Source organism: Anopheles gambiae, chromosome 2, assembly GCF_943734735.2.
Source record: "Anopheles gambiae chromosome 2, idAnoGambNW_F1_1, whole genome shotgun sequence".
In the NCBI taxonomy this organism is placed as follows: Eukaryota; Metazoa; Arthropoda; class Insecta; order Diptera; family Culicidae; genus Anopheles; species Anopheles gambiae.
In genome coordinates, this window is record NC_064601.1 from 69,307,446 (window position 1) to 69,368,393 (window position 60,948).

Here is a 60,948-nt window from a genome sequence, read left to right on the forward strand (position 1 = left end):
GTATCCCACGTAGAGTGGTAGGAATTACCCATCGCATCGAAATCCATGGTTTTAGTGATGCGTCCATGAAGGCTTATGGAGCCTGTTTATATATGAAATCAGTCTCTGAGGATGGAAATGTTTCTGTTAACCTTTTGTGCTCTAAATCCAGAGTTGCTCCACTCGCAAATAGCAAACGACAGAAGAACGTCACTTTACCTCGGCTGGAATTATCTGCAGCTTTATTATTATGCCATCTCTGGCAAAAGGTTAAAGACAGTCTTAAACACGAGTATTCGTGTTTCTACTGGGTGGATTCGACCATCGTGCTTCACTAGATAAACAGTAGCCCGTCACGCTGGAAGCCATTTGTTGCTAATCGGGTGTCTGAAATCCAGCATCTGACGGAACCTCGACATTGGAATCATGTTCCTGGGGATCAAAATCCAGCTGATATCATCTCTAGAGGAATGATGCCGAGTCAATTGCAAGAATCATGCCTATGGTGGCATGGACCAGAGTGGTTAAGCCAACCATCCAATACTTGGAAGCTACATCATCCAATACTCGATTGCCCACCCTCTGAGTTTGAAGAACGGAAGACTGTTCTGATCATTAACAAACAGTCTAATATTCATCATCCAATATTTAGCTTAAAATCGACATTCTCCGGACTCATTAGACTGATGGCATATACGCAACGGTTTAGCTACAACTGTAAACCTGTTAATAGAAACAATCGTCGTCAAGGATACCTTCAAACATTTGAACTACATGCAGCAAGAGAGAATTTGGTACGCATTGCACAGAACGAATCTTTTGCTGATGATATTCGTTCTCTCGAAACTGCTGGAGAAGTCAAAACATCGTCATCTTTAAGATCATTGACACCAATGCTTGTAAACGGTGTACTACGCATTGGGGGACGTCTTCGAAATGCTCCTGTTGCTTACGATCGGAAACACCCAATGATACTGCCCTACAAACATCCATTGACACGTCTTGTCATGGATTTCTATCATCTTAAAACCTTACATGCCGGACAACAACTGTTGATTGCTTCTGTTCGAGAGAAATACTGGCCTTTACTCGTTCGAAACCTTGCTCGGCAAGCAGGACACGAGTGTATCCAGTGCTTCCGTTGTAAACCATCGACAATAGAACAGATAATGGGAGATTTACCCGCAGAACGAGTTACTCCAACTTTTCCGTTCCTGAACACTGGTGTCGACTTCTGTGGACCGCTGTTTTATCGTTCGGCGTCCAGGAAATCTGCTCCTGTGAAGTGCTACGTTGCAGTATTTGTGTGCCTGGCCACGAAGGCTATCCATCTAGAATTGGTAGCTGATTTGTCGTCGGATGCGTTCATATCAACACTGAAACGATTTGTCGCTCGTCGGGGAAAACCATCTCTTCTTCAGTGTGATAACGCTAAAAATTTTCGTGGAGCGGAACGAAAATTGAAAGTGTTTCATCAACAACTGCAGCAACAACAATTTCAACAATCAATTTCGTCGTATTGCGGTCCAGAAGGTATAGAGTTTCGTTTTATCCCTCCTAGGTCTCCCCACTTTGGTGGAATCTGGGAGGCCGCCGTCAAGTCTTTTAAGCATCATTTTAGAGCTACTATTGGAACTTCGACCCTGCGTCGAGACGACTTAGAGACGATCATCGCCCAGGTGGAAAGTTGCTTGAATTCGCGTCCTTTGACCCCCATCAGCACGGAACCCGAGGATTTGGAGGTGCTTACTCCAGGACATTTCCTGATCCATCGTCCTCTGGTTACTGTTCCTGAACCTTCATACGAGGAAGTGCCATCTAATCGCCTGGATAGATATCAACAGAATCAGGAATTCGTGAGACGCATTTGGAACCGATGGAGTACAGACTACCTGTCTGGCTTGCAGCCTCACACGAAGTGGACGAAACAACGGGACAACATCCATATCGGAACTCTCGTGTTGATGAAGGAAGACAACTTGCCACCGTTGAAATGGAGTTATGGATGAGTAACTCAAATCTACCGAGGAGACGACGGCAACATCCGCGTGGTCACGGTGAAGACAAAAAACGGCGAATACAAACGAGCAATTACGAAGATCTGCGTTTTGCCCATCCATTCCAACACGGAATAAGTGGTGGAAATTTCAATTTCCACGGGGGCCGGCTATGTTAAGAATGCTTGGCATCATGGCCGCTGACAGCCACCGAGTGACGCAACCTGCGCTCTGACAGATTACCGCGTTTTTGAACTGTCAAACCACAAGCCGAAGCGTTGTGTGAGTGTGTGTTCGCTAGGAGATCGAGAACAGAGCACATGCAGAAAGTTGATCGCAAATAAAACATCGTATAAAACCCACAAAACAGTGCCGCATTAGAGTTGGAATCATTTCGCTTATTTCATTTAACAATCAGAATAAATCTAATAACGGTTTATGTAGCGATTTTGTAGAAGAGAAGGAATTGCTTAATATCGATTCTATTAAAGACGGTAAATTAATGGCCAAAATTTTATCGAAATATATGGGAGCAAAAGAAATTTATTATTTCATTGATACTGGAGCCTGCTTTAACTTTCTCAGTTTGGAATTAGCAAACGAGCTTGGGGCACCTTCAATCGATTATAATGATAATATAAATTTTGCTAGTTTTGATGGAACAGTATCCGACACTGTAGGTTCAATTCTAATTGACTTACATATTCTTAGGTCAACATACCCAATAAAATTTTATATAATTAAAACACTTAATGTCCCAGGAATTTTGGGGGTAGAATTTCTTAAGGAATACAATAAAAGTCGATAAATACTTTCAAAGCATATCCTTAAAAATTCCAGTTAAGTTAATATTGAAAAATTACCTATTGACAGCATTGAATGCGATTTAGCTTCCCCCCCAGAAGATTTCGAACTACTTCCGCGTATTGAGAAACAAGAAATAGATTGTGATGTAGTTGAAACAAGTAAGGAGATACAACTGATAGGTTCTGAAAGATATGTGGAATTGTTGAGAAAAATTAGTCTTGATCATTTAGAACAGACTACAGCGAAAGATATAAAAAATATCATTAATGATTTTTAAAATATATTTTATTTGCCAGGGGATAATTTAACATATACAGATGCAGCATCACATGAAATAGAAACAAACTCTTATATTCCCATTTACAAACGCCAATATAGATTTCCGGCAGCATTAAATACGATTATGGAGTTACATATAGAGGAATTGTTAAAGCAACAAATTATAAGACCTAGTAAGAGCCCTTGGACCCAAGCGAGCCAACACGCTCGAAAGTAGCAAGGAAAGTAGAAATGAAGTAGCCTTCTACTTCCCTTCTACTTTTGTTGCTTAAAATCAGAAGAATGTAGAAACATGTGGGTTCCAGGAAAGAGAAAAAAATGAGTTCTTGAGTGTACACACACGCACACGCGACGACTCACGCTTACGTTCTTGTTCTACGCCCCTCCCCCTTCTCACTCGCCCGACAGATCTATTTTTAGATCATCACACTTCCATCGACGGCAGTCGATGTGACGATGTGTGTTGTCGATTTGGTCAGAAAAACTTTTTCTTCACACCAAATCTCTGACATGGAGCGTCGGCGTACCGATTGAACCATCGCGACTTTGATCAGTGCGCGTGGTTAAAACGACCTTTTGTATTGTGTTGTACGTAGCGTGCGCGCCAACATTTTAAGAGTGCGCGGAGAGTGAATGTGTTTTTTTTGGGGTGGGGGAGTGAGATACAGAGACAAATTTCGCTGTACATTAACACATACATTCTCACTGCACGGGTTGAACTGCGAATGCTCAGTTCTGAGAGAATATACTCGAGCGCTCGCGCATGAGTGCAAGCAAGCGCGGTATAGAGGATAGAGGGAGACAAACGATTATTTTGCTCCAAGCTTTCTACTTTTGTCCCGTTGGGGAATGCTCCCGTGATGTGCATAGCAAAAAAATCTGATGTTGATGGGGAACGAAAATACCGGATTATTGTTGATTTTCGAGCTCTTAATTAAATTACAAAGCCTTTCATGTATCCGATTCCTCGGATAGATAATATAATGGATAACATTGGCCAAAGTAAATATTTTTCCACAATTGATTTGAAATCCGGGTTTTTCCAAATACCGATAGCACGTAAAGACGCTGCGAAAACAGCATTTTCAACGTCCAAAGGACATTATGAGTTTTTAAGAATGCCAATGGGTTTGAAAAATAGTCCTTCAACTTTTCAGAAACTTATGAACACTGTTCTTTACGCTATACAACCCGTTAAAGCATTCGTGTACTTGGACGATATTGTAGTGTTTGGTGAATCAGAAGAGGAACATAATCTCAATTTGGTGAAAGTTCTAAACGGATTAAAACAGCACAACCTCAAGATTGAACCATCAAAATGTAAAATTCTTCATAAACAAATAAACTATTTGGGCCACATTATAAATGAGGAAGGGATTAAACTTACATTAGCTAATGTTAAATCTATTTTAAATATGCCAATACCAAAAACTCTCAAGGAGCTACGTTCTTTTTTGGGAACCATTAATTTTTATAGGAAATTTCTTCCAAACGTTTAGAATATTCGCAAACCATTGCGTGAATTATTAAAGAAAAATACAAATTTTGTTTGGAATGAAGGCTGTCAGCAAGCATTTGAAAAATTAAAACAACTTCTTACTTCTGAGCCTTTATTAGTACGTCCTAACTATAATGATGTTTTTGTAATCACCACTGATGCTAGTGATTACGCTCTCGGAGCAGTCCTTTCAAATGAGAAAACTATTGAAAGGCCGATTGCTTATGCTAGCAAAACTCTTGTGGAAGCAGAGAAACGATACCACCCAATCGAGAAGGAGCTTTTGGCGATCGTGTGGGCCGTAGAGCACTTTAAACATTATGTCTATGGACAGAAGTTTATCATATACAGGCGGTCCCCGAGATACACGGTTAATGGGGACCGAAAACGGCCAGAAAATACCGCGTATCTTGAATTTCCGCGTAAGTCGAATCTCGTGATTTCCAGCTAAAATATCACAAATTTTCGTCTAATGTTGCAAGTAGGGGGCGGTTTTAGTCACTTTATGAATTATTTGATTTGATTCTGACTGAATATAACTGTTTTAAACCTTTTGAAATAGTTTTTAACATTCGATCAAAACGGAAATTATTTGGCAATTTGCAATTGATGGGTCAAATCAGTACAATTTGCTCAAAGAATTGTCAAATTTAGAAAACCGCGTATCTCCGAATCCGCGTATAAGAGGTACCGTGTATCTCGGGGACCGCCTGTACACTGATCATAGACCATTAGTGTCAATATGGAGACTCAAAGAAAATTCTCCAATTTTATCACGATTGCGATTAAGGCTCCAGGAGAATGGGAAGAAATATAGAAAGGGAAGGAGAATGTGGTTGCTGATTTTTTATCAAGGCTTCCTCAAATTAAACTGAGGGAAATACAAGAAGATGGACAAATTAAAACGGTAGCAGTCATCATACGCCAACAAATACGCCTTATTTCAAATAACGAAGTAGAGGAAAGTATCGGTGGGCAAACTATGATGGATACTAAACAGGCAAATCACTGGGAAGATTTAATGAAAATGGATTTAGAAAGGGAAACAAGCGAACAAGAAATACAGAGCAGGGACAAATTGAACAATTTAAAAGAAAAAGCAAAACTAAAATTTCAAAATTACACACCAGGTGCTGATAAAGTGGAAATAGAAAGATCCGAAATTAACACCGTTCTTCAGGAGTTTCACGATGCTCTATTAGGAGGCCACTGAGGAACCAGAAGAATGAAAAGAAGGATTAAGGACTTATTCTTTTGGAAGGGGATGGACAAGGATATCGAAGGGTACGTAAGAAGTTGTAAATCGTGCCAGCTCAATAAGATAGGAAGATGCAACAAAATTCCTATGCAAATCACAACCACTTCAAAATATCTGTCGCTCAGGCTTATCAGATGCGAGCACAAGCGAGCGAACGCGCTGTGTATGTGATGGTGGTAGTAGCGCGTACGATAGGCAGATAAGTAAATTAGAATAGAGCATCCTGTATGGTTCTAAGCGCCTAGTATCCGAGCGTACTAGGTAGTGCATGCGGCAGGAATGCGGTACACTATTAAAAAGGATCGCGTTCGATCCTCGAATAAATATTTTTCCCTTCGTCCTCATCAGGACATTTTTCGACTAAGGGCAGGAATTTCCTAATAAAAACCTAGTTTGCACTACACAGAATTAGAAACATAATTTAGCGTTAGAGATAGGTGTCCAGGGCACGGTAGTAGAGGATCGCGTTCGATCCTAATATATTTGTACGATTCTGCGTATTTTATTTCTTTCAGTGGAGCAAGTGATGGAATGTGTCCGAGCGTTCTGCTTTGATCAAGTGTATTTTCCAGAGTCCCCTTACAAACTAAAATTCGCTTATATTTATACTGTTCGCGCTGAGGTGTCGAACTCGATTGAGTGTTTCGTCGCGCAAATCAGGGATGTCAAACCCAAGATCACCACAGGACCCCTCACCAGTGACGGAGTCATGATTAAAAATTGAAGTGGACGCGTTTTTTGGGTTTGCATGGGATTTGTTGTTCAAATTCTTCTGTTACAAATGCTGGTTTAAGCCTGTCTATGGATACTGATTCGTTTTTATCTTTAATTCTGATGACAAAGAATTTTCTGCATTTGCGAATGATGTCATAAGGACCTTCATATGGTGGTTGTAACCCTGTCTTTACTCTGTCCACGCGGACATAAACCTGTTTGCAATCTTCCAAGCTTTTCGGGATATATGGCTTTGTATTGTCTTTCCATTTAGGAGCTACTGGTTGTACGTGTTGGAATGCCTTTTTCAAATTTTGTATAAAATCAGAAATATCTTCTGTGGGATTTGTATTGAAAGATGTGAAAAACTCGAATGGTAATCGTAGGTTTTGGCCGTACACCATTTCCGCAGGAGTTCCTTTAAGGTCGTTTTTATATGATGTGCGTATACTGAGAAGAATTAGTGGTAAATATTTAATCCAGCGTACGGGGTCCTCGCAGGCTTTTATTGCTCCTTTCAAATGACGATGGAAACGTTCCACCATCCCATTAGCTTGCGGGTGGTACGCGGTAGTTTTTATGTGATGGGTTCCCAAAAGTTGTGTAAGTTCTTTAAATAATCTAGATTCAAATTGTTTCCCTCGATCTGTTGTGATAGTAATAGGACAACCAAATCGTGAAATGTATTGTTCAACAAATACCTTTGCTATGGTTGTTGCCGCAATATCTGTTATGGGAAAACATTCAGGCCAACGGGTAAAGCGATCCACAATAGTGAGTATATATTGTTTTTCCTCTGAAGGAGGCAAAGGACCGACAATATCCATATGGATGTGATCGAATCGGCCTTTCGGTATTGGAATAGTGTCAAGGGTAGAACGAGTGTGACGAACCACTTTTGATTTTTGACAATTGTTGCAAGCTTTGGTCCAATTTGCAACATCTCCGTTCATAGAAGGCCAGAAAAATCTTTCAGAAACTAATTTTCTTGATGCTCGAATACCGGGATGTGATAGTTTGTGAATATTTTCAAATGTGGCTTTTCTTAAAAGTTCAGGGACATATAATCTGTTTTTGCCAGTGGATGTTTCGTAGAATAATTCTGTGTCAGCTGTTTTTATTTTTCGTAGCTGAAATTTTGAACTATTATCCTGATCAGAACTTTTAAGTAGTATTTTAAGTTGTTTATCACTTTTTTGGTGTTCTTGGAACGTGCTTTTGGTGATATCGGTTATTGAGTTTGCCTCACCGATCCTTGATAAAGTATCCGCGACCACATTACTGTCACCGGAAATGTATTGAATGTCGGCGGTAAATTGAGATATGAAGTCAAGATGCCTATCCTGTCGAGGAGATTTTTCTGCTTTGGATGTCAGAGCTGTTGTTAAAGGTTTGTGGTCAGTGAAAACTGTAAAAGACCTACCTTCGAGGAAATATCGAAAATGTTTTATGCCAAGAACTATTGCCAATAATTCCCTGTCAAAAGTGGAATACCTTTGCTCTGTGGGTGTCATTGTTTTTGAAAAGAAAGCTAATGGTTCCCACTGTCCATTGTTGTGTTGCTGTAGGACCGCACCCACTGCAAAATTAGATGCGTCTGTTGTGAGTGAATATACCGCGTTTGGTTTAGGGTGAGCTAGCATTGTAGCATTGCTAAGATCATGCTTCACTTGCTGAAGCGCTTGCTCACATTCTGCAGACCAGATGAATTGTGGTTTAGTTTTTTTGTTGCTTAGTTCAGCTATTAAATTGTGTAATGGTTTGAGTTTATCAGAAACTTTTGGTAGAAAACGATGGTAATAGTTGATCATTCCTACTATTCGTTGCACTTGTTTTAAATTGTTAGGCGTTGGAAATGATTGTATTACCTGTACTTTTTCTGCACAAGGCGTAATTCCTTCGGCTGAGATGGTGTGGCTCAAAAATTCTATTGACGGAACTCCCAAAACGCATTTAGAAAGTTTGACCTTGATATCGTGTTTGGCTAGACGTTTGAATACCTCATGCAAATGTGAGGTGTGCTCATCTTGTGATTTGCTAGCTATTAGAATGTCGTCAATATATACGAAAATAAAGTCGAGATCTTGAAAAATATTGTTCATGAACCGTTGGAAAGTTTGACTTGCGTTTCTCAGACCAAACGGCATTCTAAGAAATTCAAACAGTCCAAATGGGGTTGTTATGGCGGTTTTGTATACATCTTCCTGGGCAACAGGGATTACATGGTACGCACGAGTGATGTCTAATTTCGAAAAATATGTACAGCCATTTAAATTCATCGTGAAATCTTGAACGTGTGGCACTGGGTATCTATCGGGCACAGTAATTGCATTCAAACGTCGATAGTCACCGCATGGCCTCCAATCTTGGTCCGATTTTGGAACCATGTGAAGTGGCGATGAAGCGGAAGAGGAAGACACACGGCAAATTCCTAATTCCAGCATGTGCTGGAATTCTGCCTGTGCTATTTTCTGCTTCTGAGGATCTAAACGACGTGGTTTTGAAAACGGCAAAGTGCCTTTTGTTTCTATATGATGAACAACTGTATGATGAACAGGGTTATTGTAATTTGGAGGTTCTGTCAATGAAGGATATTGTTTTATAATGTTACCAAATATGTTAGATTCTATTACAAATTGCTTTGGAGTGGGAGTATCTACTAAAGCAATTTTAGCTTTTGTTGTTAGGCTGGTCATTGGATCGATCAAGCGACGAGACTTGAGATCGACAAGTAGTTCATGCTTATTTAAAAAATCTGCTCCAATGATTGGGCGATTGACCGATGCTATTGTAAAAGTGTGGTTAAATACTCTCCGAAGTCCAAGGCTTACTTGAAGTAGCTTTGTACCATATGTTGTGATGGCACTACCATTTGCTGCTTCTAGCACTTGTTGTTCGGGTTTTGCAACTCGCCCCACCAAATTGTTTGGAATGACGGACACGTCAGCTCCGGTATCTATCAAAAATGTGTATTTACTTAAATCGTCATGAATAAAAAGACGAGGAGAGGAGCCTGATAATACTCTAGGGTAGTCCGTCAATACCGTCGAGTTTATTAGTTTTTTTGATGTTGATGGATTCTGTGATGCCAATTGGTTATCTTTGAATTTACACGGTGGGATGCAATTGTTTGCCGCCGCTCCGTATCGGAAATGATACCAACAATGTTCATATTTTCTCGCGTTCGACGGTGTCCGCGATCGGCTGCCGCCTTGTCCCCGGTTGCGACTGCGCTGTCGTCCTCGTGTATTATTTTGTGAAGCAAGCGACAATTTTTTTACCATCTCCCTTAATTCCCCGATTTCTTTACGAAACAGTTCATTCTCGCTCGGGCTATTGAGTTGTTGTTGTTTATGATCATTTCTGTTGACTGAAAAAATACTACCCGATTGTGTGACCTCCCAAAGCCTGTCTGCAATTCGGAGAAGTTCGTTTACGTCACGCGTGTCAATTGCGATTAACGATACTTCTATTGTTTTAGGAAGCCGTGCAAGCCAAAGTTTTCGTACGAGTTCTAAAGAAAAGTTTTCAGAATTGCCAGCGAGTTGGACCATGTATCTGTAAAAGTCGGATGGACTTCTGTCCCCTATTTCAACGTGGTAAAGCAATTGTGATAATCTTTGTTCCTCACTGATTGTGAGGCGTTCTATTAGCTGTTTTTTTAGCGTTGTGTAGGGCAGATCTTCCGCGGGTTTTGTTATTAAATCCATGACCTTTCGAAGAATTTCCTTTGGAAGTGTGCTGACCAAATACGAATACCGAGTTCTTTCTTGTGTAATTCCGGCTATCTCAAATTCAGCCTCGGCTGCAGCAAACCAGGCAGCCGGGGAATCATCCCAAAAGCATGGAAGTTTTGCGGAAACCTTTTCTATGGAGCGAGGGGGGATTTTTGGTGTTGTAGCTGGAATCTCGATGGGCTCTGAGCTCTTCATCGGCGTACGGGATAATGTTTGTTCTGGTTGAAACATTTTTCTCTGTAATCAGGCTATTGTTACTAAACGTATGTTCGATCTGAACCTATACTCCGAATTTCCAAACGAAATTGAACGCAAAACGAAACAAAGAAGAAAAAAAAACGATAACAATGGAACGCGCTCACCGATTTTGCCTGTTGACGTCGATTCGCTGAATTCTGTTCTTCATCAAAGAACACTCGCAGAAGACAATGGATCAACGCTGGCGCGTGCCGATGAGTCGATGCTGCTGCGGAGAGGGGGTGCGAGGGGGGCGCACGGGAACACGGTTTCAGATGCGCTGCTGCGTGCGCCACGGGAAGAATACTGCGATGATTGTCTCCTTCTCTCTCACTCGTTCTGTCGTTGATGTTGTCACCCGTAAGGTTTGCTTCGGTGGTTGCAATTTTGTGATGTGACACGAAACTCACGATGGGATGAAATTTGCGTTGGCTGCAACTGATGACTGCATCGATGAAAATTTCCTCACTTTTGCAGTATGTTGTCCGTGAAAAATCTCGACACCCGGTGGATACTTGGGTGGAAAAGGGACATTGATGGGAAACACTGTTGCTTTTTTTACACTTTTGGTGTATGATGATCGCAGTGCAAAAGTGTCTTCACAGATAAAATCAGTTAAATGATTTTTTTTTTTAACGAACCGCTCTCTGATGAACTCGTGTTACTGCACTCACTATGTAACATTGAGTAGTGCTATACACGCGAACGCTTTGTGGCAACGTTTGAACAGACGTAACGTCACACGCATACACACACACAATAACAGTAAATCCTTTACGCACTCTACCACGCACAGCTTTGCACATCGATTCGGAAAAGTCACGAACGATTGCGGCGCGTTATATTCTGCACCGTTGCGTTTGTGCACTCACGGGTAGACGTTATGTGCACGATGGCTGTTTGGATAACCGTTGTTGCGAGAGCCTTTCTACTAATGGTTTGAAGGCTGTTAGTGTGGATCTTTGAATGGACACTGGCACAAGCAATAGACACTGCACAAAAGTAGCATGCCGAACTCACGTGATAGTCAAACCATTCTAGTTTGCTATCTTTCGGCGTTTCGCACTAGTGCACTTGAATGGAGTCACTGGAGTCAAACAAAAACGTAATGTATGTGCTCCGTTATACTCGACCGTTTTATCACTTCCGCACTGAAATTTCGCCGAACTCAGAACGTTTGTGTCGAGCTCCAGGCGATCACGTCGGGGTCACCAATGTACGATTCTGCGTATTTTATTTCTTTCAGTGGAGCAAGTGATGGAATGTGTCCGAGCGTTCTGCTTTGATCAAGTGTATTTTCCAGAGTCCCCTTACAAACTAAAATTCGCTTATATTTATACTGTTCGCGCTGAGGTGTCGAACTCGATTGAGTGTTTCGTCGCGCAAATCAGGGATGTCAAACCCAAGATCACCACATATTTTTCGCCTCGCCTTCTTCTTCTTTGGCTCAACAACCGATGTCGGTCAAGGCCGGCCTGTACCCACTTGTGGGCTTGGCTTTCAGTGACTAATTGATTCCCCCCCATAGCAGGATAGTCAGTCCTACGTATGGTGGCACGGTCTATTTGGGGATTGAACCCATGACGGGCATGTTGTTAAGTCGTACGAGTTGACGACTGTACTACGAGACCGGCTGAGCCTCGCCTCGCCTAAGGAAGAATATTTTTCCTAGAAAAGGATGTTATCCATCGCTAGAAAAACACGCTGTAAAATCATCCCTTTCCTAACTGAAAATAAACAAAATGAGCTAAGCAAGAGAAACGAAACGCAATATATTATTTCACTCCCGAAACGATATAATCTTCGAAAGCTTATTGATCCGCTATTGGACCCCTCCAGTGGTAATCCTCGGCGGACACCAGTAGGCAGAAAGGCGAAGTCGAATCCGATCTCTGCTCGCTCACTCTCTACTCCTTGAGCTTCTCCTCTTGAGAGTTTCTGCGGTAAAGGTTCCCTCTGCATAGCCCCCCGAAAGCCTGGGGAAACTAGCTGGAAGGCAGTCGCTGTGAGGCGCGAACTTTTGCCAAAAGGATCTCGAGGGCGGAGTTTCTGGCGGTGTTAGTGAAGCGGGGCTTAGGTCGAATTGCTACTCGTCTCCACGGCGGACCCAGGCACCAGCTACCTTCGCGGCTGGTCGGTGCGGCGGAGAGGTCGGGCAACAATATCCTTTTGAAAAAGTATACATGGATATTGTGATTTTACCAGAATCGGAGAAAGGAAACAAATATGGATTGGTTATCCAAGATGATCTCTCCAGACATCTCATTGTAACACCCATGGGAAATCAAGAGGCAACAACAGTAGCGAAAGCCTTTGTAGAGGTTATTTGCCTTGTAGGGGTTCCTAAAGAATTAGTAACAGACCAGAGCAACAATTTTATGAGCCAGGTCATGAAAGATGTATGTAAGCTACTAAAAATTAAAAAAATCAATACTTCTGCATACCACCCTCAAGGAAATATAGTTGAAAGAGCGAATAGAGAATTAAAAATATATTTAAGACAATTTGTCGGGAAAAATTATAAAACTTGGGATAGAGTATTACCATATTTCGCTATGGAATACAATACGTGTATAAACACTTCGACAGGGTACACTCCATATGAGTTGGTTTTCAGGAGGAAAGCTAGATTGCCAACATCAATTTATAATCAAAACGAGAGGAAAAGATTGTACTCCGATTTTTGTGAAGAAATGCAAACAAAACTAAAAGAGATGCACTTGATTTCTAGGGAAAATCTTATACAATCGAAACATAAAAGAAACAAAAGTACGACCAGAACGCTAATGAGTGGCAACCCTTGTGCGGGGAAATGGTGCTGGTCCGGAATAATCAAACGGGTGTAGGGCAAAAGTTGCAAGGTATTTGGACCGTATGAGGTGGTAGAAATACCAAGCGATCAGACATGTGTAATAAGAAATGGGAAAAGGCTAGAGAAGATCCACAACAACAGGTTGAAGAGGTTTAACGAATAAAAAAAATAATAAATAAATAAATAAAAAATAGAATAGATTAAAAAAATACTGAGTCTGCCCGGGATAAGACACGAGCAAAAGGAGGAAATGCCCTGCACTAGGGTTAAGTTTAGATTAGGCAGATTAGGGAAAACGAAGCAGATTGAGAATAGGGCATAGCTAGGGCTACTTTAAGCAAAAGTAAAAATAAGGGTAAGAAAAATAATGTAAATGGATATGCATCAACATTTTTATAATAATGCAAATTTAGCTGATCGGGTTTAAAACTAGGATGTTATCGATTTATAAGTTTATTATTTTAATTTTTATGCATATCCATAAGAAAAAAATTGTAAAATAAGTGAATGAGGATTAAAAAAACAAAAAAAAACGTTAAGCAGGCTAACACTTTAAGGCACACATCACACGTCACCACTGTACACACACACTTTACACGCACGGGTAGAACGCTACACGCACGGATGGAAGCTAAAGGCAAACAAGCGAGTTCATGGCATAGCGGTATGATATTCGATGTTCAATTAAAAGGTTGATCTGGTGCGGTTGAGCGGATGAATTTGATAGGACAGAGTTGATCAAATGCTCCCTCAGAGATTGCTCTTAGCAGAGGATTGAACGAGCACACGGCAAGTTATTAAACAGCACCTAAAACAATAAGACGCAACAATAAGCACAGCGAAGCAGGTTGTTCAATCCGTATACTTAGGTTGCAAGAGATGCTAATAAGCCAAGAAGCAAGAGATCCTTAATGAGAGACGAAGCGATTGCTGGTGCACTGTGCACGTTTATGCGACGGAAGTGGTAGGATAATTGAACAGAATTGATAATAAGTAGGCAGCAGGCTTGAAATAGAAGGCACATATGCAAATTTTCTTGCTTTCGAAAAAAAAGTGTAATGACATGTAGCGACCTTGCCCGCTACGATCCGCTTTCGATAAGGCTACGTGTAGCTGCGGCTAAAGGGGCGGCCGTGAGAATAAATATTACGGATAGTTGCGAGAGGAGAACGAGCGAACCGAAAACCGAGAGAGCGAGCGATCGGACGAAGCGGAGTACGATGATCGAGCGGTTTTGCGGCGCGATGGCGAAAAAAAGACGCGGACTTTGGGAACGGTTATCAAGTGGTGGTGGGTTTTGGCTCGTGCAATAAAGTTATTTTAAAAAAGGATGTAGTTAGTCGTTTCACACGAGACAGTGGTTCCCGAGCTGAACTACTCAACATGGGACCGCATGCATCGTTATTACCAAAGAAATGTGTGGACTTTTTGTAAGATCGAAAGGCGTTGAACAGGGCGATTGGACGTAAGGACGTTGAATACGCAAAATACGCACAATGGAAAGGGTTCCCGGCTGAAATGAAAGCTATAACAAAGAGGGACGAAATAGCGTACGGGATGAAAAGTTTGCGTACAGACTGCGTCCATGGGCCTGCCCACGCCTAAATGCAGAGCCGATAGCATACGATTCTATCTTCACCATTTACATGAGAGGGACAGGGGTTATGCCACGAACGTACCCGAAAGGTATGCCACGACTTATTACGAAAAAACGAATTGATGGTCGTATCATAACTATAAAGACACTTCGAAAAATAGGTTTTTTGTACATTTTTATACGAAAAATAGGTTTTTTATAATTTTGTGCATTTAAAAATAGTCCAAAAATATAATATAAAACTATAAAACATACGTTTGAAAGGTTTTACAGAGATATATTTTTTAATGATTTTTAAAATGTAACTTTTTCGAAGGTTTTTTTAGTTTTATAAGGATAATATGTATTGTAATTTTAAAATTACTAAAAAGTTAAAAAACAGAAAAAATTTTCCGGTTTTTTTTGTTTTGAAAATAAAAAACCAAACTATGTCAAAAGATTTTTTGAAGTATTCTTCAAATGGCCATGAGAATTAATTCAATTTAGTAAATAACTGTTCAAAACTGATCCGATGAGACAAAACCGACACAAAAACCTCAACAACGATTTTTTAACAGAACCCAAATGTTTGCTGTAGTTACGGACATAGTTAAGGGACGTAATCATCATTTGATATTTTTTTCCTACCGCCACGCTTTTCACCTTCGATCTTTGCTTCGGCCGCTGCAAAGGCGACCGTAGCCGATCAACAGCAACCGCACGGCTATAATTATTTGACCGCAACTCACACTACCTCGTCAGCGCTATCTCCATAACCACGATACAATACACATGCAAAATATACTATAAAAAATGTTCCGTTGCTCAACTTGTTGTGTGTAATATGAACTATCTGTAGCTAAGCTATGACTATGGTAAAAGGCTACAGCCAGAGTGTGGCCTTAGCATCTATGAGATTGGCAGTAGGTTGGGAAGAGCACCAACGACAATTTTTAATTTCTTGAAAACCCCAGACATCTACGGGAAGAACAAAAAGGGTGTACCAAAACAAAAGCTAACGCTACGAGAGAGACGGTGTATTATAAACTGTGCAAGCAACGCGTTGTACACATTAAACCAAATTAAAAACTAATTTGATCTATATGTGTCACGCATGACCATATCTCGTGTAATAAAGCAAAGCACCCAAAGACAAATCTTTAAAACAAATCCGAATTTGTTAGAACGACATAAAATTGCACTATGGAGTTTGCTCATCGAAAATGACCACGGATTGGAGTTCGTATCTAAATGCTTTTGAAATGCTTTTAACAATGCATAATGTGAATGTGTTAGCCGGTCTCGTAGTACAGTCGTCAACTCGTACGACCCAAGGAAACATTTTGAACCTAGCTTGAACAAAAACTAGGCTGTCTTGCTCTATCTTCTATACCGCACCTGCTTGCACTTGTAAGCTTTTAGTCGCAGCTTATCTTTATTATTCACAATTAATTATTAACAACGTATAAATTGATCCGAACCGGCGGATGGTTGCGAGAGAAGTGAACGAGCGATCGGCGCATCCGATCGCTGCTTCCTCGTTCGTCCTGCACTAAACTGATCTAATATCTGTCAACTCAACTTACTCTACACCCCAAGGTGATGTCCACTTAAGGTGGTGAATATGACAGCGACGTTGAGATTGCGTCATCTGATGTGCAGATGGCGCTGATCACCACACACTCATTCGCGAGCGTGAAATATACTCTCCCGATTTCATGTTCTCGCTTCATCTTCTATACCTCTCTTTTTTACTCTTATGTGCGGCAGCAGAATAGCTCTCTCGTATGATTCAATACTCACGACGTCCGCTCGATGCAATAAGAATCTATGTGTGTTTATATAGCTGTCAATATTTGCGCGATCTTCGTTGTTACATTCCTACACATTAATATGAATGTATTTGTAAATTTAAGCATTTGCATGCTTTAAACTTCATATATTCATTTCCAAACTGCCTGCCAGAAAGTGAAGACAAGTTTTGTGAAAGTATTTTTTTTCAACATGTCTAACCTTAAACGTGATCGTGACAGTGGTAGATTTTATCGTCGTGCTGCAAAGCGTTTGCGGTTAGATATTAACGAAAATGATGAAAGGGACGCAGGACCGAGTCGTGAAGAAGGTAAGTTAAAAGTTATTGTATAAAGATAACATAATAGTGATATGCTATGAAGCAAAATATAAAGAAGGCCAAACATGCAATACAAACCCATTTTCATGTTTATAGAACTACACGAATCACCAGCCAACATAACAATTGAGCATACCGATATCGAAGAGAAAAACATAGACACAGAAACGGAAACAGAAACAGAAGAAACGGATGAAACTGAAGATTACATCGACGCAGACGAAAGTTTTTCCGATAACAGCGAGGAAGATGATGAAAATGAGTTCAACAACATGTCTATAATTAATGGCCTTCGGTATTGGGCTTTGACCAATAACTCAACGCACCGGTCTGTGAATATGATGTTAAAGTTGTTCAAGAAAGCCAACATAAAAGTTCCAGCTTCAGCAAAAACTTTACTCAGAACAAAACGAAATCCTTCATCTGAAATAAAAGAGATTGGTAGCGGACAATATTGGTATCGCGGTATTGCAAATGCATTGCTAAATTATTTCCGGTATGTGTGCTTTGCTATTTTTAGAATCTTTAACAAAATCTAATATATTGTTTCATTCTTTTTTTTTCAGATTTAAAAAGCCTTCATCATCACATTTCACATTGGCGGTGTCTATAGATGGGTTGCCATTGCATAACAGTAGCAACACACAATTCTGGCCAATTTTATTTAAAATAAAAGAACTACCGGAAGCACCGGTAATGATAGCTGCTATATTTTGTGGTTTAAAAAACCCGAGAGCGTCGAGGAGTATCTTAATCCTTTAGTGAATGAATTGAATCTCCTCCATGATAATGAAATCACAATAAACGGTGCGCATATCACCATAAAGTTGGAGGCCATCGTTGCTGATACTTATGCTAGAGCCTTTATAAAAGGTAAGTTTTTTATAGTTTTTAAAACCATAAAATATATTTCTTCTCTATTGAATTTTTTTAGGCGTTAAAGGTCATACCGGTTAGGCTTCATGTTTGAAATGCACTGCGAAAGGTGTTTTCAACAAGAAGTCAAAGACCATGACGTTTCCTGGCATCAACGCACCCCTAAGAACTCACAAAGGTTTCGAAGAAGACGATAATCCTGGACACCGTACTTCTTCAACTCCACTTTTGAACTTGGTGCAATTAGACATAATACTGGATATCATTGTGGGAGATCGATTACATCTGATCGACCTGGGAATCGTAAATCGTTTGCTTTTGGGATGGCGAGACGGAAAGTTGGGTTTAAAAGCATGGAATGAAAGGCAGTGTGCGCAGATATCGGCAGCATTGGACAAAACCCATCAGCCATTTGAAGTGCACCGAAAGCAGCGTCCGATCAAATACATTAAGTACTGGAAGGGATCAGAATGTGCATTTTTTCTGCATTATTCAGCTATAGTGGTGTTAAAAGATCATCTTCCAGAAAACGTGTACGAACATTTTATGCTCTTGTTTTGTGGGGTGACACTGCTTTCATCGCAAGTTTATGAAGAAAAATGGGCGCTAGCTGGACAACTACTGGATAAATTTGTTACCGATTTTTCCATAGTATACGACGAACAATATATGAGCATCAACATCCACAATTTGCAACACGTATATGAAGAAGTGAAACGTTTTCGTTCTTTTTCGGCCATTTCAACATACATATTCGAGGCCAAATTGCAATTCTTGAAGCGCTTACTTCGCAGTAGATGGAAGAGTCTACAACAAGTTATCAATAGAATATCGGAGTTGGAAGAGTTTGATATGCCGAAAGACTCCAACATTAGCTATCCTTCGATAATCGTCAAAGGGAAAAAGACATCTGTTGATGTTCGGAAAAGCTTTGTACTGCAAAATAACGTAAAAAAAACTGTTGGTTTCTTACGATAGACAACAGCATAATGAAGTTTCACTCAGCATCCTCAGAACCGGAAGAAGAAGGAAAAATGTCAGTCAAAAGCAATAAGCTGAATATAAAAGAGCTGGCATTTGAGAAACCATTCGCATCAAGTGTATTGTTTGTTTTTAAGGGATATACAGATTCTCTTTCTGATATCGTTGAGGACATTTCACTAGATCAAATAAGGTGTAAATTTGTAGCAATACCTACAAAACGCAACGAAGAAGTCATTTTTGTTCCTCTTTTGCACACATTAATATAAAAATATTATGAATGAATGTATGTTATTCACTTTACAATCAAAGAAAATATACCTTGAATAAAAAAAATTTTTTGGTTTACTTCATAAGAGAATTCGACAATTTTATCACATAAAACTAGACATTTTACTACATAAGGAACATTTGCAATAATTCATAAAACTTAAACTAATTCCATAATGGCAAAAACTAAGGTGTTCTTTTTTTGTGAGAAGATGTTTTAGTAGTTTCGGAAAAATGTATACGTGTCCCTGAGTGTTTGATTTTGTTTTTAAAAAAATCTGCAACTGTTCGAGCAGCTACGCGAATCGTGCAGATTTGAACTGCGGATCGGATCACATCCGCGCCCGTTGATGTACACATCTCTATCGATCATAATTTAATAAATAGAGGGCGAAAAGGCTTTTTCCCTCTCTTCATCACCAGCAATTTCTTACAACGGCTTCGGTAATTATTAGCAGCAAAAACCAAAGAAAGAAAAGGAAACTTTATCCGAAAACTATTCGCGACGAAACATTGGTGCCGTGACCAGGATTGTGCCAATAGCCTGAATATTCGCAATTTTTTCGATAAAGTGCTAAACACCTTTGCCTTTCACTGCCCGACCGTTACACTGCACTTTACACTACACTCGCGTACACGATAATCGCAGTTTTAGTAAGATGCCAGCTCAACCGCTTATTTTGTCGTCGAGACGAACGATTTTGATTGCCATTTTGGCCCGTTACGAAGAGTTTCTTCAAAACTACCAGCCCGATAGGGATTCTATCGAGGTGGAAACTCGTATGGCCAAATTTGACCAAATATGCAAGGATTTGGAGAGCCTTCAACAGCAGCTGGAGGACAGTGCAACCACTGCTGAAGAGATGACACACAATGCCGCCCTTAGGGAGGATTTTGAACGGCGCTTGATTCGCGTTCAATCGGCATTGAAAGCGAAATATAGAGAAATTCCGCGCAGTGAAGTGTCGCAGCAAGGAGCCGGTAGGAACCCGCTACAAGGCATAAAACTGCCCACCATCACTCTGCCGGAGTTTGACGGCGATTATATGCAATGGCTGACCTTTAGAGATACCTTTGAGTGTTTGATTCACGATAATGTTGATTTGCCGCCAATACAAAAATTCCATTATCTACGCGCAGCCCTAAAAGGTGAAGCAGCGCAAGTGATCGAGGCCATTACAATAAGCGCCTCCAGCTATGAATTAGCTTGGACACTCGCTGAGCGATATTCGAATGAATATCTGCTGAAAAAACGCCACTTGCAAGCGGTGTTCGGCATCACACCAGCGAAGAGGGAAAGTGCGACAACCCTGCACCAGTTAGTGGACGAGTTCGAGCGTCACAAAAAAATCCTAAATCACTTGGGAGAGAAAACTGACGGCTGGAGCAGCATATTAGAGCATTTACTTTGCACAAAATTGCCCTCTAACACATTGCGCGATTGGGAAGAATTTGCTTCGACCAATGACAATCCGAGCTACGATTCGTTGATTGCCTTTTTGCACCGCCGTATGCGCGTACTCGAGACGCTATTAGTAAACAAACCCGAACCATCACCTATAGAAACACCGATACCACCAAGACGCACCATTTTTCCGCGCACTGCTAGTTTTGCTACCACTGACCGCGATGTTAATAAATGCCCGTTGTGCAATATGCCGCACACCATAACAAAATGCCAGCGATTTAATGCCATGAATCCTGCCCAGCGGTACCGTAAGGTACTTGATGCCCGCTTGTGTCTGAATTGTCTGCGAGACCCTCACCGTGCCCGCGATTGCTCGTCACAGTACAAGTGTCGTCATTGCAACTTGGCGCATCACACAATGATTCACACTGAAAGCACTCCCAGCACATCTTCCACTACATTTCCAATGCTAGCTGCGCAAGATGAACCTTCACACTGAAGGGACTGAGTATACGCTTGCACCTGCAGCCCTGAAACGAAACTTTTACGTGGACGACTTCATTGGTGGTGCCAATAACGTTCGCGAAGCTGTTCAGCTGCGTAAGGAACTATCAGCGCTACTTGCCAAAGGTGGGTTTGAGTTGCGCAAGTGGACATCAAACAATCTGAGCGTGCTCTCCGGCTTAAGCACCGAGTATATCGGCACACACTCATCGCTGCATTTTATACCCAACGAGACGGTCAAGGCACTCGGCATCTGGGGGAAGCCTGAATCGGATGAGCTGTGTTTTGAATCCAACACTGAGGCTGATGAAGCCACGTCGACCAAGCGATCTATTTTGTCGAGCATTGCCAAAATGTACGATCCGCTCGGATTGATAGCACCGGTGATCGTGCGTGCTAAGATGCTGATGCAGGAGCTATGGCTACTCAAATCCGGCTGGGATGAACCTGTTCCTAATCACATCTGTAAAAAATGGAAGGCGATTCAGAGCGACTGGAAAACGTTATCCGAGTACAGGACTAACCGTTACGCTCTCTTACCAGATGCAACAGTAGAATTTCACACATTTACCGATGCTTCTGAGGCCGCCTACGGAGCATGTGTCTACGCTCGTTGTGAAAACGCGGCGGGAGAAGTCCGCATCAGCCTATTAGCTTCGAAGTCTCGAGTGGCACCACTGAAGCGCGTCACGTTGCCGAGGCTTGAACTAAGCGCAGCTGTCCTGGGCGCCCATCTGCATCATCGCGTCAAGGAGGCAATGCAGATCGTGTGCGCCGAATCGTTTTTCTGGTCCGACTCAACAGTGACGCTAAAATGGATTGCGTCACCTCCCAACTCCTGGAAGACGTTCGTGGCAAATCGAGTAGCTGAGGTGCAACACTACTCTCATCCGAGGCAATGGAGGCACGTTCCTGGCACATCCAATCCTGCTGACTTGGTTTCCCGAGGCATGTCGGCAGCACACTTCACGCAGAATCAGCTTTGGAATAACGGTCCAGATTGGCTTGTGCAACCTTCGTCCCATTGGCCCAGCTCAGATCCAGAACCAAGCGATGAGGCGGACCTAGAAACACGCCAGGTGAGTGCCGCTTTAGTTTGTACACCAACTCATCCATGGTTTGGCATTTCTTCATCCTTCACCAGAATGGTACGCATCATTGCATACTGCATACGGTTTGTGCGCAACACCAAGCAGAAGGCGCGATCCCAGCGACCGATACCGCACACCAACGCATCCAAGACGATCACGCCCAAGTACGTGGATGCTGCAAAAACTGTGCTTTGCAGACTAGCCCAGCAAGATGCATTTTCCGCGGAAATCAAGCAGCTAAAAAAGGGAGAAGCATTGATGAAACAATCACCTTTACGAAAACTTACCCCATTCCTGGATACAGAAGAAGTAATACGGGTGGGAGGACGATTGAACTTGTCGCAACTACCGTATCAGTCCAAGCATCCAGCTGTTCTACCGAAGAACCACAAATTCACCCGTCTACTTGCGGAAGATTATCATGAAGAGATGAAACATGCTAGTGGAAGGCTATTGCTATCCCGCATTAGAGAACTGTATTGGCCACTGGACGGACGTCGCTTGGTAAAAAGCATTGCAAGAAACTGCTTCCGCTGTATTCGGCAAGATCCCGCACTCGCCCGGCAGCCGGTTGGCCAGCTTCCACCATCCCGTATCACACCGAGCCGACCTTTTTCTGTAACCGGAGTGGATTACGTCGGTCCATTCTACTTGAAGCCAGCGCACCGGAAGGTAGCAGCTACTAAGAGCTATCTGTGCGTTTTCGTGTGTTTCGCTACGAAAGCTGTGCATTTGGAACTCGTAGGAGACCTCACAACGGCGGGATTCTTAGCAGCGCTACGCCGATTCACATCACGACGCGGATTGCCAGCCCACATCCATTCTGATAATGGGAAAAACTTCGAAGGCGCAGAACGTAAACTGAAGGAGCTTTTTGAGCTGTTCAACGACGAACAACACCGCAACACCGTGGCTACTAGATGCGCTGACCGGGGAATCACTTGGCATTTCAACCCACCAAAGGCTCCACACTTCGGCGGATTATGGGAAGCAGCAGTAAAGACGGCGAAGCGACACCTCTATCGTCACCTGGGTAATACGCGGCTGTCGTACGAAGGCTACTGCACTGTACTCCACCAAATCGAGGCAGCGATGAATTCCCGTCCGCTGTTGCCTTTGTCCGACGATCCCAACGAGCTAGCTGCACTCACACCGGCACACTTCCTTATTGGCACATCGATGTTCGCCGTGCCTGAACCGGACTACACCCAGCTGAAATCCTGCACGCTAGATGATCTTCAGAAGTGGCAGCTTTTGGTTCAGCGTTTTTGGAAGCATTGGGCCACTGAGTATCTACAAGAAATGCAGAAATGTTATGCAAGTGGTGGCAGCAACAACAGCAACATACTTCCCGGCAGGTTAGTGATCCTCATGGACGAATCGTTACCCACCACTCGTTGGCCTCTCGCGCGTATCGTTGAAATCCATCCCGGTGAAGACAAGATAGTACGCGTCGTTACGCTTAAGACAGCTAAGGGAATAATTACGCGACCGATCACGAAAATATGCGTTTTACCGCTCAGAACTGATAGCGAAAACCACGTGTAGTCTAGGAAGCAACTTTTTGTTGACATTCGTCAAGGTGGGGAGGATGTTCGAGCAGCTACGCGAATCGTGCAGAATTGAACTGCGGATCGGATCACATCCGCGCCCGTTGATGTACACATCTCTATCGATCATAAATTAATAAATAGAGGGCGAAAAGGCTTTTTCCCTCTCTTCATCACCAGCAATTTCTTACAACGGCTTCGGTAATTATTAGCAGCAAAAACCAAAGAAAGAAAAGGAAACTTTATCCGAAAACTATTCGCGACGAAACAAGGCAGCATATTCACATTCCCCCCAATGATTTGAAATAATTTCAAAATGTGTGTGTACACTTTAAGTGCTATTTTTTGTGCTCCATTCCTACTTACGCCTGACCATGTGAATCATGCAAAAAATGGTTTAGTAAATAAAAAACCTATCAAATCGTGCATACGGTTGTCTACGTCCGCACGTGATATTTGCCTTTGCAAATAACGCAAGATTTATTTTTTATAGTTTGGATCTATGCCAAGCTGCTCGGTAAAATTTTGTAATTTTTCTACTGTATCTATAGGTGTAAAATCAAAATCAGTTCTTGGAAGAAGCCCTTCCCTAGGGCGACTAATAAGCACCAACTCTTCAAAGGATTCCCTTTGTCGGGCTGTGCTGTTCAAAATTCTATCCAGCTTATTTTCTATAACTCCTTTTAAAAATGTTACTTCACCCCTCAAATCTTTAACCTGCTCTTTGTAAATTTCTATTTGCCCCTTTAAATATTGTACCTCATCTACCGGACTAGCCTGTATTAGGTGTGCTGAAAACATAAAAGCTTATGTTAAGAAATTAATTTATAATTTACTATATCTATCTAAAATATTATTAGTAGTCGCTGTGTTGTTGAAACAATCGGTTGGTGACGTCGGTGTAACATATTCTACTTCAGGCACAGTGTTGTTTGTTTGCGTCGTTGTTTGTTGTCGTAACTGGTAATTAGATTCTACAGCAATTTGTGGCAATGAAAATAAAAAAATTAAATTTAATAAAACTTGCATATTATACGATAGGTTTATTAAATACACTTACTTCCAACATTCGTAATATTAGCAACATTCGGTGGAACTGCATCAGATTGCAGAACCACTGGAGTAATTCTAAGATTTGGTACTGAAATGTAAATACAAAAATATATGTTGTATTTGTTATTAATATTAAATGCAAGCTTTAAAGCTTAAGCGTAAGTTAAACGTACCATTAGGAATTCGAGGTAAAAGTGTCGCTTCATTGTAAGAGCAAGAGGACACGTATTGTTCTTTGTTGTTGACCGTATGGTCGATGCTTGTATAGTCTGTTCCCGAGTTACACGGTTCTCGACTTACGCGGATTCGGAGATACGCGGTTTTTGAAGTTTTACAGATTAAATGTCAAATCAGTACAATTTGCTTCAAGTTCGGTAGAAATTGCCTTTTTGCTAACAAGTTGAAACCGCTTAAAAGCCTGAAATATTAGAATTTTCTGTACGAATCATATCAAATAAATGATAAAGTGTATAAAAGTACTAAGTTAAATTAAAAAAAAACTCCGAGCAATCAATAGTATTTTAGTCAAAAAAGGGAAATTCGACTTACCCAGATATTCGAGTTACGCGGATTCCTCGGGAAGGCATAAACCGCGTAACTCGGGAACAGACTGTATACGAAGAAGTTGGCAGCTAAAATAATAAAAAAAAAGTTATTTTAAATGCTTTATTTCTAAACCGATCATTCTAAAATAGTATTTTTTAAAATGTGTTAACTTTTCTACTTATAATTTACCAATAACGCACTTCCTACACCTGTACACATGTGCTGTTGCTTCTCTATTCGTTTTCATATCAAATAGTTACCATTGCAAAAAAAACTCCACGCTAAAATATATCTCTCCTACACCACGCATCGGCACTCAAACGATACGTGTGCTGTTGCTTTTCTATTTAGTTCCATCACAAAAGATTGATGATGATGGTCCCTCCACTTTCCCCTTCAAAGGTTCGAGAAGGACGAAATTATCTTAAAGATATTTAGGTATAAAAAATGAAAGTAAAATTTCTACATAACACTCGAGTGGATGATTGAGTGTTTTCGACCCACTAATGAATCCGATAAGGTGCCGCTAAGTCCTATCATCTTACAATCAGTGGGTCTAAACCCCAAAGTTCACTATACGCGCGTGTGTCTCGAATCTTTGAAGACTCTCATTATTTTTTAAATTTTATTTTAAATTTATACTAGTTTTTTTTCATAAAAGCTGTTAAACAAAAACAAATTAAAAAATACACCATCATCATCAAGTAGATAAATGCGGTTAAATACTTTTACATAACACAAACTAGCAAGCACTTCTAGAAGTAAACATTCTACATTACACTATACTACTATACTAAAACACTTCACGACCCATAAAAAACTTACACCCGCGCTAAAACAATACCTGTCGTACAACACATAACAAAGATTCTAGTCTACGCAGTTAAATACCACACAAACAAAATTTACCGTACTTTCTTTCGCTTCTGCTCGATTTGTTTCCATCAATCTAATTTTTAATTGTTACGCAGTAAAGTACACTTCAATAAAAAAAAATACATGTTTTACGACAGACAAAAAACGTTATCGCGTACGCACTTTAACACATTTCTTATTCGCGCACAAAAAGTAGATTGCGTTGTTCTTCCTCTTTTTCTTTTAGCGTAAAAGTTACCTACACTGCCGTTGCTGTTACCGTTGATGACGCAGTTCTTCAAAAACATTATTTGACAAAAATAACCTGATACAACGTAAATACCACTTCATTTACAACAAAACTTGTCTTTTAATGCACAATTTCATACCACCGGCATGGTTCATCCGGAAGGCCCACACGTTATACATCACTGGTAAATATTATTCCATCGTACACTAACTTCTAACCTTGTTCCAACTTACGATTTCAGAAAGCTCGCCTTAAGCTCAAATTAGATAGATTTAATAACAGGGAAACGAAAAAAAAGTTCGATGGACTAAAGAAGAAATTAGAAAAAAATTTTACGTTACGCTATTTTGGAATAATATCGTATCAGTATCTTGGAAAGGATATGTATTTTCCTGTAGCAGCTCCATGTACATTACAACGGTACTCAAATAAACTTGACCTCAAGCAAGGTATATTAAATGATGTGCTAATTTTATTAAATAACATTACCTGCGAAATGAATGAAATCGAACGTGAATGTATATTATCGTTTGATGAAATTAAAGTAAGCAAAACTTTGGAGTATGATCCGGCCGCTGATGAAGTTCTTGGACCGCATAATTATTTGCAAGTGGTTATGGGCTTTTTAAAAACTGGAAACAACCAGTATTTATTGGATTCGATCAACAGATGACAAAAGATATTCTCCACGAAATTATCAGACGGTTACATCATATAAATATAAATTTCGTGAGTATAGTAAGCGATAATTGCCAATCAAATGTTGGATGCTGGAAGGATCTTGGCGCTCATGACTACTCTCGTCCATATTGTAACCATCCTATTACAAATTGCAACATTTATGTTTTTCCTAATGCACCTCATATTTTAAGACTAATACGGAACTGGTTGTTAGACACTGGATTTGAGTATAATAGTAAAATAACAAGTTGATTGATCTGATAGGAAATAGAAACGTGGCTGAAAAGACTCCAATATTTAAACTTACAGACAATCATTTGAATATGACACTACAAGAACGCCAAAATGTTCGGAAAGTCGCAGAACTTTTGTCCAGAACCACTTCAATTGCTCTGCAAAGATACTACCCAGAAGATAGTGATGCAAAAGAACTGGCATTATTCATCGAAAAGGTAGATCTTTGGTTTGATATAGCAAATTCATACTCTCCAAAGGCTAAATTAGATTTTTTTAAATCATATAATGGCAATGAAAACTAAACAGGAGCATTAAAAGACATGTTTGATTTAATGTTAAATATGAGGGCAATTGGAAAGAAAGGATCGCAGGTATTCCAGAAATCTGTCCTGATGCATATCTCATCGCTTCAGTTGCTTTTTGGAGATATGAAAAGGAAGTACGGATCTCGTGTCACATTCATTTCAACTTATAAGGTAATTATTATATAAGACAATTATATTTTTATTTATGTATTGGATAACTTTTATTTAATTTCTATTTCAGCTCAATCAGGACGCGCTAGAAAACTTTTTTTCGCAACTACGCCAATCATCCGTCTCAATTGATTTGCATCTATAGAATAAGAATAATTATTCTTGGCAAATCACCTACAATATTTAAAAACCATACAAGCCAAAAAAATATCGAAGAAGAAGCTAGTCATGAGCACGTTGAATAATTTTTATCCGCAACTGTTTTCGCTAGAGTGGATATTCCACAATCCCTTCCTGATATGGAAGAAATGGAAAAAACCAATGATATTTGCCAGGCAGTGGAGGACAATAGCAGTGATTCAGACTCAGTCAGTACTGTTGGTAGCAGCGTTGTTATGCAATCACAGCAAGAAATTGATGGACTGCAATATATTATCCTTTCTAGCTTAATATTTGCTACTCATAATACATAGATGGCTACATCCGTAGCAACAGTGGGTTATATAGCTAATAAGTTTAATTCTAAATATCCTCATTTAAACTTAGGCTGTCAAACATTTAAAATTAATTCTGATCACTGCTACTGCCAACCTCCAACATTTGTCAGGCATTTATCAGTAGGTGGCTTGTTTGAACCTTCCCAAACATTTTTAACCCTCGGGTTTAAAATGGAACAGGTGTTCAACAAAATCAATAAGAATGGTAATCTTTCTAAAATGAAGGTGATTGTGGCTAAAATTGAAATGAGCATTCAGAAAAAAATTCCAGAACTGCCGTTTGAAATCATAAAAACGTTTGCAAAACAACGAGCCATTGTTAGAATGCGTTTTCTTAACATGAAAAGGAGTTCCGAAAATCAATTGCGGCGCAAGCGGAAATACCCTGATCCGCATTCAAAAGCAACAAAAAAAAATTAATTAATCGGTAATTTATTCAGATGCCTATTATTAATTTATTGTGATATTTATATTTATTTATACCTTATTGATTTGATTATTTAAATGTGATAAGGCATTTTGCAATTTATTTATAGTTTATATAATTGTTCAAGTTTTGCATAGTTCAATTCAAATGTATTTATAACAATTTAGTAGCAGTTTATTTGTTTATTTATTTTTTCATTAATCAATTGTTAACTTATTTATTCGGAGTGTATTGCTGTCATAGTTTCGAACGTTATCTACGTGATTATAGTTATTTATATACTTACTTAAGGTATTACACATGTAGTTATTTATTCACCTATTTATTAACTTATTTTTTTATTATTTTAATAATATTTTTCATTTTTAGATGGCATGGCCCATTCTTTATTAAAAAGGTTACCTATTCAATTGAATTATATTTGTAATTGGTCCTGAATCCAATCATAAGTTTCAATTTAAATGTGTTACAATTGACTTAGTTGTTTCAGTCTTTTAATTGCACCCACTTGTAAAATAGCGATTCTGTTCTTCTTCATGCTGGATCATCTTTGCTTACTTTCATTTCGTTAAAAACGTATCATCAATCATTCAATAATCGCTACATTACTTAACATCATGATCAACGTAGCACATCGATACGTATGTTATTTATGTAAAATTAATGTACATAATTATAATTTTGGGACGTACTGATACGATTTTTTTCTTTTATGTGTTGAAATGAAATCTTAATGATTACTGTTTATTGATTGTGTTCCTTTGGATATTACAGTAATAGTGTAATAGTGGTAATAGTGATTAGAGCTAAGGCAAGTTATCTTGTAATATGTAGCTATAGTATGAAATACTCATCCTTTTAGTTGTTAAGATTAGTAAGTTAGGTAAGCAAATGAATTCAAGGAATGCGCTTTGCATTTAAGGAATTTCAGTTAATGATTGCGCTTTGTCAACTAGAGCTATGAATCTGTTTATGTACAAAATTTATTCATGATATACTGTATATCGACTATTAAACTTGTATCCTGTAAATATAACTAATAATACAGAACTTTTTACAGAAAAAATATTAGTATGAAATACATTTTTTATGTGAATTTCTTATTTCTTATGGAGTCTTTTCTGCAGTAAAATAGTTGAAATGAAGTATAATAGTCTATAAAGTGCGTCGGCTTGCGATGCCTTGGTCGTAGATCTAGAAGGAACCTTCGCACACTTTGAAACTCCAAACCAAAAACCTCCAGCTTCTGTAACTACGTCTGCTAAAATGGACGAGAAGGAAACTTTCCGCTCATGATTTGTATAGTTTTGTACCGATTTTGTACCGAACGGCATTACATCGCTCCTGCGCACCTGCTCAAATGTCTATTTGCTCATGGTACCTTCTGCAGTCTCAAATTTCTTCAGTCCGAATCGCCTTTAACTTTTGCCATAGAACTATTAATGCTACTGTTCAGGTCTATGCGGTTTAGCTGTTGGCCGGACGTACAAACGAGCTGCTACAGGTAAGGTTTGCCATCGTACAGTTGCAGATGCTGGCCGGAAATCAGAAGGCAGCGATCACAACGCACGAATCACTCGGCTGACACTATCGATGCTTCAAAGCGGCCAAGGCCACATCAGTGGCGGATCTAACGGTAGGCGGACTAGGCGGTCGCCTGGGGCCCCGACGATTTAGGGGCCCCGTAGTTCTCTAGTCTATAGTATGCCTTGAACAGAGTAATAGCGGCAAGGTCCCCCGGAAGGATGAACGTTGGGGCCCCAAGGCTGGTGAATCATTTGCATCATTTACCAATTTACGCGACAGTCTTAATCTTTGCGCTAATTCGCCGGCAATGAAATTATATTGAGTCCCACTGTCTAATAAGATTCGTGCTTGGTGCTCAATACCACTGCTATCCAAATTATTTAGCATGACTGTTGATATCAGTACTGTGGATTGCATTCGTGTATTGAGAATAGTTTGTGGTGTGCTGATGTGGGTTGCACTATAAGTGAAAGGCAGCGGCTCAACTGAGATTTCTATTACACCTGTATCAAAATGCATAAGTGAATGATGCCTTTGTTGGCACTGTCTACACACCCATTTAGATGGACACTTTTTTGACGAGTGTCCCGATCCAAGACAGTTCAAACACCAGTTTAGTTCCCTCGCCCTTTCTCGTCTCGTTGTTACAGGCAATGCTAAAAAATCTGGGCATTTATTTATGTAGTGTGGCTGTATTTTACAGACCTTGCAGTTCTGTATAGTGCTACTATAAACCTTTGAGATTGCTGGTTTAGCCTTGCCGCCTCTGCTCCACATTGCTCTAGCTCGTCACATTATCGAGTGATGAACTTTAGGATGGCAAATAGTTCGAGAAACTCTTTATGCTCGAGTGTTCGCTTGCAAAGTTTTCTTGTTTCCGAATCGAGGTAAGAAATCAGAATGTGCGTAATTATTTTATTACTTGTGTTGTCAATTGGGTGTTTCATATAGACGAGAGCATCTACATGCGTTGAGCATGTTGCAACCAACTCACGCAACCCTATAGCCGATTTGCGAATCAATGGCTTTAGTTTTACAAATCCGCTAATGTGGTGTTCTATCATAACATGTGGGTTTTCAAAACGCTCTTTAGCAGTTTCCACGCCGATGCAAACTTATTAGAAGCAATCACACTTGCACTTAAAACGCCTGCCGTCTTTCCCTCTTATGCCTTATTAAAATGATGCAGCTTCACTGCATCTGAGTCACATGACCGATTCATCAGGTCCATAAACATGGCCTTAAATTTTGTCCACTGTTGGTGTTGGAACGGATGTTATTGTTGTGACGGCCTTAACTGACAGCGGATTGTTGATGTTCGAATAATTCAAACATCTATGATTTCGAATATTGATAGGTGCCATCAGAGTCCACTAGATGGCGTATAGAGATATCGTGGAGAATAGATCGTGGAAAAGAGAAGGAACTCGGATAGAAGAAACCAACCAGCTCACCAAAAACGGGACAAATTGGGGCTAGGGTCAAAAAGGGTCAAACCAATTTAAGCGCGCTCAAAACACTTAACGATTCATTCGCAAAGGAAAAGCCAAGACGTTTTTAAAGTGTAGAAAAAAACAAGTCTCGCTATATAAAACTTCGCAAAAGCGATCGTCTCAACAGTTGGTATGAACTAGTGTTGGGAATTTCGTTAAAAAAGGAACGGAACGGAACTAGTTAATTTTTCCAAAAGAATGGAACGTGAACCTGGGGTGCAAAAGAACCGACCCAGAGCTTAGAAGCCAAACTGTTTTCCGGGGTGGGGGGGGGAATGCATTTATTATCTAGCATTTTTAAAACTTTTTAGATGCGACGACCATTTTCGGTCAAAGCCTTCCTGTACCACTCATAGACTTGGCTATCAGTAACTTATTAAATGCCCATAGCATGATAATCAACCCAGCGTATGGGGGCACGATCCATTCGAGGCTTTTACCCATGCCGATGTTATTGAGTGGTACGAGTTAGCGATTGAACCACGAAATTGACTAATTATTTGAATTTCACTTACTATTTAAAACAAATAGTTTTTTTCACAAAAATCGTTTATACGATCACGGCACTCAAACGGTTGTCGAATGGAACAGAATGCTTCGAATCGAATGGTCAAATATTGGAATCATGCCGAGTGCCAAGATCAAATGGATATCATGGCATAAAAAATAAATACATTTTATTTTTCGTTGTTCATACTCGCATATTATTATACATATTTTCCAACCCGTTCTGCCATATGAGTGCAGATTTTAATTTTATAATAGTTATTTGTCTAGTTAAGACAACCTTAATTATAACAAAAAGTATAATAGATGTTACAAATTGCGCCATAATAACAAATGCAACACCATTTTTGGTTTCGCTTAACACAATTTTTATAAACGATACGCGACGAAGTGCGATGAATATTCATGTGAGCTTTGGAGAGTGCACAGGCAACACATACTGAGTGGGAGAAAGAGTGAACAGATATCTTGCAAGCAGCAAGCAACAGCCGGACAAAGCCGTTTTTTTGCAAAGAACGGAACGCACGAACGATAGCACCTTGCTAACAATATTGAAGCGGCAAAGACCGGAACGGAACGAAAAGAACGAATTGAACGGAACGGAATGAACAGAAAGAACGGAATGAACGGAAAGAACGGAATGAACGGAAAGAACGGAATGAACGGAACGGAATGGAATGAACGGAATGGAACGGAATGAACGGAAAGAACGGAATGAACGGAACGGAACGATTTTGTACAAAGGATCGGAACGGAACGGCCTACATAAAGAACGGAACTTTTTTACTAGGTTCGGACCGGAACGGCCAACACTTGTATGAACCATCGAATGTGGGCATCGGAATCGACAGGTCGGAAGTGACAGAAGTGCAGGCGATATTGAGTGCTTCGTAGCGATTCAATGGTAAACAATTCAAGGGCTACTTCTATGGCAGTAGCAAGTTTTCTGAAGCTTTCATCGTGCTTAAAATAATTTTCCGCGTCAGGGGGGAGTTGTTCCAAGATCTGATTAAACACCCCATGTTGAGGATTTTTCAATTTACTCAATTCCCGTAAATTCACTCGACTGATGGCTGATGTAAGCTTGGCAGCCTTTAGCTCAATTTAGAAAAGTGATTGGTGTTTCAGTCGTAACACCTTTAAAATAGTGACCTTCTCTTGGATTTCTTCTTCGGAAAATCCCTTGAATCCCTGGGACTCCATCGAAGAATCGTCTACAAGTGTTGTCGGCATTTGGGTTTAGCGAAGAAAGGGCACGACGAGTTTTGTTTCACTTCCAGGTAAGTGAATTTTACTTACCGATGTGGAGCCACAACGTACCTGGTTTTGCTCTGACCACCAGCTGAATGACGCACTGTAGCACCGAGGAGAACCTACAACAATCTTAGCTGGGGGGATTCACACACTTGCACTGATCTCACACTTAACTTCGGTTTCGACGAATCACACGCGACTAACTTTCAGTATCCGGGTATCCGTACCCTTGTTTCTGTATCCGAATGACCACCTGTAGGGGGATATTACAAGTAACGAGCGGCCTACTCCGCGATTTTTGGTTTGGGGAGGGGAAGGAAGGGTACCAAGCGGCTATCGGTGGAAACCACTGAGTAACCTTGATGAAAGGGTAGGAGGAAACCGAAGGCGGAACGCGCAGAACCGCAGGACACCGAAGAACGTGTACAAGTGTTAACCTTCGGCTACCCGTTAAGGATCTTAGGCGATTTGTACACTGGATAATGCCAGAATGAAGAAATTCAAAAGAAATCAGACTTTGAATGTTTGCTGTGTTAATCTCGAAATACAATTTATTTTACAATAGGTGTGTACTAATCGCCGTCATGCTGCTGTAGCGATATGCAAACAGCACAATTACAAGATTACAAGATTACAAATGGTGGGACGCATTACATACGTGGAACGGTTAGTGTCAACACGCAAGGCGACGGACAGAAAACGCCATCAGTCGGCGCGTAGCCCAAAAAAGTGTATCGCGGGTTTTATACTAATTTGTCAACACATGATATGAAAATATTTTAAAATACTTTTTGTTTGTTCCGTTATTATCCAATTTTTTTGTGTAATCTCCAACTTCTTTTTTAACAGTGCTAGTGAAATTTATTTTTGATGTTTATTTTGGAAAAATATGTCTACAAAAGACGGCTTGCAAAGTATGTTTGTTTTTTACGAAATCTAGTCTTATCTTTCTTAACGTTTCTTTCTTCCTCAGATCCGTAAATGACCGTTAAGTTTGAAAATGTGCTTGTCGTGGCGATCGCTTGCAAAGAGAAATTTAATTAAATGAAATTTATAAAATTTAAAAAGAGTCGCGTTCACAACGAATACATTTTTATTAAAAAAAATAAAAAAATACTGCATTTGACAGTTCCTGAAGTAAATTATATTGATTCGACTTTGATCTACCAAATTTAAAACCCGCGCATCTCAGGCCGCGGGGCCATGGGGATTCTCAACGCTCATTTTCTCAAGCACTCATGAGTGCTTTTGAGAAAAACTCGTTCTCAGCGTTTGTCGAATCGGAACAAAATCGGTTTTGAGAATCTTTAAGAATCTTTGAGAAAGTTGACGATGCAGCGATCGGCTAACTGAAATATGGAGAATTGCGCTATTTGTTTATCGGAAATCACTTTGGAAAATGTATTCAATGTTTATAATTGAAAACGTTAAAAAAATATGCGATTAAAAACTGTTTTTCTATTTAAAGCTCTAAATAAAGCTTGAGTGTCTATATCAGTTTCTCAGAGTGAGAAAAAACTGACGACGGCCACGGGCTTGAGTCTGAGAACAAGTTTTGAGTGCTTGAGAAACTTAAATGAGTGCTTGAGAACGTTTTCTCAGCTGAGAAAGCCCAGTGGCCCCGCGGCCTCAGAATCCGCGTAACTCGGGAACAGACCGTACATTTTGAATCATTTGCGCAGCTTCATTTCAATGCGCTCAACATTTGAACACTTGAACACTTCACTAAATGATAGCACCAAGCGCCTAGGACTTAGGCTGACACACGCGCGGCTGCTCGCTGCGGATCATTGAGCTGTACTGACGACCTGTCACACAAAGAGAACGAAATTTTCAGGCGAAGGGTAGGTAGAAACACGCTGTGGAGATCCGGCCCAAGTTTGGATCCAAAGTCCGTTGTTTTCGGCTGAAAATAAAAAATGGCGGATGGAGCACTACCGCAGAGTGCATGCGACCTCTTGCTTGCCTTAAAAATACGCGAGGCGCTTTTACGATAAAGAACGCCCCGACAGACAAACTGAACGAAATTTTCAGGCGAGGGGTAGGTAGAAACACGCGGTGGGGGTCCGGCCCAAGCTCGGATCCAAAGTCCGTTGTTTTGGGCTGAGAATAAAAAATTGCGGATGGAGCGCTACCACGGAGAGAATGCGCTCTCCTGTTTTCCTTTAAAATACACGAGGCGCTCTCGCTGTAAAGAACACTCGCTCGCGCTGTTTCATAGTATTTTCCTCATACCCCTTCCTTCCCGTTTCTTTCGGCTTGCGCAGCGCTGAACTGGTACCCCCTCCCACTTGATTCCAGCGAATTGCGCTGCGCTGGACTGACACCCCCTCCCGCTCGTTTCTTTCGTAGCGCGCTGTGCGCTTTCCTTCACAAGGACTTGGTGCGCCCGAAACAAAAACTTTATACATCAAACTTTGTAGATATTACAGGGTTTTCGAGGATTATATAGACATGTTCAGCGAGTTGTAGATTCGTTCAGACATATAATAGACTCTTTCTGCGAGATATAGAATTGTTCGGATATTGTCATAGACTTGTCTGACAGTGCTATAGAATTGTTCGGATGTGTTGTAGAATGAAGAACCGAAGCCCGTCTATATGTACGTGGCAATGTCAAACGTCTATGTCAAAGATTGATGTATGTAAACAAACGAGTACATACTCACGCAAGAGCGATTGGATTGTAAACCAATTTTAAGCAAATATTTTGCTAATTGTCCCACGTTTTGTACATTCTGTGCATCTGTAACTTTGGTTCCCATTAGTGCGCATAACAATTCTAAGGTAATTTAATCGAATCAATCAATGGTATGCGTAGGATTCGCTGATTAAATTCAGGCATCACGCTGTTTCTACACACATACCATCGCATTTACATACTATCATCGTGCTTCTATTTTAGGTTACTGGTGCGTTTCGGTGATTCCAAACGGATTTGTAGACTAACAAATCTAGCTCAAATCAAAGGTGGTAAGCAACACTCAGCGACGTGGAGGGACTAAACCCAAAAAGCTTAATAATGATCAGATTGCCGCATTGCAAGGTTGGATTGATGACAATTGCTCTATTTCGTTGAAAAAAATATCCGAAAAGTGTCTACGGGAGTTCGATATTCATGTAGCGCCATCCACACTCCACGCGTACATCAAAGAGTTCAACTATTCTCTAAAGCGAGTTCAAATCATACCCGAACGTCGTAATGCAGAGTCTAATTTAGAGGTGCGCCAGGAATATGCAAATAGATTTACAGAGTTGCAAATGGAACTGTACTCAGATACTTTCATTTTTCTGGATGAAGTAGACTTCAACGTGTCGTTGCGAGTGAATAGAAGCCGTTCAAAAATAGGTACCCCGGCAACCCAAACAGTGGCATCAATACGGTCACGCAACATTAGCATATGTTGTGCAATGTCGCGCAATGGCATTTTAGCACATTCTTCCCGAAATGGAGCTTTCAACACTGAAGCGTTTGTGCAATTTTTGGAAGAGATTAAAATCAAAATAGACGAGAAGGAAATCGAGAATCCAATAATTTTTATGGAAATTGTGCATTTCATAAGTCCCGTCAAGTGCATGAGTTTGCTGAAGCTAACAACATTCAGATAAAATATATACCACCATATTCACCGTTCCTTAAGCCCATCGAGAACATGTTCTCCAAATGGAAAAACACTGTCTGCAGAGCGCGTCCTACAAATGAAGATCAACTGATGGAGGCTATCAGAGAAGGCGCAACTCTTGTAACAATAGAGGATTGTAAAGGATATTATAAGAATATTTTAAAATATATTAGGAAGTGCAGCGCGGGGCAGGCAATTGTGGATTAGGGCATTTTGCAGGTGATGTTATTTTCATATGTGATAGATGATATTATGTAACGAATTGAAATGAATTATAATTTTGTTGAGCTATTTGTATGCAAGTGAATGTTGATTAAATGTTGAATTCTTGAACCATATATAGATTGATTTTCTTAATACTAGCATTCTGCAATGGATTTTTTGAACATTAGATACAGTGTCGGCTAGACAGTGTGCTCTATGGGATGGTCTTGGATTGGATGAACGGTGCGTTTGAACATGGCGCAAGGATTGTGTGAACAACGAGCTTGAGTATGAAAAACGAGCTTGCTGTACTGCGATCCGGGTTTCCTGGTGTCTGTATGTTTTGAGAATAGAGAACTCAGGGCTCATAAAGAAGGCACTTGTGTGCTAAATGCAGGTGAGTATTTGGCAAAAAGGTGTTCAACATGTTCGGTGGCTGCCTCAAAAGGATGTTGCATATCCTTTGCGCTGTCAAGGGGTTGAGGAGAGTATCATGAACCGAGTGACCTGTTGGACCAACGTACATCATCAGTGGTTCACTGTACAAGAAGCGTTAACTTTTTCGCAAACATTCGGCATTATACTCGTTTTATTTTTTACTTTAAACACATTTTGAGGGGTTCACAACAACTGTACACATATTATATATGGTTAACACGTTAGTCCAGCCCGTAAAGTCTTTTTAGACCGTTCGCAAGGACAGAGGAGGCGTGGTAGGCCCAAATTGAGGTGGCTAGATGGCGTGGAGGCGTCCGCCATTAATGCCGGGATAACGGACTGGCAGACGAAGGCGCAAGATCGTTAGCGGTTTCGGACACTCCTGAGGAAGGCCAAGACCGCAAAGTCTTCAAATCCGTTTGGGATCACCGAAACGCACCAGTAACCTAAAATAGAAGTACGATGATAGTATGTAAATGCGATGGTATGTGTGTAGAAACAGCGTGAGGCCTGAATTTAATCAGCGAATCCTACGCATACCATTGATTGATTCGATGAAATTACCTGTGAATTGCTATGCGCACTAATGGGAACCAAAGTTACAGATGCACAGAATGTACAAAACGTGGGACAATTAGCAAAATATTTGCTTAAAATTGGTTTACAATCCAATCGCTCTTGCGTGAGTATGTACTCGTTTGTTTACATACATCAATCTTTGACATGGACGTTTGACATTGCCACGTACATATAAACGGGCTTCGGTTCTTCATTCTACAACACATCCGAACAATTCTATAGCACTGTCAGACAAGTCTATGACAATATCCGAACAATTCTATATCTCGCTGAAAGAGTCTATCATATGCCTGAACAAATCTGCAACTCGCTGAACATGTCTATATAATCCTCGAAAACCCTGTATAGAACTGTTATTGCAACTAAAGGGGCATTTTCACACATAGCTTCACACAATCTTGCCACAAAACCACACACATTATTTATGTTGCGTCCAGCAACAAAGCTCTTTCTTTCTTTCGCGAATCTAAAGTTGAAACATCAGTTTTCTTAATTCACTTAATTTCATTAAACTGTATTAAAAATTCACTGAACTTTCTTCTCTTGGCGCGATGGTAGAAAGAGGTCGATTTTCGTCTTCGTGCCCGTTTTAAAACTTCACGCAAACCCGATTGCGGTCATTCCACTTAATTTGCGCAGGTTCATCCGTTGCACGCGAAGCTCCTTCGGGAAGAACCATTCCTACTCTCTCTATTTCGCCCGTGTTTGTTTCGCCTGTGCTACCTGTCCCTCTCTCTCACTTCACCACAACGCAGCTGTCAAACTAGAACCGCTGTTGGTAAACAACAATTGATATATAAAAAAAAAGTATTCGTTTTTCAAGCAGCCGCCTAACAGCGTGGATACCGTTGTTTATGTCTAATACTACAAAAAAAAACATTGAAATAAAGCAGCGCAAATGACACAATTAAATTCAATGATGAAAGATAAGCGCAGCTTCATTTCAATGTGCACAACACTTCAACACTTAGTGAAACTTCCTGCTGCGCAAAGCGATCGAAAACTTCTCAAACTCAAACTCCAAACATATTTCACAGCCCATGGCTGTGAAATATTTCGCATTCAAAATTGTTGCAAATTTATAAATTTATAAATTTATATTTCGAAATTTTCAGCGCTGAAATTTTAGGATTGAAATATTTCTTCGATCGGAATCCAAGCGTTTTCCCTGACATTTCTGCTCGCTTTTTCGATCGCTTTTGGCGGAAAGCGATCGAAAATCCGAGCTGCAAAACTGCTCGATTTTGTCGTGCGGGGACGATTTTGTGTGGTGGCAAGAAAGGGAGCGCAGAGAGGAACACTCGCTGCACTACTGCGAGCGAGACACCGATACCAGCATTCCGCTGCGAGAAAACCAAACTGAGCGCGCAGGCTGAAAGTGAACACACACATTCACACCTGTGTAATTGTGTAAGTGCAAAAACAGTGTATAAACCAAAACACGCTCGCGCCTCTGCGTAATTCCGCGTATTTCCAACCGTCCCCTGCTTCAACATGCCCCTTGCCTGAAAATTTCACATTTTTTTATTCTCTTTGCTAGTAGGAGATTTTGTGTGGTAGCAACTTTTCTTTTAAGGAACTTTCGTTGTAGCAGTGCATGCGAGACACCGATATCAGCACACCGCTGCGAGCAGATCAATCTGAGCGCGCTGGCAGAAAGTGAACGCATACGTTTACACATTTGTTACAGTTTTATTGTCAAAACTGTGTAGAAACCAAAACGCACATCCTCCGGTTTTACATCGTTTCCCCTTGTCTCTACGCACCCTTCGCATGTAAATCGCACTCTCTTTGTTAGTAGGGTAGTGCGTATCAGCTCACACAATACCTTAGTGCATATCATCCTAGGTACTTTATTCGCGTGCATGTGTAAGTGCGTATCAGCTTACACGATCCAACCTAAGAGCAGTGCAGTGTAAGCAAGGGTGATGCAGACAATTGGCGTGTGTGTAGAGTGCTTCGCATGTTACATTTATATCATTTACGTGCGTATCGGCCTAAGCGAATTTCTCCGTGTGCGTGTGTAAGTGCGCATCAGCTTACACGATCCCACGAAAATTAGTGAAGTTCAGGGCAAGTGTAGGTAGTTCGTGAGTGCAATTGCGTATTCGCTTTCACTAATTTGAAATTATTAACACTTGCGTTAGTCCAAAGAACGATTCTTTTCATAACCTCTATCGTGAATGTAAATTACCCCACAAAAAAAAAACGATTAATGAAAACTGCGCTCGAATGGGGTATGCAATACTACTCCGCGAGTGATCATTAACGTTAGCGTACAGGGTTTTACAATTGATTGTAGACTTCCTGCACATTGTTTTTAAATCGTCGCTATTGACTTTTTACCAGCAGCATTGTTGACAACGCGACAATTTAAATTTAATCAATCATTTTTAACGAACATTTTATAAAAACATTTAACCACCAACGGCGATATTCAAACTCAAATTTAAATTATTTTCTTTAACGATCATTTCTCGATGACATTTTCTACTTATCTTTAACTTTACCGACACCCTTAACCGTAGAGTTGGCAACCAGATTTACACACGTAAATTGGCAACCGGCATACCCGGGTATTCCATACATTTTGACGTATAGAATTAACGGTTTTCGAAAATAAGCAATGCTTTCTATCTATCTATGAAATAAAAAATGCATTGTTTTACAATCTATCGTCTAGATTTTCACTATACTCAGGATGCTTATTATCTTTATATTTTTATATTAAATTATCACAAAATTTATATTGTATAATATTTCATTACATGCCTTTAGCTAGTTTTTCTTTTACTTGATGTATCAACCTATTTGGTAATACCGGCCAAACTTCGGCCAAATGTCGTGTGTGATAAACGGCGCCGATTAAAGGACCTCGTTAATGGTCAAAATTATTTATTTATTATTTAAATGATTTAATAAAACAACTTAATTTAATGCTTCATGAACGTTTATACCCTGTAAAGTATAAACAACGAATAAGTAATGAACAAAATGAGATCATTACTTGTGCTCGCTCGTGATTCTTTATCTAGACTGTGAGCTAAAATACTTCATTCGCCAATTTTGACTAACACACCATACCAAAAGTTCACTGTGATTCATCATTTTTTCACTGGTGCTTTCTCCCATGTGGTGGTTTATTCGTTCGGTGTGTCCTAAATTGAAAATCCTGGTTGCAAATATAGCGTCAACATCGAAATTTTTTGCTTCCCAAATGTAAGTGTACACAGTAAGGGATGCTCCTGTGTATTTACCAAATACCTCGTTTGAAATGTGTATAAAATTGTTTTTACTTCAGTTTCATTCCCATATTCGAATGCACGAATATTGTGAACATTGTTTCCTGCTTATTCCACTGTACGTAATAGCAATAGCTTAAAAAACAAGTATGTTACACTATTTTCAAATTTACTTTGGTGTAGATAAAATGACATACAGGGTTTCGAATCATATAAGGGAATAGTTCAACCACTTAGGGGAATGTTGCAAATCGGTAGGGGAATGTTGCAAGCAAGCTGTGGATGTTTGCAATCACTTAGGGGAGTTTTGCAATCGATTAGGGGAATGTTGCAAGGGTACTGGGGAGCTGTCATCAGACGGTGGGTGCCGGTGTAAAAAGCTTCGAATTGATACCGATGATGTTTTTTTTAAAAACATCGTTTGGAGTTGTTTTCGTGTGGGATTCTGCTGTACACATGATAAACTAAAGAAATCCTGCTGCGGAGCCATAATTAAACATGATAAGTTAGTTAGATTGACGAAAATATTTTAAGGTATTTACAGTGGCACCCACAGTCTGATTACAGCTCCACAGTACGCTTGCAACATTCCCCTAATCGATTGCACAACTCCCCTAAGTGATTGCAAACATCCACAGCTTGCATGCAATATTCCCCTACCGATTTGCAACATTCCCCTAAGTGATTGAACTATTCCCTTATATGATTCGAAACCCTGTATTTCTTTCAATTTAGCAATGGATGAAACAACAGAATGGTTGTCTGCAACAGATTTCCTAAAACTAAGCCAGCAAGAGCAAGAGGAGTACAGGAGTAGGTTTATATCAGACATGATAATTAGCGATAGTGGAGATGAGGACGAGAGCCAATTTACATCGAACGATGCAGATCAGGAATACGCAATTGAGTTTTTGGAAGATTCTGATGAAGAAGGATGAATTTTTCGAGCCCACTTAAGAATATGCATATCACGCGAAAAATGATGTTGTTTGGCTGAGTCAACCACCAAACCATCGTAGAATGTTGGCTCATAACATTCAACGATCGGAAAAAGCAGGACCAACGCAACAAACAAAGGGGCTTCATAGTTTGTCAACATTCAGGATGTTAATGTCTCGTGAAATATGTGACATCATAATTCACGAAACTAATGCAAAAGCTAAGATATGTTTCGAACGTGAACGTGCTGCTCATCCAGAAAAGCAACATCATGAATGGAAGCCTGTATCGTCCTCGGAATTCGATGCATACTTAGGACTATTAATTCTGACCGGTGTTACACGATCTAATCGAGTCAACATCACTGATCTTTGGAAAACAACATCGCATCCAATGTTTCGAGCAGCAATGAGCCTTAAAAGATTCCGGTGGATATCCCGCTTTATAAGATTCGATGATGGAAACACTCGCGCCGAAAGAAAGAAGAGCGATATAGCTGCAGCAGTATCGAAAATGTTTGATATATTAAATGCAAACCTGCAGGCCTGTTACGTTGCTGATACAAATGTTACTGTCGACGAACAAATTTTTCCTTTTCGTGGAGGTACTGGGTTTACCAAGTACATACCATCTAAACCAGCTAAATATGGTATTAAGGTTTGGTGGGCTTGCGACTCATGTACATCATACCCTATAAAGGGTCAAATTTACAAAGGGTTAGCACCATCTGGCGAAAGGGAGCGCAACCAAGGTGAACGAGTAGTAAACGAGCTATGTAGTAGTTTGCGAGGAAGTGGTCGTAATATTGTTTGCGACAACTTTTTCACAAGCTACATTTTAGCCTTATCTTTGGCTGTTGATTACAAGCTGTCCATGTTAGGTACGGCCAACAAAAAAGAGTATTTGTTCCAGAGGCGTTTTCTAACTCCAAGGGTAGAGCTGCTGAATCCAGCATATTCAGATTTAGCAATAATGTTACCATGTGCTCATATCCCTACGGACAAAGAGCGGGTAATTTTTATCATGGTGTGCGTAAAAATCTAGAGTTAAGCGCCGATGGAAGATTTCCTAGGCTTTAAAAAGGGGGCGGGAACGGGTACCACGGTTCTCTCCCGCTCCCATACAAAATACACGGTGCGCTCTCTCAATGCTCGCGCCCATGCGCGAGCATCCTTTCGTGTGCTTGTGTTTGTTTCTTTCGTGTTGCGCCGTGTGCGTTTTTTTCTTTCAGCGATCGCTCACACTTGCTGCGTATTTTTTTGTTATCTAAAGCTAAATAAAAAAAAAACACGCGTAGATATTTTTTTCATCACTTTATTCAAACATTTACATAACTTTACACGATTTCACACATTTACATACACAAACATTTACATTTACATATCAAACTAAAATAAAATCGATCGCTCCATCGATGCAAACGTTGCAGTGGCCGAATATCTGCGTAGATCTTTTTGTACACGTTGATTACTGTAAAAAGGTAGGAAATGAAGCTGCGCGATGTACATAACATGCATTACGTATCATTCGCGCAGCTTCATTTCAATTCGCACAACACTTGAACACTTGAACACTTTACAAAATCATAACATCAATCGTCCAGGACTTAAGCTGACACACGTGAGGCGGCTCGCTGCCGATCCTTGAGCTGTACTGACGATTTCGTGTGGTAGCAAGAACGAGAGCACACAGAGGAACTTTCGGTACAGCAGTGCAAGCGAGACACCGACATCAGCACAGCGCTGCGAGCAGATCAAACTGAGCGAGCTGGCCGAAAATGAACGCACACATTTCTACATGTGTAACTGTGTTAGTGCCAAAACCCCAAACGTCCAAAACGCGATGAATGGGTAAAACTATGGACCTGAGATGGGGCCCTATCTCAGTACACAAACTGGTACCCAAAGGCAGACAATTTTGGACTTATTTTTTGAGAGAGAGCGAAAAAGCTGACGCTTTTCCCTCTTCTCACACTCCTCTCTAGAATTTCATTTGTATGAGTTCTAAGAGAAGGGGAAAGGGGAGGAGATGTAGCAAGTAAATTGTATTGATGAGAAGAGGGGAGACACATTCATTCACCACCAGTCACGCGCTAATACCGAGAATTTGATATTGGCCGGTGGTGTTTGGGGTATCGGCGTTCCGTGTGGACCACGGATGCTAAATGGCATTGCTCTGTATATTTCCGTACACTAGCTGGTATCGCGAAAGAATTGGTTTAAAATTAACAGTCGTTAAAAATTAACCAGAGTTGTTAAAAATTGCTAGAATATGGCATCGCGAACGCATTGAGTTCATTTGTTAATTTTAACGACTGGTCCTATGCCGTCGTTAAACAAACGACTGTCAAGAGCGTATGCGATACAAATTAACAGTCGTTTAATTATACTGCTCGAATTTTTTCCCCGTGTTTGCCTATATGCGATATCGAGCAGTCGTTAACTGTTTTGACGGTCGTTTATTTTAACAGGAATGAACAACAAATGAACTCGGTTAAACCAAAATGAACTTTAAACGACTGTTAAAAAGAGTTCATTTATTCGCGATGCCGGCTACTATCTCATTGCGGCGGAACCTTACAAATGTTATTGCGCGGTCGAGTAAGGAATCGCGCATCGGATCGATGGAAGAAGGGAGTAAGAACGAGGGGGGAGAAGAAGAAGCACAGAGAAAAACGCTGCACATTCACTCATACATTCTTACAGCAGCAGGCAATTCGCGAGAACATGAAATCGAGAGAGTATATTTGAACGCTCGCGAATGATTGCAAGCAGGTGCGGTATAGAAGATAGAGCAAGACAGCACAGTTTTTGTTCAAGCTAGGTCCAAAATGTTTTCTTGGGACTGTGTCGAAACCAAAACGCGCTCTCGTCTCCGTGTATTTCACACCGATTCTCCGCTTAACTCTAGGTTTTTACACACACCATGATAAAAAATCCCAATCGTTGTTTGTAGGGATGTCCCAGAAAAAAACAAATCGGTTGTGTTACTATCTATGATGCATTATGATACGGAAACGCAAGGCCCAAAAAATCCAACAATGATTGTAGATTACAATAAGTTTAAAGGAGGCGTTGATAATATGGATAAGTGCCTTGGTGAGTACACTACTAAACGTAAAACTAATCGGTGGCCTCTAGCCTTTTTTTTTACAACATTATTGACTTATCTGCATTTGCGGCCTACCTAATTTATAAGGAGAATAATCTTGATAACCCAAAACTGTCGTCTGTTAGATGCTGTCGCGGTCGCTGGTGTGCGATGATGAGTGAGGTGTAGTTTGTGTTGCTCTCCCTGTTGAAGTGTTTAAAGTGGTGAAAAGGTGTAAATAGTGTGGAAATTTTTGTTACACATGACGACTGAATAACAGGACTTTGATATGTAGTGAAGTTGTATCGAGAGACGATTGAAATACTCTTGATTTTAATTAATTTATTTTGTGTTGTTTCAGTAGCTGTAAACAGTTTCAATGTGTTAGTGAACTGTACGAACGAAGGAGGATCTCCTGAAATAGCGTATAACGTGTATTAGTATTAGTAGTAAGCAAAACGGGCATCGATCATTACTAATACACTCGGTGTGCTGATGAGTGTTTGTAAACACTCGTCATGAGTTGCAAGAAATGTATAAGACCGGTGTTGATTAGTGACGACCCGGTTACATGTATGGGTATATGCCATGGTCAATTTCATCGAGCTTGCACAAGGCTTACTAAGCCAGCGGCTAAGATGATTAACGACATAGTGAACGTGAAGTATTGGTGCGATGATTGCTTGGAACAAGAAGGCTCAGGTGCATCAAAATCCGACGAAATGCTAGAAATCAAAGCGATTTTAGAAAATATTAAATTGTCAATTGTTGCTATCGAGGAGAAAATTAAAACGAGTGTGTGTGAAGTTGTTAGCATTGGTATTACCAATATGCAGAAATCTTCGATAGATGCTATTGAAACGAAATTGGCCAGTAGTGTTAGTGATGCGGTTAACACCGGCATCTCTAGCATTGAGAAAAAATTAAATGCAAAAGTTGCATGCAATATGCCACAAAAAAACTTGGTAGAAAAATCTGATGCAACTTCCCTTATTTTGCAGGATACTGAACACACTGATTCAATAGGTACAACAGAATGGACAACTCTAACTCGTAAAAGAAAAAGGACAAATAGTGGAAGGATGGAAACTCCTAGAAATACCAAACTTCCCAATGTCTCAAAAATAGATAATCAAGTAAAAAACAATACTGGGACTTTAATAATTATACCAAAGATAGATCAAACTTGTGACAAAACTAGAAGCGACATGAGAGCGAATTTGGATCCAAGAATACATAAAATAACAAATTTCCGTAATGGTAAGCCTGGTCAAATTATTGTTGAATGGGCTTCACAAGAAGGGATTGACCATATAAGAAAAGAAATACAGACATCTTTGGGTGAGAAGTATCTAACTTCCTTGCCAACTAGAAAGTTCCGTATTATCGGTTTGTCGGAAAATTACAAAGAAGACGAAATGGTAGATCTCATCAAAACGCAAAATAATGGCTTTTCAACAGCGTACATCAAAATGTTGGGAAAATTTGAAAAAGCTGACTATAAATACAAAAAGTATAATGTCATAATTGAGGTGGATCACGACACAGCAATTTACTTAGACAGAGAAAAAAAGATTAATATTGGATTTGATAGAGTCTACATACACGAATCTTTTCATATCATGAGATGTTTTAAGTGCGGACAATTTGGTCATAAGAGCACAACATGTGATAATGAAGAAACTTGTTCCAAATGTAGTGGTAAACATAAAACATCAGATTGTAAGTCGTCATCTGAAAGCTGCATTAACTGTTCCACCCAAAATATGCAAAGAGGATTAAAACTGAACACTGCTCATTCAGCCTTCAGTAAAGAATGTCCCACGTTTAAATGGTTGAAATCAAGAAAACAGCAATTGAGTAAGTAGCAATTGCAGAATAAACAAAGTAAGAACATACAGATGTTATACATGAATGTGGCTGGATTGTCGTCTAGTCACATAATGTTGAATCATATTGTACAAACAATTCAACCTTGGTTAGTGTTTATAACCGAAACACACATTGTGGAAGCTGAAGCTTTCGAACTGAAGTTTGGAATTCCTGGATTCACGGCAATTTCATGCTTATCCAATTCTCGACATACTGGAGGTGTGACTATATTTATAAAAGAGTCAATAACTTACAAAATTTTAATTAATGAAGCTCGCGATGGAAACTGGTTTTTATCAATTTCAGCGACAATAAGTAAGAAATCATTCATATTTAGTCTAGTGTACCATTCACCAAGTTCTAGCAATGCCCATTTTGTTAATTTACTCGAATGGTGGTTTGATAAATTTCTTGATCTTGGAGAAGACAACATTCTAATAGGAGATTTTAACATCAATTGGTTGAACTCCGCAGAATCTAAACCACTGAGACAGCTAATGGAATCTTTGAACATGAATCAGATTATTACTGAGGAAACTCGAATAACTCAGCGAAGTAAATCTCTAATAGATCATGTATACTGCAATCATAACTCATTCATAGCGAAGACTGATCCTACATTGAAAATAGCAGACCATGAAACAATTGTTCTAACTTTACAAAAATGCAACGTTTCATTAAACAATAAAAAAACATTTAAAAGTTGGAAAAGATACAGTAAAGACAAAATATGTTCATCTGTGAATGTTAATCTACCAATCACAAATTTATGTTTGCATGATAAAGCACACCGGCTAGAACAAGTAATAAAAAATAGTATAGCTCAACTCATTGATGTTGCTGTAGTAAATAATAACAATTATCAAAAGTGGTACACCGGGGATTTACAATGTAAAAAGCAGCGCTTGGACAAACGCTACTTCACATTTTTAAAAACCAATTCAGAGTTAGACTGGTTATCTTATAAAACCAGTAGAAATTGCTACCTACGTGAGCTCAGAATGACGAAAAGAAATTATTTTGAGCGAAAAATAAATGAATCAAAAAATGATAGCAAACAATTGTGGAAGTTGTTAAAAAGTTGGTTGCAAACAGGTTCCAATGAAACAGGTAGGGTGCAATTTAATGACAAGATAATCGAAGATGAATCAGAAATTGCCCGGTTGTTTAATGAACACTTTGTCAATAGTGTTATGGACATACATAAAAGCATTCCTCAATGCAATGAACCAGAGCAAATTAAAAATATGGAGCAAACAAGAAAACGATTTCACTTTCAGCCGATTGATATTCAAACACTCCAAAGAATCTGTTTCAAATTGAAAGGAGCTTCTGGACTTGATGATATAAATGGTAAAGTGATACGAGATTGTCTCAGTGTCACAGGGGACACGTTACTTAACATTATTAACGATTCTTTGATTACGGGACAATTCCCAAATACTTGGAAAGAATCAATAGTGATTCCCATCCCTAAGATTAATGGTACAATCATTGCAGAAGAGTTCAGACCGATAAATATGCTAAACACCCTAGAAAAAATTTTAGAACTCGTGGTGAAGGAGCAATTGGTTCAATACTTAAAGGAAAATAAATTATTAGTTCCAGAACAATCAGGATATAGAGAATCTCATTCCTGTGAAACAGCTCTGAACCTTGTACTTGAGAAGTGGAAAACCAATTTAAACAAAAAACATATAACATTAGCTGTCTTTTTAGATTTGAAAAGAGCCTTTGAAACAATATCGAGACCTTTGTTAATCAATGCCTTAAAAAACTTCGGTATTGTGGGACAAGAACTTGATTGGTTTAAAAATTATTTAGAAGGGAGAACTCAGAGAACTCGTTTTAAAACCACAACATCGGAATCTCTTGAAAACTCATTGGGAGTCCCCCAAGGAAGTGTACTTGGTCCTATTTTGTTTATTATGTATATAAATGACATGAAAAATGTATTAAAATTTTGTGATATTAATCTCTTTGCTGACGACACGGTGGTCTTTCTCTCTTGTAGCTCTGTAAAAGAAGCAACAACGAAGCTGAATGAGGATCTGGCCTCGCTAGATCAATGGTTGAAGTACAAAAAATTGAAATTAAATGCAAAAAAAAACTAAAATGTTAGTGCTGTCCCGTACCAAGACTCTCTTTAACTTACAGATCAATATTGATGACGAGGCCATAGAGAGAGTTAAAGAAATAAAATATCTTGGAGTCACAATAGATGAAGAACTGAAATTTAAAAGCCATATTGATAATATCATTAAGAAAATGGCGAAAAAATGCGGGATTATTTGTCGACTAAAAAAAGACTTAAGTGTTTTTGCAAAGATACAGCTTTACAAGTCTCTTATGGCTCCACATCTGGATTTTTGTCCGTCAATTCTTTTTATGGCTAATGCAGGACAAATGACAAGAATGCAAAAACTGCACAACAGAGCAATGCGAGCTATTCTAGGATGCGGATGGTATACGTCGTCATTGATTATGCTGGATACCCTAAAATGGATGTCGGTGAAACAGCGGGTAATGTACCAAACAATGATTTTTGTTTATAAACTCCTGAACAGTCACTTGCCTCAATATCTTTGTGATCGGGTTGTTCGAGGATTAAATGTGCACGACTACAACACAAGAAGAGCAGCAGATCCGAGAGTTCCTAAGGTTGAGACAGTATCAGCAATGAACTCTTTGTTTTTCAAAGGCATACAAAATTTTAATATGATGCCCAGAGTAGTTTGTAATGCAGAGACTATACCCCAATTTAAGAGACTGTGTGCAACTCACATCAAGGCCACTATTGTATGAAGTATGACTGTTGTGACAATAGTAAGGAAGTAGATTAATTTAGAAAAGACGAAATCCGCGAATGCGTGAATGAAATATAAATTGATAAATAAATGTTTTAGTCACTTGTTGTGTAAACCTCACTTGTCATCACCAGCTTTGATGATGATGATGATTTTAGCTTTTTTTTTTTTTGTTTTTTGCTTTTATCTTTTTCTATATATCTTTTTAAAATTAAATTTAAAAAAGTTAAAATAAATAAACAAGTTAACACAAAAATAAAAATAAAGGAAAAGAATGAGTCGATATAGCATTGAGACACGCGCGCGAAAAATAGTATATATAATTTGATAACTTTCCTGGGGGTAGTGGTCTGGTCCAATGCAACCCGAAACGTGAATCGTCATAAATTGTACAGTAACGGAATAAGGAAAAAGTACGCTGTGAGATAGTTTTGAAAGTGGTTCTCTATCGCCATTAGTTGGTTGTAGGTTGAACCGGCTATACAAGAGAAACGAAAGCAGGTACCATGTATTGAGACCGACCATGACTGCTTCATAAAGAGGAGAAGAAAGAAGTTTTGTAGCCACCACGTTCTTGAAATACTTACTTGCCTTATGATTTGATTATTTGCATAATTACTAATTTACAACAACACAATTATCGATAAGATACAATCGTTCCTCTCAATACTATATCGGGGTAAGAGGTGGGACTCATCATCATCATCATCATTAGACGAATGTTTTTGCAACATTTGAGCGAACAGCTAATATCTATATTATAAAATTCTAGTAAAGGCTGATCAGCGTTACTTTCCAGCGGTAGCTTGGATGTTTTTTGCTTACTTTACATCCATACAATGACAACCACTTTGGTTACGGAAAACACGACGCCGACTTGGTTTAGAGTGTTTCGAGGAGTAAGGAAAGCACGATACTAATTACAGTCAGAATTTAATAGTTGAACGCTGTTCCGTGGTTTCCAAAAAAAAAAAATACGTAACAAATTTTTGGCGAGCTTTTTTTTCCAAATATACGTTTTAGATGCAGAACAAAAGAAAGGGACAAACGTATTTGCTTTGAGTTTGTATTTTTACCCAGTGATCGAGTTTCGCAACATAACGATCAAAGTAAGCCATACTTTTGCGTGAAACCGTGAACGGTTTGACAAGACAAAAGCTTCAGTGTCACCAACGTTGTCGCAGAATTTTTGTTTTTTTGTCGACTAGAAGCAGTATATCGGTAAAAAACTATTTGTGACATAACGAAAAAATCCATTTTCTTTAAGCAGTTACTAATTCATTCCCATATAGGTGAGTAAAAGGTACAATTTTCCGAAAAAGTTTAACAACAATGACAATTATTACTTATGATTTTAGAATAATGAGCAGTTTTGAAGAACAACTAGATAATAATTTTCCTATGCATCTAGAAGTGGAGCCACTAACACCAGCATGGCTTGCTCGATATGCAACTCCGCCTAACGAGACCCTAGCAGATAAAAAGGCAAGATTAAACCGCAAACGTCAAGCTAAGTACAGACATCGCCATCGGTCCGCGAAAGTCCATACGATGCCGACTGAAACAATGGCGGTACATGCCACTCCTCCTGTTGGAACTTCTAACCGTTATCGAGATGCGCAACATGCTCATAATCTAACCAGCGGTATAAACGGTTCGGAACAACCTCAAACAAGACCAGTTAACATCGATACCACCGAAAATAATGTACCTGTAACGAATACAGTCCATCTCACTCAAACAGGGATTGATTTAGAAGCGACCGCATCCACTGTTGAGATGTCATCTACAATTGAGTGGATGGCACGGTACGCCACCCCGGAAGAAGAAACTCCTGCAGAACGGACGACACAATTGAAACGCAAATATCAAGCCACCTACCATCGTCGTCGACGAGCTGCTAATTTATCGGTCCCAAATTCAGTGCCTTCCGTGCGACAGACTAATCGGTCCAGTAGGCCTGTTTCCATGGAAACCAGCATTATTGATATCCAGATTCCATTAAGACAACGGTGGGAAATAATTCGACGACAACGACTAATCCGACGACATGGCACAAGAACTCTAAGGCAAGGCCTGGGATATCATGATGCCTACATCCAACCTCAACGGCATTATCTGGGAGTCCGTGAACCATGTCCATATTGTGCGGCGGAGAAGTGGTTTGGTGAGACTGGCACTCTCTGCTGCAACGGAGGCCAAGTGATTCTACCACCATTTGCCGAGCCTCCCCGTGAATTATGCTTATGTTGTTTATGAATTATGTTTACAAACTCACGATTCATGCAAAACATTCGAACGTATAACAACGCCTTTGCATTCACTTCAATGGGTGCATCGTTGCGAGCACATGATCAAGTGCGCCAGGATCGAACAGTCGCTGATGGTCGAGGTGTGTATACGTATCGCATACAAGGCGCCCTTTGCCATGGATCGATTGATTGTAGCGACACTTCAGCAGATATTAGATCAGCACAACGAACTGGCACGCCTTTTCCAACATGCTTACGAAAGGATGACACAACAAGAAGATGTGCAGTTGCATATTCACGCACGTTTGCCAGGTTCGGATCAGCGTCGGTACAACCGCCAAACAGCCGATGAGATTGGTGGTATATTTATTTCAAACAACGCTGGAAAGCCTCGCGATATTATTTTGCAGAGTCGCAGTACTGGTGGCCTCATTCGAGTGTACGAGACACACCAATTATATGATGCGATGCATTTCCCTCTTCTACATCCTTACGGTGAGGTTGGATGGACGTTCGGCATTCCGAAGGCAGCACGAAAAGATAACACTCATTCTGCGCGTGAAATTCGCTCCGCTGTTGAAGAATCAGCTGACGTGATAAACGAGCAGCCTATGAGATCTTCCCGACAGATTACACTTCGCGAGTACGCCGCCTATCGGATGAGCACACTAGCAGGAGAAATGTCTCTTATACATCGTGCTGGTCGACTGATGCAGCAATACGCAGTTGATCAGTGCTGCAAAATAGAAGAACAGCGGCTTAAATATCATCGCGACCATCAAGCCCAGTTGCGTGCTGATGCCTACTCTGGCATTATGGACTTCGCTGGACTAGCAGACCAGCAACTACATGGCGAACCAATTGGAAATCACAGAAACCTTGGCCAGGCAGGAACGCGTATTATTCTCGCACCATCTTTCCCCGGCGGCGACTGATTCATGCGGGCACAATATCAAGATTCAATGGCGATTGTGCGAGCGATCGGAAAGCCTGACCTGTTTATAACGATCACTTGCAATCCCAAATGGCCGGAAGTGACGGAGGCTCTTCTTCCAAGGCAGTAAGCCGCAGATCGTCCTGACCTTACAGTGCGTGTTTTTCGTTTAAAATTAAAAGCTATTTTTGAAGATCTGTCGGCAGGAGTGCTGGGACTCTAGATTGCGCGAATACACGTTATTGAATTCCAAAAGCGTGGCCTACCGCATGCACACTGTTTGATAATCCTCGGTGACACGGACAAACCACGGTCGGCGGCGGATTACGACCGTTTGGTTTCGGCTGAAATTCCGGACCAAGCGAACGAGGAGTTATACGAAACAGTGAGCAAGTGTATGATGCATGGACCTTGCGGTAGATCGAATCCTCAAGCACCTTGCATGAAGGATGGCGTTTGTTTGAAGCGGTTCCCTAAGCAGTATACCAAGGAAACGCGTCAGGCTGAGGACGGATATCCCGTGTATCGTCGCCGCAACGATGGACGCAAAGTCGTCGTTAAGGGAGTGGAATTGGACAACCGGTATGTGGTGCCATACAATTCATGGCTTTGCCATAAGTATAACTGCCACATTAATGTGGCAATATGCGCATCGGTGGCCAGTATAAAATACTTGAACAAGTATTTGTTTAAGGGTTGCGACCATGTAGCGTTTTCCACTGACACGCAGTCATGCGATGAAATTCAACAGTATCAGGATGCACGATACATCTCAGCCTCTCAAGCTATGTGGATTATATTTTGTTTTGAGATGCAGGCCAAAACGGTGACCGTCGTTCAATTGCCCATACATCTGGAACACCAACATCGTATCACGTTCCAGACAAACGAAAATGTAAATTCTGTGTTAGAACGAGGTCATCATACCATGTTAACGCGCTTTTTCCAGCTGGCAGCAAATGATCCTGGCGCACGGAATCTAACGTACCAAGAAGTCCCAACTTACTATCGGTTTGATAAACCCACTCATCGATTGCCATGGTACAACGGACCAGGAATGCAATGGGTCCCACACATTAGAGAGTTCTGTATCGTGGTTGGTCGAATGGTGTACTGCTCTATGTCACAAATGGAACGGTATTGCCTACGATTGTTGCTGTGCTACCGCAAAGGTCCAACTTCATTCGAGGACCTGCGGACTGTCGACGGAACTGTGTTTGCGAGCTACCAAGAAGCAGCAACAATGGCTGGACTATTTCAAGACGATCTCGAATGGGATCGGGCCATGCAAGAAGCCGTCACATTTCAAATGCCTTCCCAGTTGCGCAATTTGTTTGCAGTTATCCTTTCTCAAGGATTGGCACAGAATCCTCGCCACCTATGGGACACATACGTAGATCATCTGTGCGAAGACTTTCATTGGCAGCATCGTGACCGCTACACATCGGAAGAATCTGATCAAAATCGTATACTGCGTGCACTGGAACAGTTTCAGGCTGTCCGTCTAATCGAAAAATACTTACGGGAAAGCACACCATCAAAAACGCTCACCAGCATCTCGGGTATGCCACAGTTAGCCGATTTTCACCAATTTATACCAATAGATCAACTACTGTCCGATCAAACCAGTGTCAACATTCACATAGATGCAGAGCGTTCGTACTCCATCGAAACACGAAACACTAGCATCGTTGCATCTGCTAAATGTCGAACAGCGTTTGGTATACGATGTCGTAACAGCAGCGGTGGATCGTCACGAATCGGAATTCGAAGGCTTACCCCAAGAACATCGCAACCTGTTCTTCTTGGATGGACCAGGTGGTACCGGAAAATCATTCCTTCTAGAGAAGATTCTGGCTTATACGCGCCGCCAGTCAAAGATTGCCCTTGCTGCAGCCTCAAGTGGTATCGCAGCGTTACTCTTGACGGGAGGTAAAACGGTGCACTCGACCTTTAAGTTACCTCTGGCACTTGACGAAAACAGTACGTGTAATATACCCGTACAATCATCCCTTGAGAACCTGATGCGGCAAGTAGCACTCATCGTCTGGGACGAAGCCTCGATGAGCAGTCGCTACGCTCTTGAAGCTGTCGACCGTACTCTACAAGACATCGTGGGTGTGCATAGGCCGTTTGGCGGTAAGGTCTTGCTATTCTGTGGCGATTTTCGACAGATTCTTCCAATCGTCCCGAAAGGTACAGATGCACAGGTTGTCTAGCAGTGTTTAAAAAAGAGTGCATTGTGGGAGCAATTTAAGGTATTGAGATTGCATGTCAATATGCGCGTCCAAACTGCATCAACCGCGCGGAGTGCAAACGATCTACAAAACTTTACCGATTTCCTTCTCCGCATCGGTGAGGGTCGCCATGCTACCTTTGCGGGGTTGGATGCATCTTTTGCGAAAATTCCCCGTGATATGGTATTACCTCGCTCTGCCAGCGTTGATGACAACGTACGAATATTGATTAATCGCGTCTATCCGGATATTAGACAATATTTCGAACATCTGAAATATTTTACGGACCGAGCTATTCTCTCTCCGAAAAATGTTGATGTAACCGCAATCAATAACTGCGTACTAGAACAACTACCTGGGCCAGTACAGGAATATCTTTCGGTAGACGCGTTAGAAAATCCAGAAGAACACGAAACGCTACAGATGCCGCCTGAATTCCTGCATTCAATCAACTTAAGTGGAATTCCAGTTCATTGCTTGCGATTGAAAAAATATACACCAGTTTTGCTGCTTCGTAATTTGAATACCGAACGTGGGTTGTGCAATGGAACGCGTCTGCTGGTCATCGAAATGAAACCGCACTGCACACACGCTCGAATCTTAACCGGCAAACGACAGGGAGATGACGTACTATTACCACGCATTTTATGTGACAGCAACGATGCGAATATTCCGTTCCAAATTCGCCGGAAACAATTTCCAATTCAGATATGCTTTGCGATGACAATTAACAAGGCGCAAGGCCAGTCCTTGCAACATCTTGGACTGTACCTACCCACGGAGATATTTGCACATGGGCATCTGTACGTCGCACTATCACGAGTCACATCCCGACAAAACGTGACGGTTATGATCGTAAATTCGGAACGTGATGATCAAGATGGTGTTGCGGCGAAGAACGTAGTGTACCGAGAAGTAATAGGCAATTGAAGGGCTGTTTATGCGGTAAGCAAATTCATATGATGTTCATACAGATAAGCAAATATAAATCATTTTGTTATTGTACTTTAACAGGTACACCGATTGAGGCTGTTGTTGCAATATAGTGTGCCACTATTAACAATAATGATGCCTAGAAGTGAACGTTTTTTCATGATTATTTCTATCGATCAATACAGATAAAGATTTATGTAAGAATTTTATTAGGCAAATAAGCTTACTGCCTCATATAAAATAAAGTAAGTTAAGTTGTTTGTTTTCGTCTTCGTGTGTTGGTTTCGTGTCTTCGTCTTTAAAAACCGTCAAGTTTGCTCCGAAAATATCATGACAAACTGCAAAATACTGCACCTGTGTACACACGAAATCAAATAGGAAGTGCTTTATATTCAAGAACAAGAAACATAAGATTGTTAACTACCGTGTTAAACCAAATGATAGAGATGAAAACCGATTATAGATCATGCAATGCGTAATGAACCATAGGTTCTTAACATAAGCAATATACAGGATTCACGCGATGACAACGATATTGGTAAACATTTAACTGTCATCATCATACAACGCATCGGATTATTCGATTCAATGCTATCAAAAAAAGCTGCATCGCAGACTTATTTAGGAGTCTTCTGATATAAAATTTGAGCAGTAATTTTTGTTTTACTTTTTTATGTTATTTAGCGTAGCCCTGTAACCGGGCCAAATTAAATAGTCAAACGAAATTCAGATTCGCTCTCAAAATCCACAAATAATGCGACATTTTGCTCCCCGTAGTGGCATAGAGAGTATGTTTGGGCAACCTCTTGTTCCTTATAGTAGTAATCCTTCATCCTCGCTGGGAATACGTGATAGTACTGGAAGACTGAAGCATAAAGGAACATGCTTTTTATGCCAAAAAAATAAAAAACGACCGACACGTAGGGCTTGTGAAGCATGCGCGAAACCCATTTGCAGCGAACATTCGAAGAGCATAACAAAATGTTTAAAATGTTGCGTAGATATGTAAGAAACAAAACAAAATGTTTAGATATAAGGCCTGGCCGTCTTTATGAAATAAAAAAATATGAACATATAGATCAAAATGGCAGCAAATTTTTCCTTCGTATATTCGTAATGAATCATTCGGCGATCATTCGTACTGAATGAAAAAATATAATGTAAACATAAAAATTGTATTCAAATTTAATCGCAATAACATATTCCTTTTAGAAATAACCATTATGGAAGTATGGTTTTCCCCTAAAGTTAGAAGAGTGAAAATAGAATTTAAAAATTTAATGTACTATTCACAAGGTTTTGAGGATTGTTGGACGACAATTACAACGTGAAATTACTTTGTTATACAATTATATATTTGTTTTATGTAATATATTCATTTATAATGTATTTATTTATTTCTGATAGAATAAATGAATTATTGAATTATGATCTATTTATTTATTATATTATTTTTGTAGCTTTTGCATATTTAAAATCTAATTCATTCATTTATTAGTTTTTTTTTTCAATTTTGATAAAACTAACAATCCATTCGAAATTTGAAATCGATTGAATTTGACTCGAAAATAATCACATCTCTTCGAATTCGAATTTTCGAAAAAAGAGAAACGTCATTCTCCATACAAACCCGGATGACAATTTCAGCACGGAAAATCGGATTGACATTTGATGCAAGTCGCTTTCCGTTCCGTTTTTCAGACGAAAGCGATCTCACTATGAGCAGCGTGCTGTGAGAAAAGGAAGGGGAAAATCAGTGCAATCATCGTCATGGTAGTCATGGCGAAAAAAAGGTATTCCCCTCTTTTACTTTTTTCCACCGTTAACATCCCTAGTACACTCTGACTCTTCCTTTCTATTCAGTTCATCTGTTGACTTGATGTACTGTCGTGGTTGGATTTGATCCGCAGTACAGGTGTCCCTCGAGATACGACTGTATTTGGGACCGAAAAAATGGCCCAAAGCAAGGCGTAAGTCGAAATAGTTGTATCTCGAATATCTGTCAATGTTAAGTTTAAAACCTAAGTTGAAGAGGCGAAATCTATGATATCGTGATTTTTATTTGAAATAATGTTTGATAATGTATTAATTTTACACCGAAGGTCATTTACGCGATATAAATATCAAAGATCGGCTAGTTGTAGAATCTTTGGAAATGTGTTTGTAACGGTTTTCAGCACAGAAATTTAAAAAAAATACATCAATTTCTTCTCACTGACAACTTTTCACTGTCAAAATCAAAATTGTCGTATCTGCGAATCGTCGTAACTCGAGGGGGTCGTAACTCAGGGGACGCATGTACATCAAGTCAGAACATCTCAATTAAACATGTAAACCATTGCAGGCTTCGAAATTTGGGTCGTTGAAAAGGCACTAGTAGACGCATCGAACCTTAAAGCAGAAATAGATCCACGCACAAGTGAAAATATTGACGATGATATCGTGTTGCCTTTGATGATTGCATGGTGTTCAAGAAACAACAAGGAATGATGAAGAGTTCAAGTAATGAATTTTGTTTTTGTGAATTGTGGAAACTAAATTTGATTCTTTTTGAATGGAAGCTGCTGATTTAGGATCCAAGCTAGACAAAGAAAAAGGATTTGAAGAAAAGAATTGTAAACAGAATGTATAAATCCTCCAAGTGCAAATTATGACTAAAGCAATTTCAATATGACTAGCAGTGGAAAATCAGTGTACGCTCTCTAAGCATGGATGAATTTGAAAATGACGGAGGATGTAAGAACACTGCAAAACAGCACATGTTATGTACATGTGGCCAGCCGGCTCTGTCAATCAATTTACACTACAAACCATTAAAAGCACGTGATTTTATTCAGCTTTTTTAGGGTTCATTGCCACGTGTAATTTTCAAGCTTATAAGGCAGGCTTTTAGGCTTTAGGCCTTTCTGTGATTCATAGGAATATTTTAGAATTGTGCATGCAGGTCAAAACTACAAAATACATCACGAATCAATACAATTATATTAATTTTTAATGTAATTGATTAGATGTGTATTTCCTTCAGTTTTAATGTGTATTTAGTTGTTTAAGCGTCGAACATCTGGGTCGGCCAGGGGCCCCAAAAATGGCACCTACCATCCGCTCACAAGCATAATTGCTACTCAATCCTTCTCTGGATAGGATATTTGATACAATCCCCTGCTAGACGCTTCAACCAAGCCTCTACTTTTGTGTGACCGCTTAGGGCCTCCATTCGTCTTAATCCGCCATTGCTAACGATCATGGCAATCCAAAACATGGCCTTTCATGAAATATTGGATGGTATTGCGGCCCAGCCGCACTCGTTTCTTTTGCCATTATTTTCGCTTTTTGCAGACCATTATTTTCCGTTTTAAATTCGACTCGATGCGTATTCTCTTTAAGTATTTTCAATCCATGTATTCCTCTTGATTTTCAACGTTAATGGTTATCGCACAACTGGGTATCTTCTTCATCGTTAAACGCTGCTTCATGTTATGTTGATGCCTGTGACGGAGAAAAAATCACCCTCTGCAATTTAAAAACGTTTTCTAACATGGGCAACAGCACTCTGTTGGGTGTTTTACACTTACCAAGAGGCTGTAAATCAACTATTAGTAAGGGACAATGTTCATCATCTTCCCATGTTTGCCCTCACGTTTTCTTCAAAGCATCGTGTGTCCGATACAACATTTCACTATATTTTAACTGATTTGGGATATTTGATATGCTGTTTCAACAAAAGAATCGAGAAATGTAGACCGCGGTCAATTATTGCACGTTTTACAAATGTAAACAATTCTTAGATGATCCAATGTTTTCCTAAAACCACAACACAATGGCGGCTCGATGTGGGGAAGAAATTTTTACTCACTCCAAAATCCGACCTCATCATGATTTCATCATGTGAGCGGCTGTTGCTTGATCATCTCATTAGAGCAATCATCGGCGATAGATTTGCTCACCATACAAACAAAATCATCTCGCCTCAGCGAGGGGAAAAAACAAGCTTGCTCAGTACGCAGGAGGAAACGATGACAGCCTCTCAGTATGAGTTGAAGCAGCTGTCATTGAGCTCGCCATAGTGAGAGCAGGATTGTCATTTGGGAAATGTATGGAATCCCGAGCCGCAATGATGGGTGATTTTTGACAGCTCTACGGTGACATCCCCCGAAATGCTATTTCGCGGGGGAACTCAGTGGTACTCAAGTTGAAGCCATCTTGGGCACTCAATTTCCATCATGGCTGCCGCTAGTTAAAAAAAAACGACAGTTGGTATAAAAAAATGCTCTAGTGCAAAAAACAAAGCCC

At 40.1% G+C, this 60,948-nt stretch overlaps 2 protein-coding genes and 2 long non-coding RNA genes across 4 annotated transcripts; 3 read left to right on the plus strand and 1 right to left on the minus strand.

Moving 5' to 3' along the window:
• Positions 1 to 16,630: 16,630 nt before the first annotated feature.
• Positions 16,631 to 19,455, plus strand: LOC133391636 (uncharacterized). Its single transcript, XR_009765120.1, has 3 exons — positions 16,631 to 17,016; positions 17,122 to 17,521; positions 17,592 to 19,455. It is a non-coding gene; the product is annotated as an uncharacterized LOC133391636 (long non-coding RNA).
• Positions 19,456 to 20,846: 1,391 nt separating this feature from the next.
• LOC133395115 (uncharacterized) lies at positions 20,847 to 22,777 on the plus strand. The gene is made up of 3 exons (XM_061663815.1): positions 20,847 to 20,873; positions 21,034 to 22,143; positions 22,703 to 22,777. Exons 1-3 carry the CDS (start codon positions 20,847 to 20,849, stop codon positions 22,775 to 22,777), a joined length of 1,212 nt encoding a protein of 403 aa, XP_061519799.1.
• A 15,116-nt stretch (positions 22,778 to 37,893) lies between these two features.
• LOC133391933 (uncharacterized) lies at positions 37,894 to 39,134 on the minus strand. The gene is made up of 2 exons (XR_009765359.1): positions 38,338 to 39,134; positions 37,894 to 38,219 (listed from the first exon to the last, which is right to left on the minus strand). It is a non-coding gene; the product is annotated as an uncharacterized LOC133391933 (long non-coding RNA).
• A 7,068-nt stretch (positions 39,135 to 46,202) lies between these two features.
• On the plus strand, positions 46,203 to 47,637 carry LOC133391519 (uncharacterized). The gene has a single exon (XM_061646194.1). It carries the CDS (start codon positions 46,262 to 46,264, stop codon positions 47,489 to 47,491), a length of 1,230 nt encoding a protein of 409 aa, XP_061502178.1. The 5' UTR covers positions 46,203 to 46,261; the 3' UTR covers positions 47,492 to 47,637.
• The last annotated feature ends 13,311 nt before the right edge of the window (positions 47,638 to 60,948 follow it).

Bases quoted from the DNA above. Each gene is read 5' to 3' on its own strand.
- LOC133395115 (XM_061663815.1), top strand. From the start codon at position 20,847: ATGAATCCTGCCCAGCGGTACCGTAAG. The intron at 20,874-21,033 runs GTACTTGATGCC...TTCCAATGCTAG, and splicing joins CTGCCCAGCGGTACCGTAAG to CTGCGCAAGATGAACCTTCA. The intron at 22,144-22,702 runs GTGAGTGCCGCT...GTATTCGGCAAG, and splicing joins CGGACCTAGAAACACGCCAG to ATCCCGCACTCGCCCGGCAG.
- LOC133391519 (XM_061646194.1), top strand. From the start codon at position 46,262: ATGATTAACGACATAGTGAACGTGAAGTATTGGTGCGATGATTGCTTG.